Below are 72,089 nucleotides of genomic sequence, written 5' to 3'. Positions count from 1 at the left end.
CTAGAATCAAGGGACCAGTAAAACCCCCAGATAATTCCAACACGTGGATGGTCGAACCGACTGAAGAACCTTTGAAGCTGAAATTTAAAAGACTCTAAGTAATCAATTTTTAGTAGCGGCGTGAGCGGGGGAAAGGAACTGTTTTGAATTAAGTTCTCTCCTGAAAGGTAATGGGGAAGGGATAGAATGGAAGGGATAATCTGGATAATGCTCTCCTTCCTCTTGTCCCAGGGAGTCCTTATAAGTATGGGTTATAATTCAGATAAGTTAGAAGAGGACAAGGGAAACACTATGAGCTCAGTTATGGTTCTGGATCTCCCTACAACACAGGTAGTAGAGACAGACCTGTGTTCTTTGGTAGTATGTGGGGATCTGGTGAGCCAGCGAAAATATTCGGTAGAATCCTTACAATTTTATGCCGACGGAAAGTATCCTTGGGGTAAACTCCCTTTCATAATATCCCTTCATCAGAAACATATGCAGCCAAGATCAGAATGCCTAGATAAGGAATACAATCCTATAAATATAACAATAAAAGGGACCAAATGGACTGAAAAAAATAAGCGGTCCGGTCTTAGATCCTAAGAACCTCTCCCGGTACTCCCTAACTGGTGGACCCTTCTTTACGGGTAACTGGACCAGGGACCAACAATTGCATCAGGCAGTATTTGGAATCAAGGTAGAGGAGGGAGGAAAAGGTAACAAATTGAAATGTTGTTTCCGAATCTATGTAGATAAAAATTTGAAATCACCCGACTGGAATGATAAGGTTCCCCAAAACGACCCAAGGGTGGTAAGAGTGGTAGAAGTAAACAACTTGAGACAGACTCTTGAAATAGGGAGTGGATATGAGGAGACCAATGCCTGGGTAGAATGGGTCAAATACACTGTGAAAAGCTTAAATAAAAGCAATTGCTTTGCCTGTGCATCTGGAAGGCCGGTAGCTCAAATAGTACCCTTCCCTCTGGGATGGAAATGCGGCAGAAGAGGTATGGAGTGCATGTTGGCCCTGTATCAAGAAAAGGAAGCATGGGGCAACCCGAACTGCACATCCCTATCCCTGATGTTCCCTCCCGTGAAAACAAAGAACTTAAAAACTCCCCCTCAGTTTCTCACTGCAGTTGTGAATCACACTTCATGTGTGAACCGACAAGGAACAGAGTTAACTCATAACATGGGGGAGTTAGAATCATGCTCAGAAGTCAGGAGCATTACAGAGAATGGAATGGGAGGGAACTATTCATCATTGAAAATCCCCAGAGCAGATATATGGTGGTATTGTGGAGGAAGGGTATTGAGGCCAACTCTACTACCCCCCAGTGGAAAGGTACATGTGCAATTGTCCAATTGGCTATAACATTTACCCTGGCATTTGAAGGATCCAAAAGGATCAGGAAAAACAAAAGATCAGTGATAGGAACTTCTTTTGATGAAAAGATATATCTAGATCCCATAGGAGTGCCTCGGGGAGTCCCAGATGAATTCAAAGCCCGGAATCAGATTACGGCTGGGTTTGAGTCCTTGTTTTGGTGGGTAACAATAAATAAGAACATAGATTGGATAAATTATATATATTATAACCAACAGAGATTCATTAACTATACCAGGGATGCTGTAAAGGGGTTGGCGGAACAACTAGACGCCACTAGTAGAATGGCGTGGGAAAATAGGATGGCCTTGGATATGATGTTAACAAAGAAAGGAGGTGTATGTGTAATGATGGGGGGGAAAGTGTTGTACCTTTATAACAACCTTAGCAGAGGAAATAGCAGTGAGGGGACTGGTCCAAAGGCTTATTGAAACAACACTAACAAAGAAAATGTCCGCGGTAGATCATGGAAAGAGAATGAATTTATTGGAAATGGGAAATGAACTGGATGATGAAGTAGATAAAACAGTGGAAAAGATGCTCCAGGAATTTGAAATGTAGGGATTTGTGATGGATGTGTTAACAGCAAGTTAAAAAAAGGGGGGAATTGTGAGCAACAGGTAAAGATGCTGTTAACACATATATCTGTACACCATAGAGAAATAGCCTAAAGTTAGGTAGACTGGATATAGTCAGGCACATTTATAACCCACATTATGGAAACAACTGTGATCTTAGTCACAAACTTAGGACATAAAATTCGCTGCTGCTAACAGAGCAATAGTCAGGGACAATAAAGAAACTGCCTGTGGTGTAGGAATAACACCAGATGCGTGGTGTGCAGTGAAGCATACACCACAACCTGAAGGAATGTATGAGGTCCAAGTTATAAAAAGCAAATGGTATACAAGATATGTTGTTTCTACAACTAAACCTAAAAGGGGGAAAAAGGTCACTGAGATAGTTGGGACAGCAGTGATTAAGTTGGCAAAGGATTGATTACCGCCAGTCTGAACTAGGACATGTAACAGTGTTAGATAAGATGGATGAGTTTGCTAATGCACTCTTGTGATAACAGGAGACATTGTTAGATGGGGAATAGAGGGGATGGAAACTTGGGGCACCTCGAGCCAATAGGGGAATGACAACACATAGATAGGACAGGGACCACCAATTAGGGGAGAACAACACATTGCAAAGCCATTACAATGCTTGTAAAAAAGTATAAAATGTGCTGCAAATCTATGTAAGGTGTGCCTATTTTATTGGACACCCCATCTTGCAAGAACGTAAAATAAAATATCTTGCTCTTTTAGAACTTGACTTGACTAAATTGTTTAACTGTGAGCTGCGTTTCTCACACAAGGGATCTGGGTGTCCTGGTACATAAATCACAACAAGTTAGTAAGCAGATACAGCAAGTGACTAGGAAGGCTTTTTTTTAATATTCATTCATGGAACATGGGCATTGCTGGCTAGCCAGCATTTATTGCTCATCCCTATTTGCCCTTGGATTAATAAAACTGAATGGCTTTCTAGGCCATTTAATAGAGCAGTTGAGAGTCAACTTACTTTGCTGTGGATCAGTGCTAGAATTTTACTGCCTCGCATAAGATCCCGCTCAAGGCTAATGGAGAATGCCGTTCTGTGTGCCTCCCCCACCCCGATTCTGGGGCGATGTGCCAACAAAATTCTGGCATTGGAGTCACATGTAGGCCAGACCAGGTAAGGATGGCAGATTTCCTTCTCTAAAGGGCATTAGTGAATCAGATGGGTTTTTCTAACAATCAGCAATGATTTCATGGTCACCATTTTTTCTTAATTTTATTTTTATTGAATTTAAATTCAACCCGCTGCAGTGGCAGGATTTGAACATTTGCCCCAGAACATGAGCTGAGTTTCTGGATTAATAGTCCAGCAATAATACCACTTGGTCATCACCTCCTCATATAAATGGAAAGTTGATGTTTATTGGGCGAGAAATGGAATTAAAGATTAAATAAATTTTACTACAAATGTACAGGCTTTTGTTAGATCACATCCAGAGTATTGTGTGCAGTAATGGTTCAGGATGTTGATGAAGAAAGTGCAATGCATTTCTCAGTCAGAATGGAGTATGACTTAGAAGGGAATTTGGAGCTGGTATTGTTCCCATCCACCTGCAATTCTTGTCCTTCTAGTTGACAGAGGTGATGGGCTGATTAGAGGGCTGGTATATAAGGGAGAGGAAGCTTTGCTGCAGTTCTACAAAGTCCTGCTTCGACCACACCTGGAGTACTGTAGACAGTTCTGGGCCCCAAATCTTAGCAAGTATATGATGGCCTTGAAAGGAGTGCAGTATAGATTCACAAGAATATTAGTACGGTTGCATGGAATATAAGCAACTGAGGGGTGAATTGATTATGGCTTTTAGGATTTTGAAAGGATTGGTAGATATTACAACTGTATAATTTTAAGATGGATAACTTTTATGACTGTAATTTTTGGCATTCAGGTTCTTCTGGTTCGAAAGACTGATTTTAAATGTGGCATATGTGAAAGCTGCTTTGGTCTCAATAGCTTATCAATTAGACCTGGTGTTTCAGATCACAAAGGAAGTCCTATTGTGTTGCTGGCAAGATAGTGAGAGGCATTCACACATAAAAAAATGCCCTTTTTCACAGTCTACTGATGAGGAGGGCTGTCTTGGGACAAAGTATGAAATTAAGGTTATGAAGTTTAAATTATTTATGTAATTTCCCTAGAACAAAAAGAGTTGAAGTACCTGGTAAACAAAGAAAGGTTTTAAAGTATCCATATACTTTTCAGACCAATGGATAAACTTGTAGACAAAGATCATTAATTTGTATTTCTGGTTGGGAACAGATCATATGTGCCACATTGACATTGATATGGGCTATAGGGTTAGGGAATCATTTTTGGTTTGGCTCTGACATATCTCAATTGTAATAAAAAGTCTGACAACACCAGGTTTTAGTCCAACTGATTTATTTGATAGTAAACGCACAAGCTGTCGAGGTTTCCCTCTTCGTCAGGTGAATGGAGAGTTCCGGCCTCGGACAGAGCATATAAAGCACAGACAGTTTAGAGATTACTGATTAGAATGCAAATCTTTACACCTAACCTGCTGTTCAAGTCCTAAAGTGGCTGACAATGTGTGTGGAAGGAGCACTGATCACAGGTTAAAGAGATGTGTATTGTCTCCAGACAGAACAGTGAGTGAGGTTTTGCAAACCCAGGCAAGTCACGGGGGTTACAGATAGTGTGACATGAACCCAAGGTGTAAAGATTCGCATTCTAATCAGTAATCTCTAAACTGTCTGTGCTTTATATGCTCTGTCCGAGGCCAGAACTCTCCATTCATCTGACGAAGAGGGAAACCTCGAAAGCTTGTGCGTTTACTATCAAATAAATCGGTTGGACTAAAACCTGGTGTTGTCAGACTTTTTATTGTGTTTACCCCAGTCCAACGCCGGCACATCCACATCATATCTCAATTGTATCAGTCAGTCTGTGTTCAAAGAAGCTTGGAGAAGGCAGAGATTGAAACTGCCAACAGCCAGGGCAAGGAGCAGAGGGACACCAGGAATCAGGGTTTTTCTGATTTGGGGTCACAAAGTTGAAGGAAAATAGAGACATCCATGCTCAGTCTGTGCAAATCAAAACTCGTTAGATGTTGAAGTAAAGCTGGAGGATTCATCTAGGCAGATATTAGTGGGAGTTTCCCAAGAAACCTCTGAGCTCATTAGATTAGTGGGAAACTAAGGAGAATCGGAGTGAATACCTGGGAGCTATGACATTCCTTGGTTTGGTTCCACTATAATTGAATGAACCCGTAACTACCTGGAAAATAAAATGGGATTCGGGGTTAAAACTGAAAATAGAATGGGGCATGTTCCATTTAAGATTTGCGGGTTGATGGGTTTTTGATAAGAGAGGGGATTAAGGGTTATGGGGAGAGGGCGGGAAAGTGGAACTGAGCAGTGACAGATCAGCCATGATCTTATTGAATGGCGGGGCAGGCTCGAAGGGCTGGATGGCCTACTCCTGCTCCTATTTCTTATGTTCTTATGTTCTTATGTTTAAATTGTAAGCGCTCACTAAAAATAGTGTTATGTTAGAGTGCATGTTCTTTTTCTTCTCCGAGTAAATTTTTCTTTCCTTTAAAACGTGAAACCTTGCTACATGGACTTTTCGGTTAATAACTGGGAACTTCAAATTTATCTTAAAAAGTTACCAGTTTTTTAAAAATTTTATTCCAGTCCAATCAAGTCAAATTAAAGCCAATTCAGAGTCCCAACAAATTGGGACATTCCCGATCCGAGCTGACAAGACAGGGCTCTCACCTCCTGTCTTGGGCTTGATCTACGTGATCCAAGCTGATTGGAGTAGGTGTAGCTCCACCTCCAAGGCTTGATCTCATTTGCATCTTAGCCAAAAGGCCGAGATGCCGCTTCAAAAAATTGCTTCAAAAGAAGCTGAAATGTAACCTAATGACTTCAACCAAGTGCAGTATGTCGATACTACACTTGATCTTAGCCAAGAGGCCGAGAAGCGCAACTGAGCTCGTAGACGTGGGGTATACAGAGAGGAATTATTCTGTTGGTTTGGAGTCTAGGGTAAGGGAACATAACATCAAAGTTGGGCTAAATCAGGCTAATCATGAGAAAGGTTAAGAAACACCTCTTCAAGTAAAGGGTGTGAAAATATCCTGCACAAAAGGCAGTCAATACGAGCTCAGCTGACAATTAACATTCTGAAATTGATCAATTTTTGCACGACAACTGATATGAACCAAGGCAGCTTGATAGAGTTAAGGTACAAATAATCTCACTGAAGGTGAATGGATTTGATGGGCTGAATGGTCTAATTCTGTTCCTACAAATCAAAATTTCTCTTGTTGACTTTTAACATTTTGAGTATCTATATTGAGAGAGATCTGAAATGGCCTGCCCATTCTCAAACACTCCTTTTACACTGCAGTACAACCCCAAAACTTCCACCTAATTATGAGAATGCATATTACTTTTAGATGCTAGAAACAAGCCACTCTACCTGAATCCTTTCTGTGTAACAGTAAGAAGTCTCACAATACCAGGTTAAAGTTCAATAGGTTTATTTGAAATCACAAACTTTTGGAGCGTTGCTCCTTCATCAGGTGAGTCCAAATGCACATCCTGCTGTGTAAAGTCAGGCAAAAAAAAACAGAAAGGTGACAGACAGAGAGGGTAGTTTTTTAAATCCCAGTGGAAATTGACTACATAATCACAGATCTGGGGGCAGGATCTTACCGGCCAGTTCCGCTGCAGCGAGATCGGAGAATCTGGCACCCGGTCAAATCGCCATTCACTGCATTGGATGAAAAATCCTGCTGTTGTGAATGGCCAAAGTGTGCCAACATTCCGGCCCAGCAATTTATTTAGGAGGCACATTCTGGTCAATATAATCAATATTGCACTGGATGATGGCATTCTTTGGTTGGCCACCAGGGGGATTCTTAGCAAAAATAAACAAGTTATGACTGATCTTTCTGAGAAAGTATTTGGAGAATTGTTCTTCATTCTTAAGCAAAATGCTGAACAAAACTGAAGTAAATTGTCTCAAGGCCAATCATCTTGTCAAAGTCAATCGCTCCATCATCACTTTGCATGATGTTGCCATGACAATGACACATGGCTGTGCTCCCTCAAAACAAATAATTTTTGGTGCAGGCAGTGTTGTTTTAACTTGGACAGTTTAGGAATGATTGAAGCACAAGAAGCAGACCTATTTCAAAATTGGAAAGGTTTCTGTTTCTCGCTTGGAAAATAATCTAAAAGCAACCTCAAATTTTGCTAATACACCCATGATATATTGACTATAGAGCACTTTGAAGTCGTGAAAGATAGAAGCGCTTTATTCAGGAAAAATGCAAGTTATTTTGGAGAGATGGCAATCAGGCAAAAATGGGCTGTGAGCCAATTAATAATTTTAAATCAAAGTTCAATAATTCTTTTGCTAAGGGTCTTAGGATACAGGCCAGTCACAATGTCATTTCATGAGCAGCGCAACCCAAGGGTATCTTCTCTCACCATGATTATTACAGTAATACTGATTAGGGCAGTGACACTACATCCTGCACGGTAGCACAGTGGTTAGCACCGCTGCCTCACAGTTCGATTCCCAGGTTCGATTACCGAGTAGGACGCTACCGAGTAGGGTGGTGGAGGCAGGCACGTTGGACTTGTTTAAGGTTTACTTAGATAGACACATGAGCGAAACAAGGATGGAGGGTTATAGTAGGGGGTATTAAATAGGGTCAGAGCCTCAGGAGACACCGGAATTGCAGACTTATGTGTTAACGTTTTTGTCTTTTTATTCCGCAGGTGGTGGTCCACCTTGTTGTCAAACAAGGGGCATGCATACGGTGGGTCATGCGTGGGCTGCTCTTGGAGGTTCCGGGAGTGGCCTAGTACTTCGTGTCAGTGTGTGTGCTTGATCCTGGACCGGTAGACGGGCGCCGCAACAGCTCAGTGACTAGCACTGCTGGCTGTGCAGATACATGGATTTGGGCCTGTGTCTGTGGAAGTTTGCACATTCTCCCTGTGGTTGCGTGGGTTTCCTCCGGGCGCTCCGGTTTCCTCCCACACAAAAGAACAAAGAACAACACAGCACGGGAAACAGGCCCTTCGGCCCAACGAGCCCGCGCCGCCGTCCTACTATCTCAGTGACCTATTCATGATTTTAGTCTACGCCTAACGTGCGAGGATCAGGGAGGTCCAATTTAGGGACAATTTTAGTACCCAATCAATCAGCCTAAAAGCACATCTTTGGGGGATGTGGGAGGAAACCGGAGCACCCGGAGGAAACCCACGCAACCACGGGGAGAACGTGCAAACTCCCACAGACACAGGCCCAAATCCATGTGTCCGCACAGCAACAGAGATAGTCTCTGAGCTGTCATGTTGCCCTCGAGATGGTCCAGTTTAAGCACACTAACGACATGAAGCAATAGGCAACTCCCGAAGCAACATCCAAGAGCAGCCCACTACAACCTGCCGCCTGCATGCCCCTTGCTGGACTTAAATGCCTGTGGAGACAAAAAAATTCATTACCCCAAAGATGTGCTCTTAGGCTGATTGGTATACCAAATTGACACTATTCTCCCCTGAATCTGGCTAAGTTAGGGGTTCCACTCGCATACACGCAGGGCAGGGTAGGTGTAGGAGGATGCGGCGGCGCGGGCTCGTTGGGCCGAAGGGCCTGTTTCCCGTGCTGCGTTGTTCTTTGTTCTTTGTTGTTCTTTGATTCCCAGCTTGGAGGTCACTGTCTGTGAGGAATCTGCACATTCTCCCCATGTCTTGTGGGTTTCCTTAGGGTGTTCCGCTTTCCTCTCACAGTCCGAAAGACATGCTGAATTTAGCACTAGCCATGCTAAATATTCCCTCAATGTACCTGAACAGGCGCTGGAGTGTGGTGACTGGGGTATTTTCTCAGTGACTTCATTGCAGTATTAATATAAGCCTATTTGTGGCACTAATAAATAAACTTTAAAACATCTCATTGGTCAGAACATTGAATACAGGAGTTGGGACGTCTTGTTGAAGTTGTACAAGACATTAGTAAGTTCACACTGGGACTGCTGTGTACAGTTTTGGTCACTTTATTATAGGCTGGATATTATTAAACTAGAGCAAGTGCAGAAAAGATTTATTAGGATGTTACTGGGACTTGATGGTTTGAGTTATAAGGAGGGGCTGAATGGACTGGGACTATTTTCTCTGGAGCGTAGAAGGCTGATGGATGATCTTATTGAGGTCTATAAAATAATGAGGGGCATAGTCAGTTACATAGTCAATATCATTTCCCAAAGGCAGGGGAGTTTAAAACTAGAGGGTATAGGTTTAAGGTGAGAGGGGAGAGATATAAAAGTGTTCAGAGGGGCAATTTTTTCTCACAGAGGGTGGTGAGTATCTGGAATAAGTTGCCAGAGATAGTAGTAGAGGCAGGTACAATTTTGTCTTTTAAAAAGCATTTAGACAGTTACATGGGTAAGATGGGTATAGAGGGATATGGGTCAAACACGGGCAATTGGGACTAGCTTAGGGATTTAAAAAACAATAAGGGCAGCATGGACAAGTTGGGCCAAAGAGCCTGTTTCCATGCTGTAAACCTCTATGGCTCTACCTTACCCAACTCACTTGATATGAGTGGTTACAACCAATAGATGAAGGCTTTACGAGGGGTGGGTAAATGTTTGATTACAGCAGAGAGCATCAAGGGGGCCTTGATGAAAAGGGAGGACGGTTAAGTGTTACTTTAACATGGTGGATAGATTAGGAAGGGAATTCAATAATAATGGTTTTTTTATTCAGTTTCAGGTCTCATGCCAATACCTGTGCAGATTATACCCTTTACGTATGATTTATGCTATCAGTGTGCTTTACTTTGTGTTGCAAAGATTTATGAAGGATTTCATGGAGATCATGGATGTGGTTCTCCCATCCTGCTGTACTAATTTTTTAGCGCGGGGGCCGGGAGCAACCCATGGCGGCTGATTCATAGGGTTTGGGACAGTGTTTGCACCTCGCTTGCATCTCCCTGCGCTCGATTTCTGGCAGCGTTGGCTCCATGCAGGAAATTGGCAGCGAGACATGGAAATTATTTAAATTAAATGGGATTAATGGGCCCAGGACTGAAATCTCCACGAGCCACTCCCACCCCACCACAGTGTTTCACTCCTGTGGGGATTACATGAGCTCCCTACTTCTGGGGAACTAGTGGCCTGACCCCATTGGCGTGAAGGGGGACAACTGGGGACCCCCAGAGGGTCAGACAGCGGTGGGTGCCACCTGGGCATTGGTACCCTGGCAGTTCCAGCCTGTGCCCCCTGCACTGCTCAAGGGATAAAATAAAGTACCAATACCCAGGGGGCACATTGGGAATGCCAAAGGGTGGGGCCTATTGGGTGCAGGGCCTGTGGGGCACAACCTGATATGTCAGTGGGGGTGGGGGTCCTGCTGCCACACAGGGATCAGTGGGGGAAGGAGGGAGGCCAGCAATCGGGGCAGGTTGGGCTGGGGGTTAGCCTATAGGGGGGGGGTTGGCATTGCGGGCGGTGGATCGGTACTGAAGGGGGGTTACTGTCAGGTGGGGGAGGTAATTGGAGAGGAGAGGGGCTGGAGATTGCAGCAGGCTGGAGGCGTGGCGATTGGAGGGATGGCTCGGGAATGGTTGGGGGGGTGTCAGCGACTGGGCCATGGCGGGGAGCAGAGAGCCAGCATTGCAGAGGCTGCGAGGCTGGCCAGTAATTAGGAGGCCGACAGTGCGGGGTTACTGCGCATGCACCAATCTCGGCACTGACAGATTGGCACATGCACAGTGGCCCATTCAGCGCGCTGATTTCAACGTCTCCGGTGGGGATTGGCCCCATCCACTGAAATGTAATGATATTCGCGCTAGTGGCTTCTGCAGTGCACAGAGTGTGGGAGATTCTTCTCCGAACTCCTGCTGAAAAAAAAACGTGATTTACTCCAGTCTTAATGCAATTTCGACACTTAAATTTTTTTGGGGAGAATTCTGCCCACAAGAGTGGGAAATGTGGCATGCAGGGTGAGTGAATTAGCAGGAATATGAAATGTTGATTTGATACTGAGGTGAGGTCAACAGAGTGTGTTGTTTTTCTCATGGGCAACAGATCTTTATTTTATTCTTTGCATAAATGCTTTATGTGGCTGGAGCAACAGCTGACTGGGATCTTTGGACAGATAGGTGGCTGTGAGTCTTGGCCAGATGATCAGTGAATTCTGATATGGGGTCTTGATAAACACGGTCTCTTTCCACACATCCGGGGTCAGATAATTGTAGGTCTTAGAGATGGCATCAAAAGTAGCTTTAGCAAAGTTGCCCAGTGTGGCTGTGCAACCTTGGGCTGAGGTGTAGCAATCATTGATACCAGCCATCTGAGGCAGTTTCTTGGGTACAAGAGCTGAGACAATACCAGTACCACAGGGTGCAGGGATTAGACACACCAAGACTGAACCACAATGGCCAGTCACCTTGCATGGTACGGTGTGAGGCTTTCCGATTTTGTTACCCCAATAGCCTCTCCTTACAGGGATGATCGACAGCTTTGCCAGAATGATGGCTCCGCGAATGGCGGTGGACACTTCCTTGGAACATTTGACACCTAATCCAACATGTCCATTATAGTCACCAATAGCAACAAAAGCCTTGAACCTTGTTCGTTGACCAGCAAGAGTTTGCTTCTGTATAGCATGATCTTTAGAATCTTGTCCTTCAATGCCGATCCTCGGAAAAAGTCAATGATTTCAGACTCCATGATAGGGAGGGAGAAGAGATAAATTTCCTCCAGAGTTTTGATCTTCATGTCCTTCACCAATAGCCCAAGCTTAGTTACTGGCACCCACTCCTTATCTTCAGCCTTTCCACCGCGGGCACCATGACCTCTGCCCTGGCCTCTATCACAGCCTTGGCCGCGCCCATGGCAACTGGAGCCAAAGCCACCACAGAAACCTTCTCTTCCACTGGCGTCATCCGCCATATGGTGAAGTCAAGATGGGGGGTCTTCAGCTGCAGTGGGTAGCATCCCTGCCTCTGAGCCAGAAGCTCTGGGTTCAAGTCCCACCCCAGGACCTGTTGGCCAAGGAAAGTGCAATCATAACACAAACAAGAGATAGAGTATCAACTGACAAAATCCCTCAAAGGTCAGTGGGAAGAACAGGAAAGATTCTTGGTCAGCTGTGCTTGATGTGGAGTGGTGCTATAAACTCCTGATGACAGGTTGGGAATCTGCTACAATTTATAGAAGAGCTGAACCTGTGATTTTAGCCATGTCCCATGAAGTACCGAGTACAACATGAACATTCAATCAAGAGTAAATTGAAAAGAACAACATCATTGCTTCAGCAATAAAGACATGCCCTTAATTAACCTGCAGTCTTGAATGCATGCCAACAACGAGGTATGCCAGTACATTGAGCACGCTGACAGAACTAGTCGCAGCAAGTTTTTTTACCTTGAATGACAGTTCCCACTGACGCCCAGCACCCTGGACACCAGCTCCTTCTCACTTCACTCCTCGATAACCCTGCCCTACTCGCTGTCTTCCTTTACATTCCTCTCCCACTGCTCCAAGGCCCCAATCCCACTCCAGCCACAGGCTTTACTGCCCCAACCCTGGCATCATAGAGTCACCCTGGCGAAGCTAATCTCAACAATCAGCAATCATGATGCGTGCCGGTACATTGGTCTCTGTGATTTAACTGGTCTCAACAAATAATGATGCACACATGAATAAGCTCAAACTATTTTAATGAGAATTAATTACACGTGAAATTTGAATTTGCAAAAACACCTATCCCACCTTGAGTTCTCAGTGAACTATGGTGGCACAGTCATTAGCACTGCTGTCTCAGAGCAAGAGAGTTCAATTCCAGCCATGGTTGACTCTGTGTGGAGTCTGCATGTTCTCCCCGTGTCTGCATGGGTTTCCTCCAGGTGCTCCAGTTTCCTCCCATAGTACGAAAGATGTGCTGGTTAGGTGCATTGGCCATGCTAAATTCTCCATCAGTGCACCCGAACAGGTGCTGGAGTGTGGCGACTAGAGGATCTTCACAGTAACTTCATTGCAGTGTTAATGTAAGCCTACTTGTGACTCTAATAAATAAATTTTAAAGTTTCTGTTCCCTGGTAGCTTGTATCCCAGAGGTTCCCCAGAAGATGCACTGTTGAACCCCTGGGTGTCCCCATCCAAGGATTAGGGTTAGGGTTAGTCCAGGAAGTTTACCTTCTGCTACCTTGCACCTGGAGATATCCAGAACTCAGAATTAAATTGGAGACTCTGTAACATTCTGACTCTCTAAACCGAATAGTTACCTAAGAAAGGTTAGAAGCATTAAAACCACTTCTAACTGCTGGGTAAATATACTACTGAATTCTCCCTGATTGCATCTCGACCCTGTCCCTCACTGGACTCGTGACTACCCCCCCACTATCCCCCCATCTTTACGACAACCACTCACGACTAACTTCAAAACCATTACAGCTTGACCGCCATCTGATGACCCTTAACCCTTCAAGTGCCCACCCATCCCCTGACTGTGCCCAACCATTCCTTACCCCCTGAAATCCTAATTACTCAACCCTGACTAACCGCACCCCCACCCCCATGCTCTAACTATCACCCAATCCCTATTACCCCCATGACAATATGTCAGCACTAACCCACCCACCACTATCCCCAGCCCCTTCCACCACTCACCTACCCCCAACCCCCGACCAGCTCGCACCACCCACCATCCTCTGACCACCCAACCATTCCTCTGATTACCCCGACCTGCATAAAGCCTGCTCTGACTCACCCTGCCCGCTTATCTTCTGTCAAAGTGGTTGAGACTTACCTGATTTATGGCAGCTAAAAACGTCCCCAAAGCTGCTGTACTGGCACTGCATGTTCTCCAAAGCAGTTGTGCTGCATATTTCTTTGGTGACTTGGGTTGGGATTCTGGGTGAGTAATGCGCTGATGCAGTCTAGAGTCAGTAAAAAGGTATGAAGTGGCAATCTGAGGGTGAGTTCCACTCCACAGACAATTCAGCCCAATGAGCCTTATGTTCATGACAATGTAATTGGACAGTAAAGTTCTGACCATGAACCAAAGCCTCCCTATTTGACCAGAAAGCTCTTTCATAGCCCACCGTAACAGCAGCACTGTCAGCTGATGGTAGGGTCCATCACTCTACATTATCCCCACACCGGAATATCATGTACACTGCCAACACTTTACATTTTAATGTAATTGTGGAAGATGGTGCATATCGTATTATATGTCTGCATGCCCTGATAATGTGAAGATGCCTGGCAGAGCAAGAGTTAATGTGGAACTGGAGGATGGCACCATGCACAGTATGTTGCATAGAGCCACATGGTAAGGGAATTGCTTGATAGGGCAGACGCAACACGGTTTCATTAAAGGGAAGTCGTGTCTGACAAATTTACTGGAGTTCTATGAGGATGTGTCTAGGGCGGTGGATAGAGGAGAGCCGGTGGATGTGGTCTTTCTGGATTTTCAGAAGGCGTTTGATAAGGTACCTCACAAGAGGTTACTGCAGAAGGTCAGAGGACATGGAGTTGGGGGTAGGGTGTTAGCGTGGATAGAGGATTGGTTGTCAAATAGGAGGCAGAGAGTGGGGGTCAATGGGTGCTATTCGGATTGGCGGTTGGTGACTAGTGGGGTGCCCCAGGGGTCGGTGCTGGGGCCTCAGCTATTTACCATTTATATAGATGATCTGGAGGAGGGAACCGAGTGTAGGGTGTCGAAATTTGCTGATGACACTAAGATTGGGGGAAAGGCAAATTGTGCGGAGGGTGTGGAGAGTCTGCAGAAGGATCTAGATAGGCTGGGCGAATGGGCCAGGAAATGGCAAATGGAATTTAATGTTGGCAAGTGTGAGGTGGTCCACTTTGGTAGGAAGAATGGTAGGAAGGACTATTACTTACGTGGCGAAAAACTGCAGCAGGCGACGGTGCAGAGGGACCTCGGGGTCCTTGTGCATGAGTCGCAAAAACCCAGCCTGCAAGTGCAGCAGGTGGTCAGGAAGGCGAATGGGATGCTGGCCTTCATAGCGAGGGGGATTGAATATAAAAGTAGGGAGGTCTTGCTGCAGCTGTATAGGGCATTGGTGAGGCCGCAGCTGGAGTACTGTGTGCAGTTTTGGGCGCCGCACCTGCGCAAGGATATTTTGGCCCTGGAGGGAGTGCAGAGGAGGTTTACTAGGCTGATACCGGAGTTGAGGGGGTTGAGCTATGAGGAGAGGCTGAATAAACTAGGCTTGTACTCGTTAGAGTTTAGAAGAATGAGGGGAGATCTCATTGAGACGTATAAGATGATGAATGGGATGGATAGGATAGAGGTGGAAAGACTCTTCCCGCTCAAAAAAGACAGTAGGACTAGGGGGCACAGCCTCAAGATAAAGGGGGGGCGGTTCAGAACGGAGTTGAGGAGGAACTTCTTCACTCAAAGGGTGGTGAATCTCTGGAATTCTCTGCCCGTTGAAGTGGTGGAGGCTGCCTCGCTAAATATTTTTAAGAAGCGGGTTGATGGGTTTTTGATAAGAGAGGGGATTAAGGGTTATGGGGAGAGGGCGGGAAAGTGGAACTGAGCAGCGACAGATCAGCCATGATCTTATTGAATGGCGGGGCAGGCTCGAAGGGCCAGATGGCCTACTCCTGCTCCTATTTCTTATGTTCTTATGTTCTTATGTTCTTATGATTCGGAGACAAATAGCCTGCATGGAGACAACACCGCGGATGTCAATAACTGGAATCTCTAGGTAGTTAAAGATTAACGATAACAGATAACGCAATCTGGTCAAAAACAAACCGAATGAGTGTGAAAATGGAAGAGAATTGCACCCGTTTTTTGGGCAAAGTCTGATTTTGCCATTTAGAGAAAAAAAATCAGGCAAGGTGTGATTCTCGTTGGGAGGGGGAGTGGACAGAGTTTATTTACACTGGGAAGCCAGCTGCTGATTGTTAGAAGATACCATTGCGCATGTGCCTGATCTCTCAATGCGGTATGCATTGTGCATTGCCAATCATGGAATACAATATCACTGCTGACCACCATGTTGTGTTATGTGTTCATTCGATGTCTCAATTATGAGATCTTGAGACTTGCATGTCTAAACACTAAAGGGGTGATCTTACTGGCTTGCCATGCTGGTCGATCAATGTGACGAACAGGTAAGATCAAGACAAGGTGAAAAACTAGGTTTGCGCCTGGTTTCTCTCCTCTCACAATGACAATGACCCTAAATTGCCAGAGTATGCTATGACAGACTGGTTACTGTCCTCACTGAATATCATACATATTATACCATTCTTGTAGACAAAACCACATTCCACCATAAGCCAATGTTTCCAAGTTGGGACACCTTACAGATAACATCAGCTGGGTCCATGACACACAGATAATCTTAACGGAGTGACAACCTTTAAAGCTGTAACTACAAAAAAAAACACTGATGGGTAGAATATTTGAAGAGACCCTAGAGAGAAGTCAACTCCCAATAAAGGCCCAAGACGGAGGGCAACAAGTTACCCCATAGCAAGTGAGGGAGACAGATGAAGTCTGGAGTGAACAGATGGCTAGGAATGAAGTAAAGCTATCTGAAGTAAAAGAAGGAAATCAAGCAAAATGTTTCTGCAGGAAACATTTTGTATCAGAGTGAAACTTGAAATTTGAAACACAAGATTCAAGCTGAGTATATACATGTAAAAAAGCATGATAATCTGAAATCTTCAATGAACCAAGCTGTTTGAGATTTGAAAAACAAATTTCAGAGATGGCATAATGGTACCAGGAGGATATAACAATCCTCACTTCCACAGTTGTTTAAGTTTAATTATTAGCGCCACAAATCAGCTTACATTAACACTGCAATGAAGTTACAATGGAAATCCTCTAGTTGCCACACTCCAGCACCTGTTCGAGGACACTGAGGGAGAATTTAGCATGGCAAATGCACCTTTCCAATTCCGAGGAAATTTGAGCACCCAGAGGAAACCCATGTAGACATGAGGAGAATGTGCAGACTCTGCACAACAATGACCCAAAGCTGGAATTGAACCCAGATCCTTGGCGTTGTGAGGCAGAAATGCTAACCAGTGTGCCATCGTGCCACCCCAAGATGAAGCAAGTGATCTTCACCAAGAAAATCGAAACCTCTTGAAAAGCCATGACATAGTGCAAGAATCCCTCAGGGCAATATTTGTTCCACTAGCGAATTATGAAAGGATGCAAAATGAATTTGATATCACTCTGATGAGCTGATGAGCCAGTTGGCAGAGGAGACTCAGAAATGCTCTACATTCCAAGAGAAAGCCAAAGGCTATAAGATACAAACTGAAGAGCTGAAGAAACTGTTGAATGGCAAAGAGGAGGTATTAAAAGGAAAAGTTACAGAACTTTCCAAGATGCAAACAGACAATGAAGACACAAGTAGCTCAATTACAGAACCGAAACAAGTTAAGACTTGGCTGGAGGCAGGCCAGGCCAACAGTGAAACCAAAGCAAAGGACAAGGACAAAGTTCTGCTAAAGAAAGAGAATAAGATCTGAAAATGATCATCCGACATTGATACGCAAAGCTGAGCTGAATGAAAATATTCATAAGCCTTGCATGACAATTTGAAAATAAAACAGGAAACAAAAGTTTGGTTGAATTTATGAAACTAGTGGAAATGAAGCTTCTATTTATGAGACGTAAATGCCCAGGAAGAACAGTGCGGACACCGCAAAAATGAAAAGAAAATTCAAATTCTGTTGTAGGAACTAACGGAGCGCATTTTCCCTTTGGAAGAATTGGGACAAACCCCGACACGTTGTCCGACAAAAAACAGACGAGTTGTTAACAAAGGGAAAAGCAACTCAAATGTAGAAAGCCGAGTACCAACAACACAGAGTACTGTTACTATTCCAATAAAAGTAACAGAATGAGATGTGGAAGAGCTGATCAGCCTCAGTGCCATCTGAATTTATGGGGGTGAATTTTACAATCCCGGGAATCTGAGCCGGTGAGGGGGTGGAAAACGGAAAGATCTGTTGACTTTGGACAGAGTTTTCCAGTTTCGGGGCGAGCAAGGCTGGAAGATCCCACCCATAAAGTTAGAGACTTGGAGCGAGATTTCGTGGGCCAGTTCGCTGCAGAGGCCTTATGCTGCTAAATCTCTTAAGGGGGCCTTAAGATGATGTTTGCTGGTGGGATCTCAGTTTGAAATCTTATCCGTCCACTGCCAGTGACATAATTAAGGGCATGACCCTAATTTGCATAGATTAAATTAATTCAGTTATAATTAAAAGACTATGCTCCATTGTGCCCAGCCTGTGGAAAACTCCTTCCCTGGTGCTAGGATGTCATATTGGTGAAAATCACCACAGGTTTTGGAAAATAAAAGGTTAAAGTCCAACAGGTTTATTTAGTAGCACTCACCTGATGAAGGGGCAATGCTCTGAAAGTTTGTGCTACCAAATAAACCTGTTGGACTTTAACCTGGTGTTGTGAGACTACTTACTGTGCCTACCCCAGTCCAACGCTGGTAACTCCACATCAAGATAATGGTCGGAATGCGAGTTTTAACAAGTGATCAAGTCTTTACAGGTGCAGATAATGTGAGAGTAGAAAGGGTTATGCACAGAATAAAGAGGTGTGAATTGTCTCAAGCCAGGACAGTTAGTGAGATTTTGCAAGCCCAGGCAAGTCGTGGGGGTTACAGGTAGTGTGACATGAACCCAAGGTCCCGATTAAGGCCATCCTCCTGTGTGTGGAACTTGGCTATCAGTTTCTGCTCAGCAATTCTGCGTTGTTGCTGTTGTTGCTGCCTTGGTGAACACTTACCCGAAGATCAGAAGCTGAATGCACTTGACTGCTGAAGTGTTCCCCAACAAGAAGGGAACGCTCCTGCCTGGTAATTCATTCATTGTCGTAGCATAGTCTCACCAATGTACCATGCCTCAGGACATCCTTTCTTGCAGTGTATCAGGTTAACAATCTTAAAAGCTTAACAATCAGAACTCCCGCTTAGCTGACAAAGGAGCAGTGCTCTGAAAGCTAGTGGATTTTGCTACCAAATAAACCTGTTGGACTTTAACCTGGTGTTGTGAGACTTCTTACTGTGCGTATCAGGTAGGCACTGTTGACTGAATCTCAAGAGAATGTACCTGGTGGATGGTGTTCTCACATGAGATAATGGCATCTGTGACGATGATCTGGCATGTCTTGCTGAGGTTGCTGTGGCAGGGTTGTGTAGTGTCATGGTCATTGTTCTCCTGAAGGCTGGGTAGTTTGCTGCGTACAGTTGTCTGTTTGAGGTTGCGTGGTTGTTTGAAGGCAAGAAGTGGGAGTGTAGGGATGGCTTTGGTGAGATGTTTGTCTTCATTGATGACATGTTGAAGATTCCAGAGAAGATGTTCTAGCTTCTCCACTTCTATTGGACAACGGAGGATACTCTGTCCGCTGTGTCCTGTGTTTGTCTTCTGAGGAGGTCGGTGCAGTGTTTCACTGTGGCGCGTCGGAACTGTAGACCATATTTCCATGCTGGAATTGCAGAGTTGCCTGGAGGCTCCAGAAAGTTGAGGGCCAAGATTGGGCATTGCCCCCTGGCAAGACTTCACCCTTAAAGTGGGGGAGAGGGGATAACAAGTAAAGATTATACTGCAAATAGTTATAAGCTGTTGGATGAGAGGAAAGCTTTCTATTGAGAAGGAAGGGAATATTATGTGTCTGCAAACCATTATCATGAAAAGGTGTTTGGCAGAACAAGAATGAATATGGGACTGGAAAATAGCAGAAGTCACAATGTGGCCACGTGGCAATAAACATGAAAGAACATGCTGAAAGTCACCTGCATTGAGACAGCACCAAGCACGTCAACAACTGAGATTTGTAGATAAAGAAAGCTTAACAATAAACTGTTAATGTTTAAACATACAAGTGTCAAGATCTCAGAATTGAGACATCAAGCAAGCCCACAGCACAACATGGTGCCCCACGATGACATTGTAATATAATAGGGCATAACTCCAATTCTGCCGTTGGGAGTGAGACACCACTGACTGAAGTCCATCCCTAGTGCCAAAAATATAGAACACACACATGCACACAAATACACACACACACACACACACACACACACACACATATGTAGACACCTCCATAAATGCACATGCACATACACCTATGCACACATGTACATGCCCAGACACACACACACAAATGCACACACATCCCCACACATGCATGTACAAGCACGCACACACACAAATCCAGGACATGCACATGCACACACATATATGCACCCAAGTACGCACACACACACACACATACATGCACAGGCAACTGCACACACCCATCCAAATGCACACACAGACACACACATATGCACACACCCCTGGCACACACAGGCACCATAGAAGCACACTCATAGAGACAAGTGCATGCTCCCTGGTTAATTAATTAATTATGTTTGGAGAGAGTTTTGGGCTATTTGCTAATGTTACGAATATTAATTAAAAAATTAATGTGTTTCACTGGATCACTGAGCTTACCTTGAACATTTTCTTTTATTCATTTATGGGATGTGGGTGTCGCTGTCTGGGCCAACATTTGCTGGCTACGCCAAGTTGCCTTTGTGAAGGCAGCTTGTTGATCGCTCAGTGAAGATCATGTCGGGTAAAGGGAAAGGCGGAAAGGCGCTGGGCAAAGTGGCTCCACAAAGTATTCCACAACAACATGCAGGGCATCACCAAGCTGGCCATTAGCCACCTGGCTCTCCATGGTGGTGTCAAGCACATCTCTGGGCTGCTCTTTGAGGAGGTCCATGGGATCCAGAAGGTTTTCCTGGAAAACGTTACCAGAGACTCAGTGAGCTACACTGAATATGACAAGCACAAAACGGAGATGGCCAGGGATGTGGCATATGCCCTGAAGTGCCAGGGCAGACTGTATGGTTTCGGTGGTTGAGAGCAGTTTTAAGTGGCAGTGATGAGCTGTCTTCTTGAACTGCTGCTGTCCCTGAGGTGTAGGTATACCCACAGTGCTGTTAGGGAAGGAGTTCCAGAATTTTGAGCCAGCAATAGTGAAGGGATGATGATTTATTTCTAATTCAGGATGCTGAGTGACTTGATGGGGAACTTCCAGATGGTGGTGTTCCCATGTATCTGTTGCTCTTGTCCTTCTAGATGGTAGCAGTCTTATGTTTGGAAGGTATGGTCTAAGAAATTTTGGTGAGTTCCTGCATTGCATCTTGTAAATGGTACACTCTGTTAGTAATGTTTGCCAGTGGTGGAAGGATTGAATGTGTTATGGTTCAGGTCAGAAACTCCAAAGTATTTTGTGGAGCCCGCTTGGATCATAAGTTTTGCACCTTTAATTTGGCTAGGATAAGCATGATGTGTTTCACCTCTGATATGATCCAAATTACCCACTAGGGAGTTTTTATTGAATAAAGTTTAGTTGAGAATATAGTTAATATGTACGGAAAGAAAATCAGCAGAAACTTTTATCAATTACAAAAAAAAACATGATAATCTCCAACCCTTAACAAATATATCTAAGATGTTCCAATCAAACCAATCCATAAACAGCCCTTTCTACAGGTTTAATACAGCAAAGACTAATGCCCACATGATACTGGAATTGAGTCCTTTGGTTGGAGAATCGAAAACCCTGACTTCTCAGCTTGTAACATTTAGCAGTCCTCTGGATACACTCAGAACAGTTTGAAGTCAGAACAGCTTCCCAGAACACCAGGACGGAGACAGAGAAAGAGAGTCACTTCTTTTCAGCTTGATGCCCCTTCTAAAATTAAATCTCTGCCAGCCAAACAAAAGAAAAACCTTGAATTCACGATGAGAAAAAAACTATTCAAAACACATGACCTACCATGAGTCTGCCTCCTAACAATGCAGAGTCATAAAAGACCCTAAAGTAAAAATAAACAAACCTCATTTAAGTAGCAATTAAAGAACTTCTAGAGACAACACAGTGCCATAATGTAAAAACATTTGACAAGGTGTGCTTACAACTATGGAGAAAGTGATTAAAAAAAAAGAACATCTCATAAAGGTACACCAAGGTTACAAATATTTGTGGTAGGGGTACAAAGCAAGCTGTTTTGTCCTGGATGGTGTTGAGCTTCTTAAGTATTGTTGGAGTTGCACTCACCCAGGCAATTGGAAAGTATTCTAACACATCCTAACTTCTGCCTTCTAGATTGTGGACATGCTTTGGGGAGTCAGGAGGTGAATTACTCACTGCAGGATTTCTAGCCTCTGATCTGCTCGTGTAGCCATAGTATTTATGTGGCTCACCCAGTTCAATTTGTGCTCGATGCTAATGTCCAGGATGTTGATAGCGGGGGACTCAGCAATGGTAATGCCATTGAATTTCATGGGCAATGGTTAGATTCTCTGTTGTTGGAGATGGTCATTGCCTGGCACTTGTGAGATGCAAATATTACTTGTCACTTGTCAGCCCAAGCCTGGATACTGTCCAGCTCTTGTTGCATTTGGACATGGTCTCCTTCAGTAACTGCAGAATCAGAGACGGTGTTGAACATTGTGCAATAATCAACGATTACCCCCACTTCTGACTTTATGAGGAAAGGAAGGTCATTGATGAAGAAACTGAAGATGGTTGGGCCTAGTACATTACCGCAAGGAATGCATGTAGTGATGTTCTGGAGCTAAGATGATTAACTTCCACTATCACAACCATCTTTCTTTGTGCCAGACACAAATCCAACCAATGGCATTCTCCCCCCCTCCCCCCTCATTCTCATTGACTCCAGCTTTGCTCAGGCTCCTTGATGCCAGACTCAGTCAAATGCTGCCTCGATGTTAAGGGGAGCCACCTTCATCTTCCCTCTGAAATTCAGCTCTTTTGTGTTTGAATGAGGCCAGGAGCTGAGTGACTCTGTGGAACCTAAACTGAGCATCAGTGAGCAGGTTATTGCTAATCAAGTGCCTCTTCATAGCATTGTTAATGAGCCCATTCATTTCACTGGTGCTTGAGAGTAGGCTGATAGGGTGGTAATTAGTTGGTTTTTCCTGTTTCTTATGTACATGACATATTTGGGCAATTTTCCACAATGCTGGATAGACACCAGTGCTTTGTAGGTATACTCAAACAGCTCAGCTAGGGGAGCAGCAAGATCTGAAGCATGAACTTATGGGCTGTAGTGTTCAGGCCAAAACAAAAGCACAATGGGAGAGTATAAATATTTCAGTAGGCTTTTCTGTGTTTGACTTTAGGCCATCATTTACCTTTTGCCAGGCAAAAACTGGCGTGGCAACTTTGCATGATAATACTGTGAATTCTTTGTTATCTAAACAATGACTTGGCTAAACTTCAGTTCCCATGACAGTGGAACGATATTTTCCAAGTACTTCCTCAAAGTTAAACAGCCACAGGAACATAGGAACAGGAGTAAACGATCCTCAAGTTTTGTCTACCATTCAATTCGATCATTATGCATCTGCATCCCAACTCTATTTCCGGACCGATGTCACTTAATACTTTTCCCGAACAGAAATCTATTAAACTCAGGGAAGAAGGTTCCAATTATCCCAACATCCACAGCCCTCGGGCAAAATTTTAGATATGTCCACTTTGTGTGGAAAAAGTCTTTCTCTAATTTCCCTCCTAAATGGTGCTATTTTTAAGACTCTGGATGGAATTTTCTAACAAAGTGTCATTCCTGGAGTGAAGATTGGCGCAATTCCCACTGACGCTGGTGGTGCGATCTGGAACACATTCTTGAGACACTTTGAAAAACTGTTTAGTTCCTTGTGTAAAACATCGTGCCTGAGGCGCAAAGCGTCTGATTTCTCCGTCCTGGGAATCATCTGAGCACTTAAATCAAAGGGCGCTCCATTTAAATGGCTCCACAGCACTCCCTTTCATTCGTGTCAGATGGATGGAAGTTAGACCAGCTCCCAGATCTTCAGAGGGGGCCCTCACTAGGATATTGGATGTGGTGGGGGAGAGGCGGATAACAATCTACCCTTGGGTTGGAAGGAGTCCCCTTAGCAAGGTGACGAATGCTGCCTTGGAAGTGGTGGCAGCCACATAAAGAGGATGGGGGTTCAATGCCAGAGAAAAATGAATTACGTTCTACAACCTGCAAGGGTGCATACCCCATCTCTCCTTGGCATTTGACCCTTCCACCATGACCCTGGTATGTCACTGGCTGCCACCTCGCATATTCCTAGCATGCGGCCTTCCAGCATCCCTGCCCAGGGACAGGGCAGTCGGAAATCTGCTGGAGCCCAGGACACATCTGGGACCCAACCAGGTGCCACATCTCTGGACATATTTGCCCCTCCATTACCAGAGATGCAAAGCAAGGGCCAGGAATACCGGAGGAGTTGTCAGCGACATTCCTGCAACTATGGGCCATGGGCCAAATGTAGATGGGATTAGGTGGGAGTTCAGGCGTTTCTAATCTGTCGGTGTGGATTCAATGGGCCGAAGGGCCTCTTCTGCACTGTCTGATTCTATGATACGACGACTGCAATGCTGAATGGAGGAGTCCTGGAGCCTTTGCAGTAGATGTTACGGTAATGCATGGCACCAAGTCAACACTGCAAGGTGGTAAGCACAGTGGGAAGCTTGGGGCAAGACATCAGAGCCATGACTAGCAAACTCCAACTCAGGGATCAGTCCCTGAGCACCATGGCTGAGGGCATTGTAACCATGGTGCAGACAGAGAGGGCTTCAACACTATGGTCCTCTTGCATGGTAGAGATTCTATGGACATAGCTTTTCCAGCAGGCCCTCAATGTCAGGTGAATGGTAAGACCTGCTCAATCCAAGAGTAACATACATCCTGGAAGATCTCTGCCATTAATCAGTAAACTCTAGACCTGGACCCATTTCGCCCTCTGGAGCTTTGGGACTAAGGGATGCAGCCCCAACCCTCTCTCGCTCATGAGCTGGAAAGTCAGCATGCTAGCAGCAGACAGACAGGAGTCAGACATAAGCAAAAGCTGAGGAGTATCAGAGCTTTCCTCACCGTGAGTGGTTAACATCCTCCTGCATTGACAGGCTCAGCATGCACAAGGACAACCCAGGCCCAGCACCACTCATGGAAACTTACCCTGATGAGATTTTCTATAGTGGGCACTCTCCCCTGGACACGGAGGGGGTCACAAAGGTCTGGAATGGATTTGTAGAGCTGCTGGACAACATGATGGCCCTAGTGTGCAAAGCAGGAAGCAGTGAGGGCATTCCTAGTCCTCCTGTCCATGCAGATCCTTGCACCCACCTGGTCTCCATCCCCCTGCTCTGCTTCAACCTCTCTCTTCACTCCCTCCTCATTGGAGGAAACGTTCTGGTCTTATTCATCGAGGATGCCATCCCACTGTTATGCCAAGTTATGGAGGCACAGCAGACAACAGTGATGCGGAGGGCCCTGTGGGGACTCTATTGAAGGGCCCCACCAGATACATCAAGGCGGCGGCAGAAGCACATCTTCAGCAGCCTGGTGCATTGCTCTATCACAGACCAGGTAGTACTGTGAACCTCATTGTAACTGGACTCTGCTTCAGCCTCAGGCCTCCCCACAGGTACCATCAGCCAAGACCTCAGTGGGCATTAGAAATGAGGTCATTCCTGATCCTCAAAAATCCCAGGGATTTGAGACTGCCCAAGGACAAAAACATCATCCAAAAAATGTGCGGGTTAGGTTGATGGGCCATGCTAAATTGATCCTAGTGTCAGGTTGATTAGCAGAGTAAATATGTGGGGGTTACGGAAATAGGGCCCGGGTGGGATTGTGGTCTGTGAAGACTCAATGGGCCAAATGGCCTCCTTCTGCACAGTAGAGATTCTATGATTCTATTATTCGTGCTTCCTACAAAACATGCACACGTGTAGTAAACACACGCAAGCTGCACATTAGGGAAGTAGAAAACCTTTCTGTGATAGACAGGACTCCCTGGTGTCATGGGGCACTTAGAACCTCATGACTCCATCCGGGGCCTTCTGTACCTGTGGCAGACCCGCAATGGAGACAAATCCACAGCCTTCTCATCCTGATGGGCCTCGTCCAGGTTGAGAATACTGTAGTCAAAGGCCCTGGTATAGAGAGCATCTGTGACCCACAAAATGCCACAGAGGTCACCTACTAAGCCCTAGAACAATCACATGGCACAAATGTTGAGAAGGGTACTCACTTCCTTCCTCCGTCTCAGAGGTCGTGGCACCTGGTTCCTGTTTTTAAAACTCAGTGGTCATTCGCTTCCTGATGTTGGGTGGGAAGATTCAATAAGCTCTGAAAATTTGACTTTAAGCTCGCTAATAGATCACAGTGCAGGAGACCATTTGGCCCATCGAGACTGCACCAGCAAGAAACCACCCAGGCCCCACCCTTAACCCTATGTATTTTACCTTGATTGTGTCCTGGCAATAAGGGGCAATTTAGCATGGTCAATCCACCTAACCTGCACATCTTTGGACCATGGGAAGAAACCAGAACACCTGAAGGAAACCCACGCAGACTCGGGGAGAATGTGCCAACTCAGTCACGCGAAGCTAGAATTGAACCCAGGTCCCTGGCACTGTGAGGCAGCAGTGCTAACCAATGTGCCACCGTGCCACTTATGATATTAAAATATATTCGAATTCATTCAAATCAGGTTCTCACCTTTACTGGGTGTGAATTTGACCTCTTGCGAGATTTTGTGGCCATGTTGGGGTTTGCGCTCATGGCTAATGGAGCCAAAGAATCGGGCCCTCTGTCTCCTCATTCTTGACTCTTCCACCAAAGGAAATTGTTCAAACTCCACTGATATAATTTTAAACATTGTAAATACATTTTCTACTGGCATCAAAGAGGAAGAAACTGCAAATCTGACATAGAAACAGAAAATTCTAGAACTGTGAGATCTGATTAAAGCGTCTACTCTCAAAGTGAAATTATAAATTCAGGTAATTGGCAGAATTTTCTGATCGTTCATGCCAGTGGAATCTTCTGGTCACATCGACGGCAACCGCCACCCGCACCCACCGCCACCCGCACCCACCGCCCCCACCCCCCGCCCAATCCCACCCCCGCCTCAGTCCCTGCCACGCGTTCCCTTGGTGCTGAATGTACGAACAACTGGGAAGTCCATTGACAGTAACGGCACCAGAAGATCACAACCCACCCAACGGAAAGCCACCTTTGAGGCCACTAAACATGCCAAATGGGAAGCGGAAAATCACGCAAATGTCTTTTCCAGACCTAGGAGATTCTGTTTTACTCCAGTTCTAGACTCTAGTAACGACAAAAGGTCATGAATGTTGCCCAATCTATCACGCAAACCAGCCTCCCTTCCACTGACTCTGCCTACACTTCCATTGCCTTGACAAAACAGCCAACATAATTAAGGATACCTTGCACCCAGACATTCTTTCTTCCATCTTCTTCCATCAGGAAAAAGATACAAAAGTCTGAGGTCACATATGAACCGACTCAAGAACAGCTTCTTCCCTGCTGTCATCAGACTTATGAATGAACTTCTCCTGCATTAAGCTGATCTTTCTCTACACCCTAGCTCCTAGCTATGACTGTAACACTACATTCTGCGCTCTCATTTCCTTCTCTATGAACAGTATGCTTTGTCTGTATAGCATGCAAGAAATAATACTTTTCACTGTATACTAATACATGTGACAACAATAAATCAAATTAAAACAAATCAAATCAAATCTTGTGCTTCCCCGATTTTGATCGGTCCATCATTGTTGGCTGTGCCTTCATGTACTGAGTCTCTAGGTTCTAGAATTCACTTTTCAAATGTTTTTACTCCTTCCACATTCCCGTCATCCCATTCCCTGTCTTTCCTCCATCAGGACAGTCCCTTTAATTCAGCTGTTTTGATCAATTGTTTGGTCATTTGTCCTAATATCCCCTCATGTAACTGCCCTGTGAAGTGCCTTGGAATGTTTTACTACATTAAAGGCAATATGTAAGTGCAAGGTGTTGTTGTTGTAGAGTCAACATCAAACAGAAGGAGGCCATTTGGCCCATCAAATCCATACTAACTCTCTATGGTAATCCAATCGGTCAGATTTGTTTCAATACTGTAGTTCAAAGATGCAGCAATTCTATGAAATAAGATGCCTGTTCAGCTTGATTAGATTAATGGTCTTGACGCAATTTACTTCTATTTTAATTTGCTTTGAAAGGGTGATGTAGTGAGAACTTGTTAAATTTTCCTATGGATTTCGTGGTGACAAAGTAGGGAGAGACAGTGCAGCACAAAGCTACAGGAGGAGCACGTGTGAGACTCAATTGCTGATCATTGCTGAGGTTAGCCGATCTTCACTGGGGCAATAGTTGTGATGTTGTCACTCACTCAATGCTGGTTATGTTTCTGAACTTTCTTTCTACACAAATTCCTTGGGGAGGAGGGATAATTTAAATACTAGGGTTTAAAAGCAATTCATATTCTCACAATTTGAGGGTAATTTTGAATTTGTGCAACTGCAAATATAATTTACAACTTCCCTAATTCTCAGTTTGATGGACTTCAGTTAAATAGCACAAATGCACAAAAGGAAAACAGCCCTTCTTGAGAAAAAGTATCAAAGGTTTATGTATTAAGTGGAGATATGATCAAACAATAATTCATTAATTTACTCGTCTGTGCATTCAGAAAGATATCCCTCATAGATTCCTTACAGAAGGAGGCCATTTGGCCCATCGAGTCTGCAGTGACTCTCAGAAAGAGCATCCAACCCAGGGCCAACCACCCATCCCAACCCATACCATAACTCCATACACTTACCATGGCTAATTCCCCTATCCTAAACATCTTGGGGCACCAAGAGACAATTTCCCATGGCCAATCCACCTAACATGCACATCTTTGGACTGTGGGGGGAAACCCACACAGAAACAAGGAGAATGTGCAAACTCCACACAGTCACCTGAGGCTGGAATTGAACACGGATCCCGGGCACTATGAGGCAGCAGTGCTGACCATTGTGCCACTGTGCCATTTGTGTTTGAAAGCCCTTTGATTTCTGTCAGTTTGTGAGAAAGTGATTAACAAAACGATAAATGTTTTGCGGTAGAGAGGCAAAATTCAGACACCAAAAGGTACACAGAAAGAAAAGTGTTGCCACAATATTAGAAACTAAGGTTGCACAAAGATTAAGCCCTCAGACCTGGACAAACATTATGTGAATCCTGACAGGGCTAATTAAGTGACTCTGATCATACCTGTTGCTCCGTACATTACATATTACTACACAATAAAACAATGATTTCAATTAAACTACATCCCCTTCAGAAGAATTGAAAGCATTTGCTCATAACATGAATAATCAGTTCAAATCATTGCATAAGTAGATAGAATAAAAAATGACTTTTACTCTTGCAGAAATAAAGTGTAAAATCCTGGGAATGATTAACAACACTGAAACATAGATTGTATCAAAAACAAATACAAATTTTCAGTAGTGCCCCATGGGCAAAGAAATTAAAAATCAATCCGATATCAAGCTTTGATTACTGCACAGCGTGTGTTGCAATGGTGCGTGACAAAAAAAATCCAATTCAGATATGATAGCCTTCAAGGTCATAATACTTTAGCCTTGATCTTCAGGGATCTTCTTCCCTGAAGCCTACACAAACCAGAAAATCCAATGCACACAACGAGTCAACTTCCCAGAAGGTAAGATTATTCCAACTTATACTGAGAGAGGGCACGGTGACACAGTGTTTAGCACTGTTACTTCACAGCTCCAGGGACCTCAGTTCGATTCCCAGCTTGGGTCACCATCTGTGTGGAGTTTGCATGTTCTCCCCGTGTCTGCATGGGCTTCCTCCGGGTGCCCTGGTTTCCTCCCACAGTCCTAAGATGTGCAGATTAAGTTGATTGGCCATGCTAAATTGCCCCTTATTGTCCCGGGATGTGTATGTTAGAGGGATTAGCAGGGTAAGTACATGGGGTTTTGGGGATAGGGCCTGGGTGGGATTGTTGTTGGTGCAGACTCGAAGAGCCGAATGGCCTTCTTCTGACTGTAGAGTTTCTCTGTTTTTATGTCCACAGGATGACAATGGCCTTCTAAAGCCCTATAAAAGGGCAGCATTCCTCACAATATATATAGTGATGTTCAACCTATCTACCCAGTCAAATCGCAAGAATCACAGGAGATTATCCTGATGCCTAACATGGTGTTGTATATTGCATGGTGGTTCTAAATAACATGTCTTAAAATCACAGAATCCCTACAGTACTGAAAGAGGCCTCACTATTTAATGTATTTATACACTGCTTAATATATTAAAATAAATTGCAAGAATAAAATGGAAAATATAATCTCTTGTTGGAAGGTATTACGATTTAGATTAAATGCCATAAATTTCTGACATAGCATCTGAAAAATAGTCTGACTCCCATTGGCTGAATAAGACATATCTCCAAATCAAAATGTTCCAAAATTTAAAAAGAACATAGACCTTGAACGTGATTTTTATCATAGTTGCTTTTATCTCACCCAGTATCTTGGGACCACAGTCAACGGTAAACCAGTTTGAATGTCTAGTGCTCGTCTCGAACATTCTATAATGGGAGGCGGGTGAAAAGGTCACGGGTTCTGCAAAAGTGAATGCACCTCAGCATGTTCCATGTTCGAAGAGTAACAAGCACAATCCAACATTGAATAAAACTGGCACCGTAACGTTTGCTGTTTACACAGCTATTGTCACTTCAAATAAAAAGTGATTAATTGCACTTGCTAACTATAGACTCGTTAAGTTGACTTTAAGAATAGGAAACATGTTTAAATGAATCATGAAGGATGCCCACTCTGACCACTGAGATGATGAGATTCTTTTCAGGGCCACTAAAGACAACCTATTAAAATGTTGTTATTTATTAATATTGATTCTCGATAGTTGTACCATGTACTGTGTATTAATACAGTCATGCATTCACCAGAATTGGCATCACAGATCACTAGAACGGGGAACTGTCAGAGTGAAGAAGCAACCATCGCCCTCTAAATATCACCCTGGGTGGCACGGTAGCACAGTGGTTAGCACCACTGCTTCACAGCGCCAGGGACCCGAGTTCGATTCGTGGCCTGGATCACTGTCCGTGTGGCGTCTCCATGTTCTCCCTGTTCTGCATGGGTTTCCTCCGGGTGCTATCTTTTCCTCCCACATTCTGAAAGACGTGCTGGTTAGGTGCATTGACCCAAACAGGTGCTGGAATTTGGTGACTAGCGGAATTTTATAGTAACTCCATTGCAGTGTTAATGTTAGCCTTACTTGTGACTAATAAATAATCTTTACTTTATTAAAGCACAATTATTTTGAACTTCCAGTGCTTCCCAGTGTCAATTCTCCAAAATACAACATAAAAACTGGCGACGAGGACTTTGCTAGCTACCTAAGAGAAGCAAGTCTCTTGGAAAAGTCAGAAAAAGAAGACGTTGATTGGAAGTTCTTTGCATGTGCTGAGGCCATAATGAGTAAGGTGGATGTGAGTAACAATCCTCAGCAGAGCAATTAGAGGGCTAGGTGTGTTTAAGAATAGGCTGAAGCTCGAGTTGTCACTTTTTTCCAAAGAACAAATCAAGGTAGCCATTGGAAATGTGTTGCAAAGTGTGCACACGGAGAACTTCCATCAGTAACAAAATGGCAGGGCTTTTCGACATCATGGGACTCTTTGATGAAAATGTGGAAATTGAAACATTCTGCAAAATAGAACATGGAAGATCAAGAATTACAGGTGATTTGGTGGAGTTGTGCAGATATTGTTTGCTCTGATACAAAACTGGTAAAGATCCAACACATTCAGGTTGGGCAGCACCGGGGGCAAGAATAACAGGGAAACAACATGTAATTATGTGAGACCTTGCACAACCATAGGGTGACAGAAGTGTTTATTAGGCAATGGCAAACTTTCCCAAGGTGTGCTGTAAAAAAATAGTCAAAATGATTCACAATTCATGTAATTAAGCTAAGATCAACTTCCATCTTCAGCTCTGTGCTGAACAAATCCTGGGCCTCCTGCACATGTGATAGCTGGGTAACAGCCGCACACTCATGGTTTAGGTATTCTTTAACTCAAAGAGAAAATGCTGGAAAATCTCAGCAGGCAGGTCTGGCAGCATCTGTAAGGAGAGAAGAAAAGCTGATGTTTCGAATCCAGATGTCCTTTGTCAAAGCGAGAAGGCACAGGAAGTGAGAAATATTTATACTGCAGGGTGAAGGAATGAAAGTCATTGCCACAGAAACCAGAGGAAAGGCTGCTAATGGCAGTCCATAGACAGAATAAAAGTTGTGAATGGCCAAACAGCAGAGAAGCTGAAATCAGGGGGTAAGCTGTGACAGATAAAGATGTGGGGGAGGGGGGTGGGAGACGGGTGGGAGAGAGGTAAAATTGAGAAAAAAATGGAAAAGGGAAGCAAATGGGGAGAAAAGGTAAGAAAGGAGTGATAAAATAGGGGGAAAGAATGAGGGAGAAGAAAAATAAAGAAAAATGATAAAGATATAAAAGTAAAGAACAGTTAAAAATGAAATGAAATGAAAACACAGGGATCCAGAGACTCCAGTTTTGCTTTAATTAGTTTGTTTTTATCTTGAAGAGCCTGAAGAAGAAGTAGAAGACAGAGAAAACAGGAGATGTGCCTCAAAGATTTTTTTACACTATAGGAATGTGCCATGACATAAGAAAGATTGGGAACCACTGACGTGAGAAACTTATCAGCCAATTTGCGTGCAGCAATGTGATAATGCCCAGATAATATGCTTAATGCATTAAAGGTAATTACAAGAGAGAGGCAATGGCAGAGCAGTACGATTAATTCAGAAACTCAGCTAATATTCTGGAGTCACAGGTTCGAATCCCACCACGGCAGATGGTGGAATTTGAACTCAATTAAAAATATCTGGAATTAAGATGGCCATAAAACCATTGCCAATTGTTGGAAAAACCTACCTAATGTCCTTTACAGAAGGAAATCTCCCATCCTTACCCTGCTTACAGAAGCAGCATGGTGGGACTGTGGTTAACACTACAGCCTCACAGCGCCAGGGAACTGGGTTTGATTCCTGGCTTCGGTCACTGTCTGTGTGGATTATGCACGTTCTCCCTGTGTCTGCATGGGTTTCCTCCGGATGCTCCAGTTTCCTCCATCTGAAAGACGTGCTGGTTAGATGCATTGACCTGAACAGGCACTGGAGTCTGGTGACTAGGGGAATTTCACAGTAACTTCACTGCAGCGGTAATGTAAGTCTTAGTCATGACTAATAAATAAATAAACTACACGTGACCCCAGAGCCACAGCAATGTGGTTGAATCTCAACTGCCCTCCAAAGGCACCTCGGGATAGGCAATCAATGCTGACCCACCAGCGACGCCTATGTCCCGTGAATGTATAAAAATAAAAAAAAGATTGTTTGTGATGTTGGTTGAAGGGTAATTATAGCAAAGACTCCAGGGAGAAATCAGCTTCCTTTTTCAAGCACTGTCATGCGATCTTTTAGATCAATTTCATGTAATCATAGAATTCCCTACAGTGCAGGAGAAAACCATTCAGCCCATCAACTCTGCACCGACTCAGCATCTTACCCAAGCCCACACTCATCTTTTAATTTGATCATCTTTTAACCCCTAATTCACCTTATCTACACAACTTGGGACACAAAGGGGCAATTTAGCATGGACAATCCATGCACATCTGTGGACTGTGGGAGGAAACCAAAGCACCCAGAGGAAATCCACACAGACACGGGAAGAACATGCAAATTCCACACAGACAGTGACCCAAGGCTGGAACTGAACCAGGTCCTTGGAACTGTGAGGCAGCAGTGATAACCACTGTGCCATCCTGTGGTTGAGGGGGCTGACAGGCCCTTATCCATAAGGCAGCACCCTTTGGGTTGCCAACTTTCCAGGATTGAACTGAAGTCTCTAAGAATTGAAGATCAACAGGACATTAAAAAGACATTTTTGTAATTTTCTGAAAACATTTCTCTTAACAGATTAAAAAACTATTGAAAATTGGTGGTGGGGGGGTAAAGTTTAAAGTTTATTTATTAGTCACAATTAAGGCTTACATTAACATTACAATGAAGTAATTGTGAAATTCCCCAAGTTGCCACACTCCAGCCCCTGCTCGGATCAATGCACCTAACCAGCACATCTTTCAGAAGCGGGAGGAAACCGGAGCAAACCCACGCAGACATGGGGAGAACATACAAATTCCACGCAGATAGTGACCTAAACTGGGAATGGAACCCAGGTCACTAGTGCTGTGAGGCAGCAGTGCTAACCAGTGTGCTGCACAAGTATGATGTATGGCTATGCTGTGTGGTTAACAGTCAAGCATCATAATATTGGGTAATGAGAGATTTTGCTTTCCAATTGGTGTAGGGTGAATGTTTTGGCCAACTAATGACTAGGGGTGCGGACAAGTTGTATGAATGAAACCTCCAGAAATACATTTGATCACAGTTGGCAATCTTTACTGTATTGAACTGGGGCTGGGTATCAGATTTGACTTGTATGCTCTAATCCACTCTAGGGTTGGGACATGATGCCTCAACTTCTGAAGCAAGCGATGCCCACTGAGCCACGGCTCATGTTAATAAGCATGACCAAGTTAACATTTCATGCCATGGTACAGTGGGTAGCACTTTTTAGTTCCGAGTCAAGAGTTTGTGCATATAAATCCGGTCATTTTAGTAAAGAAATCCAGGCTGGCAATCCAGGTGCAGCGTAGGGAGGATAAGGTGTTACACTTGAGTTGCTGTTTTGAGTTGTGGGCGGCATAGTGGCTCAGTGGTTACACTGCTGCCTCGCAGCACCAGGGACCCGGGTTCAATTCCCAGCTTGGATCACAGTCTGTGAGGAATTTGTACATTCTCCTCGTATCTGCGTAGGTTTCCTCCGGGTGCTCTGGTTTCCTCCCACAGTCCAAAGATATGCAGGTTAAGTGGATTGACCATGCTAAATTGCCCCTTAGTGTCAGGGGGACTAGCTAGAGTAATGGCTCGGTAGCACAGTAGTTAGCACTACTGCTTCCAGTGTCAGGGACCCGGGCTCGATTTGGGTCACTGTCTGTGTGGAGTTTGCACGTTCTCCCCATGTCTACGTGAGTTTCCTCTGGGTTCTCCAGTTCCCTCCCATATTCTGAAAGATGTGCTGGCTAGACGCATTGACCGGAGGCGCCGGACTGTGGCAACTAGGGGAATTTCACAGTTACTTCATTGCAGTGTTACTGTAATCCTTATTTGTGACTAATAAATAAACTTTAAATGCATGGGGTTATGGGGATAGGACCTGGGTGGGATTGTAGTCTGTGCAGACTTGATAGGCTGAATGGTCTCTTTGTGCACTGTAGGATTCTATGAATATATCTTGATGTTAAACCACAGCCCCTGTAAAATCGAATCTATCATAAGCTCTGACACATTCAAACTCCTCTCACACTCTTCCCTCTGGAAGTGATTATAAAAAGTGCTGGGACAAATTTCGTCCAACAGTTGGAAGTTTCTCTCCCCCCTCTCCACCCCAGCCAACACATATCGCCCAAACATCATCACTAAAACAAGAAATAAAAGTTTTCCTTTTTGGTGGGAACTTGCTGCTCTCATTTGTTGCCGCGGTTCCTATGTGACAGCCGTGATTATAACTCAGAAATGTTTAATTTCTCGTGAAAACTGGGCGCTTCCTAAGTACATTTTTTTTTCATTACAAGAATCCAGCCACGTTTCACCCTCTTTGCATCACTTTTAAAGTTTATTTAAAGTTTATTCGTAGACGTGCTGAAATTTTCCAACATTTTAAAGTTTATTTATTAGTCACAAGTAAAGCTTACACGGCAATGAAGTTACTGTGAAAATCCCTAATCACAGACCTGCTTTTGCCAACTGGTGACTTCTCAATTGTCACTTTATTGTCAGATACGCAATTTCAGTTGCAAATTGTTGTTATTAATAAATCAAAGTCTTTTTTTTTCTGATTCCGATGAGACGCCTTCAACTAAACCTGGTTGGATTCTAATCTGCTTGAGGCATTTAGCTACCAGTCTCCGCCTTTTCATCCTGGGTGCAACCTTTCCATAAATAGCTGGACTGCAGGAATGGGGAGTCACTTCCCACTCACCTACACCTCCTTGAGAGAGAGAGAGAGAGTCCAGCTCCTGTCCCGCACCCCCTGAGGTTAACGCAAAGTGTATTTCGTTGAGGTGAACTGCCGTTTTCTCTTACACCCCCAACACCCCCGCGCCGGGCTGAAGAATGAAGAACACTTCGATGCGTTGGAAGTTGCCTCTCATCTGCTTCATCTGGCAGCTGGCAATGATAATTCTCTTTGGAGTTTTTATCCGCTACGATGAAGAATCGGACGCCCACTGGATAGTAACCAAAATGTCCCACAACATCAGCAGCGATATAGAGAACGATTTCTACTTCAGGTATCCCAGTAAGTACAGTCCACCCACCCCCCAAAACCTCCCCACTGCCGCTTTCTCAATCCCCACCAGTGTGGCCTGGGTGGGATTGTGTCCAGTGCAGACTCGATGGGCCGAAGGGCCTCTTTCTGCACTGTAGGTTTCTATGATTCTAAATCCTCCTGCTCAGTATATGTTTGCATTCTGCGAACTTTGACAAAGGGTCATCTGGACTGGAAACGTCAGCTCTATTTCCTATTTTGTACATGTAAATGTTAGTTATTTCTTGTAGATTGTTTCGTAAATGTTGGTTATTTTTATTTTCTACTTTGTAAGTATTAGCTATTTTTATAGATTGTCTTATATTAGCTATTTTTTATTTTATAGATTGTAAATCTTGGATGTTTTTCTAAATTTTGTATACTGTAAATGTTGGCTTTTTAACTTTGTCGATTGTAAATGTTAGTTGTTTTGTAAAAAAATTTGTAAATTGTAAATATTAGCTCTTAAGTATTGCTTAATGAATGGATTCTTTGGTTAAATTGCTCATTTTCTCTCTCTGACGCTGCATGTTGGTACAGGCACATTGTAGGGATTTGAATACAAATATGCTAATTTGAATTTGGGAAACAGGGAGATTACTGAATGAGTTGCACTTAGTTCGGGCTGGTTTACGGGCAGCTAAAGTGTAATTGTAATCTGTGAAGGGTGAAAGTTGGGAGTTGGGCTACGAGGAAATTGAAAACAGAAGGATCTGGGGGGGGGGCGGTGATAAAAAGCTTGGATGAGGGGCTTAACTGCAAACTTGCAGAGATGGCTGGAGGTAGAATTGGGCAATCTTTGTTCTGAGGGATCTGGAAATGTCAATAAAAACTGCATAAGACAATAGGTCCCATCCCAATCCAGCCCCACCCATAATAGACCCCACCCTTTTGGCACTGCCCGATGCCCAGTGGGCAGTGCCAAGCTACCCCTTGGGCAGTGTCAGTTTGTCCCTTGGGCAGTGTCAGGATGCCAGGCTGATCCTAACCCCTGTCTTCCTGGGGGGGTCTGAATGGCCCCTCTTCCCTCCTGCAGTGCCAGGCTGCTTGTTGCCCATTAGTGGGGAACAGGAGTAAATCCTGCTGCAGTGAACCATTCCCGGCAAGGGTGCAGATGCTAGTTGGCCAGGAGAATTCTGTCCCGAAAATCGAGATTTCCAAAAATTGGCACTGAGTTGATTGCTTGAAAAGGCCATGACACCCAGCGGGAAGCCCGCGAAACAGATTCCATTGGTATCTCCCAGCCCACTGTGCTACTTGAGTAGTCATGATGTGGAGATGCCGGCGTTGGACTTGGGTAAACACAGTAAGAAGTTTCACAACACCAGGTTAAATCCAACAGATTTATTTGGTAGTAAACGCCACTAGCTTTCGGAATGCTGTTCCATTGTTAGGTGAGCAGAGAGTTCCGATCACAAACAGGGCATATAAAGGCACACACAGTTGACAGAATACTGATTGGAATGCAAATCTTTACAGCTAATCTGCTATTCAAGTGTTAAAGTGCCGACAATGTGAGCGACTCCACTCACATTGTCTGCACCTTTAAGACTTGAATAGCAGATTAGCTGTAAAGATTTGCATTCCAATCAGTATTCTGTCAACCGTGTGTGCCTTTATATGCCCTGTTTGTGATCGGAACTCTCCGCTCACCTGACAACGGAACAGCGTTCCAAAAGCTAGTGGCGTTTACTACCAAATAAACCTGTTGGACTTTAACCTGGTGTTGTGAGACTTCCTAATTGAGCAGCGCAGGGGGCTGGGGGAATTGATCCCAATTTTCTCCAGAATCAACTGTGGTTCAGTGATAACACTCTCAACTTTAGTCAGAAGGCTCAGTTCAGCCCCCACCCATCCCGACGATATGAACACAACATCTAAGCTGATGTTGCAATGCAGAGTGCAGCCTGAGCTGTCAGCTTTTACATGAGCTGTTAATACATGGCATGGTGGCACAGTGGTTAGCACTGCTGCCTCACAGTGCCAAGGACCCAGGTTCAATTCTCAGCTCGGGTCACTGTGTGGAGTTTGCACATTCTCTCCATGTCTGCGTAGGTTTCCTCTGGGTGCTTCGGTTTCCTTCCAAAGTCTAAAAATGTGCGGGTTAGTTTGATTGGCCATGCTAAATTGACCCTATGTCAACGGGATTAGCAGAGTAAATAAATATGTAGAATTATGGGAATAGAGTCTGGGTGGAATTGTGGTCAATGCAGACTAGATGGGCTGAATGGTCTCCTTCTGCACTGTAGGATTCTAAATGGCCCTATTTGTCCTTCCAAGTGGCTATAAAAGATCCTGAGCTATCCTAGGGTACTGGGGTGGTGGGGGTTGGGGTGTGAGGAGGAGGAGGAGGAGGAGGGGTTGGTGGTGCAGTGGTATTGTTACTGAACTAGTAATCCAAGAACCCAAGATAATGCTCTGAGGGCTGCATTTTAAATCCCACCAAGGCAGATGGTGGAATTCGAATTCAGTAAAAATCTGGAATTAAAAGTCTAATGATGAAAGAATTGTAAAAACCCATCCTCTTCTCCAATGGTAAAGTAATTGACTCTGAAATGACCAAGCGGGGCAGCCAGTGCAAGGGCAATTAGGAATAGGCAGTGCAATAGTGATATTGTCACTGGACTAGTAATCCAGAGCAAGATCTAGGGACCCAGGTTCAAATCCTGCCACGGTAGATGGTGAAATTTGAACTGTATAATTAAAATCCTAATGATGACCAGGAAACAATTCTTACAAAAACCCATTTGGTTTGCTAATGTGGCCTACATGTGACTCCAGATCCAGATCAATGTGTTTGACTCTGAAATGCAGGGTAGTTAGATACAGGCAATAAATAATGGCCCAGCAAGTGACACTCACATCCCATAAATAAATTAATAAAGCCAAATACTGGCCTTACTAGTGACACTTACATCCCATGCAAACTATTCGGGGAGAAGTTCACTAACATGATTGTAACATGCTGTTTGTGAGAACTTACTGGACATTACTTCAATGCAAAGATATTCTGAACATGTGAATATCTTCCCTTTACCTTCCTCACTCTGCAGCCACTGGCAATACCTGGTGAGAAATAACAAATGAGTCACTTTCTGCTGGTGAACGTTACGAAGATCACAGGTGGAATTCAAATCATTTTCTTCCTTTGATTTCAGTGTTCCAAGATGTTCACGTGATGATTTTTGTGGGATTTGGATTTCTGATGACATTCCTGAAGAGGTATGGATTTGGAAGTGTTGGATTCAATTTCCTCATCGCATCCTTCAGCCTCCAGTGGGCCCTACTAATGCAAGGGTGGTTTCATTCCTTGGATTTCAGTGATGGCAAAATCAAAGTCGGTGTGGAAAGGTAAGTGATAAAAGCTGACCTCCAGTTTTGTAGGCAAGTATGAACCTTGTTTGTGTCATAGCGCCAGAGACCCGGGTTCGATTCTCGGCTTGGGTCACTGCTTGTGTGGAGTTTGCACAGTTCTCCCCATGTCTGCATGTGTTTCCTCCGGGTGCTCCGATTTCCTCCCACAGCCCAAAGATGTGCAGATTAGGTTGATTGGTCATGCTCAATTGCCCCTTAGTGTCAGGGGATTAGCAGACTAAATATGTAGGGTTATGGGGATAGGGTCTGGATGGGATTGTTGTCAGTGGATGTTCAATGGCCTGAATTTCTTTCTTCTGTGCTGTGGGGATTCTATGATTCTTCCAAAGAAGGCAATAATTCTCTTCCAAGATTTAATTAGAAGTATTCAGGATTTTAAATAAATTTGTGCTTTTTCACTTTCTAATGGTTTCTCTTGCAGGATGGAAGTTTTTGATTGCTGTAGTGACTCTCAATGGTACAAATGCCTCAATGTGATCCATGGGTTTTCAATGAGACTGGAGACTGTCATATTATTCCCTCCAGCAGGGGGCAAAGTAGAGCTCCATTCGCCAATGTCAAATTGCAGTTACATTTAACATTTACAGAGATAAGGCAGTGGGACGCATGTTAGATTTCTTTGTGTTAAATAAAGATGTAAACTTATTAGCGTTTGAGATATTTGCCTCACCTGACAATCTGTTGACTGTCTGCTATTTGACTGGTTGGGTTGGCTGGTTCAAGTCAACGGTGTCCTGGAAGTACAAGTGGTTTGTCGGAGGAAATATCTGTACCCAAAATCTGCAATTGCCATTTCTAGGCTGTGGCTTTTTACAAAACTTTCCTGATGGCCCATTGCAGTTACACTGAGGCTGGTGTGAGGAGGTTGAGGCTACCTCTCGACATGGTTGCACCATCTGCCCATGTTCAATTCAATAGATTTTGTGTTGAACTTAAACCATTACATATCAATGCAAACCTTGTGTTAACCGGTGTGAAAGGTGATTGTTCGGATTCAGAAATTAGTCTCATTCTCCAAGTAGGATCAAAATTCATCTCTAGGTGGAGACAGCACTCAAGATTCCATTCATAGATTCTCTTTTGAATGTTTGCAGATTCACCCCTGTAGTTATATTCATTAATAAGTCCTCGGAGGCGGAAGCTCCTCCACCAAAATCCCTTTATTTACAAGTCTGACAAAGCATACAGAGTGCTCTCAGTTAGCAGTCCACACTCGGAGTCCCAGAGGAACCGACACGCCTGGTTAAATACAAAGCAAAAGGCTCCCAGACTGGCCCATAAATTTGGCCCTTAATCAGGGAGTTCATATTTCAACAGGCCAACCTCAATTGCCTGATTAAAGTCATTACATATTCACACTGGCGTTCCATTCATATCCACATTCAAGGGAAAGATCCTCAAATTATCCGGCACTGCAATTGTGAATTAGGAAACCAGGAATGGGCAGCATAACATCCGTTGATGGCACAGGCATTCTTGTGTGCACAGAGCTAGGGTTGCCGGCCACCCACAAAATTTTTGGGATTGTGACACACTGAGAGGACCACTCCTCAAAACTGTATCTCAAGCTGACTCAATCACTGGCAGCAACGAGTGAATAGAGTTACATTGGGTCGGTTATGATAAAAGGGTATTTCTGTGTGGGTGCTAAATGTCCATGTATTCCAGTCTCTTCATGATCTCTGCATTTAAGGAAAATTCTCTTCATATATTCAGGCAAATTCTTGACCCCAGATGAGTTCTTTATTAGTTAGAAGGTGGCTGCAGTAGAAGCCATACAAATCTATTAGGGACAGAACTGCTGGCACTCTTTGATTCAGAGCACAGGCTATATGAATACAGATGTCTATGTTACTGACCACTGATTTTCCATAATTGCTTGATCCTAAATAAGGTGAGATACAACCGTCTGTGGCACGGTGGCATAGTGGTTAGCACTGCTGCCTCACAGCGCCAGGAACCCGAGTTTGATTCTGGCCTCAGGCGACTGCTTGTTTGGAGTTAGCATGTTCTCCCCGTGTCTGCAAAGGTTTCCTCCGGGTGCTCCGGTTTCCTCCCATACTCTGAAGAGGTGTGGGTTAGATGGACTAGCCATGGTAAATGTGTGGGCTTACCCGGATAGGGTGGAGGGAAGGGCTGGGGTGGGATTCCCTTTCAGAAAGTCAGTGTAGACACAATGGGCTGGATGGTCTGTTTTCACACTGTAAGGATTCTACAGGACTATATCAGCCGCGGGTACTGTTCATCACATGATGGACTCTGCCCAATTCTGTTGCATACACATGGATTAGACTAGTTTGAACTTGGTACCCTACAGCCTCCAGCATCACTGGGGCTGAGAAACAGAGACTACACAAGGCAGAGAAAGAAGGGAGGTAAGGGAAGAAGAATCGGAGAAGGAAAGGTATGATGGATTGAAAGAGAGAGAACTATAGACAGATGAGAGAGAGATGAAAAAAAAGCGAAAGATGAAAAGCTAAAGTTGCAGACAGAAAGCCAGAGTGAGATGATAAGAGCTAGCAAGGATACTTAGTGAGATGATAGACAGAGAGATTGAGAGAGCAAAAGGTAAATGGTGAGGTTGAAGCATAGTATCATAATTAACAATTATTTCTATGTCACTATACATGTTTGTTGAATTCTTGTCTCAACCTGCTCTACTGACAGTGCTCCCTGTTTATTAAAAAGGTTAAAATGGCAGAGAGGAGCATATTAAATACTCACACAATACCTTCAGTAATCGCTGGTCCATGGATGCAGGGACGGAAAGGCCTGAGTTGCAGCCCTCAACAAAGCATTGTTAATAGTTAACCTTGTCTCAAAGGATATCAGATGTTGTTGTAGTGCCTGTGCCTTCATCCCTAACATTTTGTTCCTTTGCTTTCTCTTTCCCCAGTCTGATAAATGCCGATTTCTGTGCTGCATCGGTGCTGATCTCATTTGGAGGAGTTCTTGGAAAAGTCAGTCCGGTCCAGTTGTTGATCATGTCGCTGTTTGAAGTGACTCTGTACGCAGTGAATGAATTCATTCTCCTTAATGTTCTCGGGGTGAGTTATCCAACCTGTCTCTTTGCTTTTCCTGTCACAAACCTCGCTGTAGGTTTTGATTATAGAACATGAGAAATATCTTGCAGTGGGTAACAATTGTTAAGGGGCAACCAGCCTATATCTCTCTGGTAGGTGAACCCGAGCTACTCACAATTACCCTCAAGCCCTTCCCTTTCCAGAAGCCCATCTCATTTTATAGGAATCTAATTGTCTTGTCTACTTCAGCACCCCTCCTTATTATTTATAGCACAGCTTTGTGGGCAGATCTTCCTGTTTGGGGCTGGTTAGTAGCCAATCCATTTAAGGTCCTCTTAAAAATTCTCATTGGCATTTTGGGATGCATCCTCCCTCACACCATCCCCCCCACCCATCTTGTCAAGTGTGGAGGTGGTTTCTCTACAGCAGTTTGGGGTGAGAGAGAGAGTCTCCATCTCCCAGGACCCCGGCCTGAACTCTGCCGTTGAAGGGATTTCCCCCTGTGTTCCGAGGGCCTGTGTGCTGCGCCCTCGAAGGAATTTATTCATTTTCAGTCCTCCAAGGGCACCTGCATTTTGACTTGCCCCCACATCCTTTTACCAGCCTCGGGAGCGCCCAGCTCTCACGCTGGGACTATGGAGGACCCTGTGATAGAACTGGCAGCAGCGGAAGACTGCCCTCTGCCCTGAGTTGGTCGATGAACATGGACAAGGTCCAAGAGGAGGCAGCCTCCACGAAAATTGCTCCGGTGGGTTTGGATTCAGTCAGTGTGTGTTCCGAATGGACTGAAGCCTGGAGGAAAATCCTGTCTGATTATTTTTTAGTTGGACGTGTTTCTCCTGAAGTCCCTTCTCCTGAAAATCCTAATTTATAGCTTGCTTGAGCTCTGCAACGTAAGGAAAAATTTACCTGGTCGGTTTTGACAAAGCCTTTCATAATCTTCAAAGTCTTTGCATTTCCCCAAGGAAACAAACCCGATTCCTTGAATCCAATATCTGGGAATAAATGGCAAGAAATATCCAGAGGGGCCTTTTTATTCACATTTTCAAGCTCCTTCCTGCTGTGGCCCTGTTCCCCTGCTCTAGCTCTGCGATCTTCCCTGCCTTGCCCCCTATCTGAGTTTTCTGTTCTCCTGCTGTGCTGTCAGACACAGCATCTCGATTCACTGGAATTCCAGCATCAAATCCTACAGCTCAATTTGTTTTAGTCTCGCAAACATTTACCTGTCTGTACTTCAGCCTCTCTCATACTCCTTAACACACTGCTCAGTCTTAACCTACACCATTCTTTCTGATCTCAAATTAAGCTTTATATCTCTCATGTCTGACCAGTTATCAAGGTTGCTGTTTCCCACCTCATTCCTCTGATGTCCCTACCTCCCCTTGGTGCTATTAAACCCTCATCAGCAGCTTCTTCCCCTTTGTGGTTCAATGGTCCAGTGGGATTATCGCTAGACTATTAATCCAGAGGCTCAGCTAATGTCCTGAGGACCCATGTTCGAATCCCACCACGGCCAATGGTGGAATTTGAATTCAATAAAAAATATCTGAAATGAAGAATCTACTGATGACTATGAAACCATTGTCAATTATCGTAAAAACCCATCTGGTTCACCAAAGTCCTTTAGGAAAGGAAGTCTGCTGTCCTTTATGGCTTGACTTTGTGTGGCTCCAGAGTCACAGCAATATGGTTGACTCTCAACCAGGGACGGACAATAAATGTTGACCAGCCAGCGACACCCATGTCCCACGAATGAGTATAAACAAAACCTAGTGTCCGTCTCACTAAGGTCAATGGAGAACCCTGCAGCCCATCCCTACCCTGGTCAAATGCCTGTTGATGCAGCTCTGAGTTGTCCTGTAAGCAGATCTGGAATGAAAATACAAATTAGGAATAGGCCACTCAACCCCTCGAGCCTGCTGTACCATTCAATAAGGTCATGGCTGATCTGATTGTAACCTCAACCCCACATTCCCACCTACTCCCAATAAGCTTTCACCGCTTTGCCTATCAGGAATCTATTTAGCTCCCTCTTAAAAAAAATTCAAAGATTCTGCTTCCAGTATCTTTTGAGGAAGGAAGCTCTAAAGACTCACAACCCTCTGAGAGAAAAAGTTTCCCCTCCATTCTGTCTTAAATGGGCAATTCCTTATTTTTAAAGTCTTCCCAATGCTGTGAGGAAGCAATGCTAACTACGTGTGGGCAGCATTGGTGGCACAGTGGTTAGCCCTGCTGCCTCACAGAGCCAGGCACCCAGGTTCAATTCCGGCCACGGGTTACTGTCTGTGTGGAGTTTGTGCATTCTCCCTCTATCTGCATGGATTTCCTCTGGGTGCCCCGGTTTCCTCCTACAGTCCAAGAATGTGTGGGTTAGGTTGATTGGCCGTGCTAAATTGACCCTACTGTCAGGGGATTAGCAGGGTAAGTGTGTGGGGTTACAGGAATAGGGCCTGAGTGGGATTGTAGTTGGTGCAGCCCTGATGGGCTGAATGGCTTCCTTCTGCACTGTAGGGACCCTAGCTCTAATTTTCCCACAAGAGGAAACATCCGATCCACATCTAGCTGTCAATAGCCGTCAGAATCTGAAAGGTTTCAATCAAGTCCCCTCTTATTCTTTTAAACTCCAGCCACTCCAAATCTAACCTGTCCAACCTTTCCTCATAAGCCAACCCATCCATTCCTGTTGTTTATTAAGTACCTCTGTGCTGGCTCTTGTTCTGGGTAAGATCCAAACTTTAGGAAAAAGGGGGTTTTTACATAAATTACTATATAAAAATCACTCAGCACAGTGTGTCACAAATCTCCTTCTTTCCAAGGCTAAAGACGCTGGGGGTTCAATGGTGATCCATGTTTTTGGTGCTTATTTTGGACTCACGATCACACGTATTCTCTACCGGCCAAATTTGGACCAAAAGAAGAACGAATCTGTTTACCATTCTGACCTCTTCTCCATGATTGGTGAGTGGTTTTCCATTTGGTCTTGAGAGTTTCAGCCTCGGCAAAGCTAACGGGAGGAGGACAATAGAGGAGTCTAATGGGGCACTTCTGGTTGGTTGGGTTTTTAGAAAGCCATAGATTGTAGGGGTAAGAGAGGACTGAAAGATTATGGAGCCACTGCATTTTAAGGTCCAGAGAAAGAATGGATTTGAGTAGGAAATAAATTTCTTATCACACAGAAGATTGTAGGAAGAAGCAAGCGTCTGTAATTTGTTGCTGCGGTAATCTCTGTTTGTTCATTCATTTGTCTTTTGCTTATTAGCCATCCAGAGGTCAAGGGTTAGTCACCTTCTTAATTTCTGGGGTACAATAAGCCTCTTGTGGCCGTCATTGGATGCCCAGCATCAAAATTTGGAAGGTGCCTAAACCTTTGGAAAAAGCTGAAAAACGTAACTTGGAGATTGAACACCATGACCAAACTGCTGTTTCGAAGTTCCTGAATTAAGAAAATCCTTTTACTGTTATGTTGGATTTAAGGACTTCTTCTGGCATTTCAGGATCATATTCCCCAATTCAGTTGATGAAATGAAATGGTTTAATGTGACATACAAAAGGATGAGCGCATTGGGTCATGGTCTTGTTGTGGCTCAGGGTAGCTATGTTCAGTATTCTAATTGGTCATTTACAAAGTACTCAGAGCTAGAAACAGATCAGCCCAACTGGTCCAAGGCAGTATTTTTGCTCCATTTAAACTTCCTCCCATCATTCGTCATTTAACTCCATCAACCTGTCTTTCTATTCCTTTCTCCTTCATATCCACAGAATATGGTGAGTGGCTGGGTAAGTGGAGCTGAGTCCATGAAAGGATCAGCCATGATCTTATTAAATGAGACTGCAAGCTCGAGGGGCCAAATGGCCTACTCCTGCTCCTCATTCTTATGCAATGTAGAAGGAGGCCATTCAGCCCATCGGGTCTGCATCAAAAAACCGACAGATCATCTTACCTTTGCCCTATCCTTGTCATCCCACCATATTTATCCTGCCAATCCACCTAACCTACACATCTTTGGACATTAAGGGACAATTTAGCATGGCCAATCCATCAAACCTGCACTTCTTGTGGGAACCAGAGCATCCAGAGAAAACCCATGCTGTGCAAACCTGTGTGTTTTATCCTCTAATAATGAATGTTTAAACCCAAATTTCTTTATTTTGTAGCTATGTAGAAAATAGTCAATACCTGCAAAGCATGAGCTAAATACTCATAAACCGTTACTTAACTTAAGGCTAATTTCCATTTGCGTATGAAGCCTGTCCAGGGTTTTGCTGCATGGATATCAGTCTTCTCCTTCCAGACATTGTCTTTTTCTGTGAATATTGGCCCCAGGTTTTCACTGAACAGAAGCTCTTTGCGTTAGCATTTCTTATACCCCAAAAGTTCATTAGCAACCGGCCAATGAATCGATCAGAAACCAACTGCATCCTTCAATTAGGCCAATCAGATATAGCCAGCGCAATTAGGGTCAGGACCCCACCAGGCCCCATGGTGTTTATGCCTTACTGCACATAGCCCACATTCCAGTGACCGTATAAGGAAATACTGGCTCCCGGAAGTCGACAAAGAATTCCTCCAGCTCTTTGTTTGGAACAAGGTGACATGGTTTTGATAAGTCTCAGGCCAACTTGGCCACAGGAAATTGCAGCATGCTCAGAAAACAACTGTGGCCGAAAATCAGTTTTGCTTGATTAAAGATTTTTCGGCATCTAAAAATGAAGTCTCTGCCACATATGTTCGGCCACAAGTAGCTCTCCCTGGAACTCACCTGTGTTATTCACCTTATAGTGGTGAGTTCATGCATCAATACATTACTCCTGAATTCCATGTTGTATTTATCAGTGACCAAGACATACGTATGGCTCCTAGTTCTGGTCCAAACAGCTCTACCATCTACCCTATCAAACCTATTCATAACCCTGAGATCTCCCAACGGTCGCCCCACAGGTTTTGCTTTTCTGGAAAAGGAGCCGCAACTTGTTCAATGTTTTATGATAGCTCCAGCCTTTCAGTTTCAGTATCATTCTGGTAACTGGTTTTTTGTACCTTCTCCGGTGCCTCTATATCCAGAACCAAAAATGATCTCTACACGCCAAGTGTGGCCTTGCCAATGTTCTATAAGGTTGAACATAGGTGGCACAGTGGCACAGTTGATTGGCCGTGTTAAATTGACCCTAATGTCAGGGGGACTAGCAAGATAAATGAGGCCTAGTGGATTAGGGTCTGTGTGGGATTGTGGTCGATACAGACTCAATGGGCCAAATGGCCTCCTTCTGTACTGTAGGGATTCTACGAGTTGTTAGCACTGCTGCCTCACAGAGCCAGGGACCCAGATTCGATTCTCAGCTTGGATCACTGCCTGTGTGGAGTCTGCGTCTGCATGGGTTTCCTCCGGGTGCTCCATTTTCCTCCCAAAATCTAAAAGATGTGCAGCTTAGGTGCATTGGCCGTGCTAAATTCTCCCTCAGTGTACCCGAATGGGCGCCGGAGTGCGGCAACTAGGGAATTTTCACAATAACTTCATTGCAGTGTTAATATAAGCCTACTTGTGACATTAATAAATAAATAAAAATAATAAGCGTAATAATAACTTCTATATTTCTTAGTTCCATCCATTTGAGAAATGAACATCCAGTACTATGTCGGCTTTTTATGGTCTTATTAGACTGTGTTGCTACTTTGAGTGAATTGTAGCTTAAGGTCTGTTTCTGGACCCCCTTTTCATCTCCCTTACACCCACACTGGAAGCCTTGGTGCAAGGTGGTTCTGAAATCATACCTACACTAAATTTGCACAGTTTAACAGTGGTGTGTAGCCTGAATTCACAGTGAAGCAAAACCTTGTGTCCTCCAGAGATTATCAGATCACTTCACCTCTGGTGTCTGGTCAGGCCTAACTCTATGAGAATGGCCTGTGCAATGTCAAACAGTTTGACACAACCGCCAATGCACTGTGAATAGAATGGTAGAATCCCAACAGTGCAGAAGAAGGCCATTCTGCCCATCGGTTCTGCACCAACAACAATCCCATTTAGGCCCTATCCCCATAACCCCACAAATTTACCCTGCAAATCCCTCTAACCTACACATCCCGGGACACTAAGGGGAAATTTAGCATGGCCAATGCACCTAACCCACAAATCTTTGGACTGTGGGAGGAGACTGGGGCACCTGGATGAAACCCACAGGGAGAATGTACAAATGCCACATAGACAGTGCCCCAAGCTGGGAATCGAACCCAGGTCCCTGGCGCTGTGAGGCAGCAGCTAACCACTGTACCACTGTGCTGCCCCTGCAACTTTAACCTTCGTCCTCCTCATCAAAATCATTAATATAAATTCATATGAATTGTAAGAAGATCAGGCCCCAGCACAAGTGGATGGATTTAGAATACAAATTATATATGATCTGTCTCACTGAATTGGTGGGACGAGCTTGAAGGGCTGTATCTAGTGGTTGTGCAAGGTATTATATAAATGCAAATCTTTCGCAGAATTGCAGAATCTTTACGGTACAGGAGGCCATTCGGTCCATTGTTTCAGCAATGTCCCATTCTCCTGCCTTTTCCTCATACCCCTGCACATTGTGTCTATATGAATAACCAGCTAATTTCCTCTCGAATGTCTCGATTGAATCTACTTTCGCTATACTTCAAACCAGTGAATTCCAGACCTGAACCACATGTTGTATGTAGCTGTGATGCAGCAGTGCTAACCACTGTGCCACCCCATGCCTAATACATGATAAGCCCATAGATGGAGAGATAAAGAAGATGGAATGGAGCAAAAAGGAGAGTAATTGTGGGAAGGTCAAAAACACAGTGGAAGTGTTGGGTAATTTGAGTCTTTGTGGGTAGTGAGGGTGGTATCAAATTGAGGTGGCTTTGAGTTCAAAAGAATGGAGCATTGTGACTGAGTGGGAAGAAGGGAGTTGCTCACATTGCTTGTTGAGTAGCTGGTATTAAGGGTTGATGAGGGTTTATTTACCGAAAGAATTCGTCTCTCTTCCTCAGGCACCCTCTACCTCTGGATGTTCTGGCCCAGCTTCAACTCAGCGATATCAAACCATGGGGATGGCCAACACCGTGGCGCCATCAACACCTACTGCTCACTGGCAGCTTGCGTCCTCACCACCATTGCTATTTCCAGTGTCTTTGATAAGAAGGGAAAGATCAACATGGTAAGGAATGACCTCGCTGGGCAGGATAGGCACATTGTGGAGTTTAACACAGCACCTAATCCCCCAGGCCAAGACTAGGCTTCAAATTCAGCAACATGCCACTTCACTGAGGGTTGTAGTTTGACCTTGACACCTGCCACCTCTGGGAGTTGGGCTCATTTCTGGCTCAGATTGATGGAATGACAATCTCGTCGCCCCGACAACTTTGGGATTCCAACATGGAATGAATCTCAATTCCACACGTGGGAAGTCTGAGTTAGAGCACATCATTGAGCCAAGTCACTGGTGTCTGGTGTAGGAAGAGGGAGCTAAGGCACAGATCAGACAAGATCTAGTACAATGCCGGAAGAGACTGCATGACCATTTCTGGTTCCAGTGAGTTGAGATTACCTTGATAGTGGAACAGGAATAGAAAAGAGGGAGCTGGATTGCTTCTTTAATTTTTTTTGTTGGGTAAGTGGACAGGGAGATTGGGAGAGGAGATACAACTAGTTTTCTTGCTCCTGATATTATCTCAGACCCTACTTAAAAGTAAGAGTGTGTATCTGTGTGTGACAAATGTATGTATAGAAGGGTGTGTGTGCATGCACACATGTGCAAGTGTGTATATTTGTGTGTGCTTGTGCACATCCGTATGTGCGTGCATTGCATTGGTGTGTGTTCATGTATGTGCTTGCATTTAAGTTTTAAAGTTTATTAGTGTCACAAGTAGGCTTACATTAACAGTGCAATTAAGATACGGTGAGAATCCCCTAGCCTGCGAATTGTGAAAGTGTGCACGCATTGGTCGCAGGTAGGGAGGGAAAGGACCATGCTTGGCTGTGATGCCTCAGTGACTGAATAGCCAGGCAGTGTTGGCCATCTGGACTGACCGATGAAGAGTGGCCAATTGTGGTAATTGTGTGTTGTTCTCTTGTTAGGTTCATGTGCAGAACGCGACGCTGGCTGGCGGGGTGGCCCTGGGAACAGCTGCCGAAATGATGCTCAGTCCCTACGGATCGCTGATTGTTGGATTTATCTCAGGAACTGTGTCGACGTTGGGCTTCATCTTCCTGTCGGTGCGTCCCGATATCTCAGCTTCACAAGCAGAACTTCAGGAGCGATAGTAAAGACGTTAGAAACAAAGGGGGGAGTTTTCCGGTCCTGTCTGCCATGGGAATCGTAGCGGGTGAGATGGGGGGGGAGGTTTCCCGGTCTGTCTGCTATGGAATCGTAGCGGGTGTGGTGGGGGGGGGTTGGGGGTGAACCATGCAAAGGGCCATTGACCTCAGGCAGGGTTTTTTGGTTTTGGGGTGAGCATGGCCAGAAAATCTCATCCAAAGAGTTTGAATATAACCCCTTCCCATGCAAGGACCACACACTGAGTCACACAATCAGATTAAACCCTCCTGGTTTGGGAGGGGAAAATGAATCCGAGACTCAGGCTCCTGAACACCATCCAGGAACCCATGTTGGAAAGTGTACATTTCAAAAGGAAATTGCACATGAATACAAGAGTTGGGATGTCTTGTTGAAGTTGTACAAGACATTGGTAAGGCCACACTTGGAATACAGTGTGCAATTCTGGTCACCCTATTATAGAAAGGATTTTATTAAACTAGAAAGAGTGCAGGAAAGATTTACTAGGATGCTACCGGGACTTGTTGGATTGAATTATAAGGAGATGCTGAATAGACTGGAACTTCTTTCTCTGGAGCGTAGGAGGCTGAGGGGTGATCTTATAGAGGTCTATAAAATAATGAGGAGCATAGACGAGATAGATAGTTAATATCTTTTTCCAAAGATAGGGGAGCCTAAAACTAGTGGGCATAGGTTTAAGCTGAGAGATACAAAAGTGTCCAGAGGGGCAATTATTTCAGACAGAAGGTAGTGAGTGTCTGGAGAGGCAGGTACAATTTTATCTTTTAAAAAGCATTTAGATAGTTACATGGGCATGATGGGTGTAGAGAGATTTGGGCCAAATGCAGGCAATTGGGATTAGCTAAGGGTGTTTTTAAAAGAAATAAGGGCGACATGGAGAAGTTGGGCCAAAGGGCCTGTTTCTATGCTGTAAACCTCTATGACTCTATGACTCTATAAGCTGAAAGGGTAAAACTTGCAAGGTTTCAGGGAAAGAGTGGTGCCGTGTGACTAATTTATAGCTCCTAAATGAGCCAGTACAGACTCAAAGGGTGAATATCCTCCTGATGCACTGTAGATATACTCTTTCCACCTTCTTCTATGAGGAAAAAGATAAGAAAGTCTGAGAACATGCATTAACAGACTCAAGAACAGCTTCTTACTTGCTGCCTTCAGACATTTGAGTGGACCTACCTCATATTAAGTTGATCTTTCTCCCTAGCTATAACTGTAACACTACATTCTGCACCCTCTCCTGTCCTTCTCCCCTGATTATTCTACGAATGGTATGCTTTGTTCGTATAGCGTGCAAAAAACAATACTTTTCACTGTATCCCAATACATGTGGCAAAAATAAATCAAATCAAATCAAAGATTAGGCTGCACTCAACCTGAACCAAGTGGGTTGCTGACAACTGGGTGCTTAATGTTGGCAGAATGGGTCAGAGTAAGTCTCTTTGAACAAACTGACCCAAACCCCTTGACCCTGTGCATCAGAGGTCCAGTTCACACTTAAGCTCAACAGGGCAGCACAGTGGCATACTGGTTAGCACTGCTGCCTCATAACGCCAGGGACCTGGGTTCGATTCCTGGCTTGGGTTACTGTCTGTGCGTGGTCTGCACATTCTCCCCGTGTTTGCTCTGGGTGCTTTGGTTTTCCCCCACAAGTCCAAGAGACGTGCTGGTTAGGTGGATTGGCCGTGCTAAATTGCCCCTTAGTATCAGGTGGAATAGTGAGAGTAAATGCATGGGGATTGGGGCTGGATGGGTCTGTGGTTGGTGCAGGCTCAATGGCCCCCTTTGCATTGCAGGATTCTACGTGCTGGTTGTGGGTGCATTGGCCGTGCTTAATTCTCCCTCAGTGTCTCTGAACAGGTGTCAGAGTGTGGCAACTAGGGGATTTTCACAGTAACTTCATTGTGGATTTAATGTAAGCCTTCTTGTGACACCAATAAATAAACTTAAAACTGGAACTACAAAAGGGCAATGGACGGGGTAACACCTGTATCTGATGGAACTCTGGCCTGACATGAATTGTGTGACTGACTGGGGTGAGTTGCTTACTGTACAAAGAAACTTCAGGCCAGATCTCATGGTGCAATTTGTCTGTTTTAAGCCATTCCTGGAAAAGTATCTTAAGATACAGGATACTTGTGGCATCCACAACCTCCATGGTATTCCGGGTGTGATTGGAGCTATCGTGGGAGCTGTGACTGCTGCTGCTGCGACTGAGGGAGTGTACAGCAAAGAGGGGTAAGTTTGAGCAGACGGCACTGTAGGAAATTGGGTACATTGTGAATAAGGGTAAGCTGGTCAGCACTGTAAGTTAGAGGACTCACTGAGGTCCAACCTCTGCTGTGCCTGAAGATATTCATAGCATTATCACAGGAGGGACATTTGCAATAACTTTAATATAGGCACTGCATTCTGTGAGACCCTTGTATTTCACAGTGACAGTGGGTCGACGTACATCTAAGTGTGGTAGAGTACCATGTACTCCAGAACGCAATCTCCTGGGTGTTCCCGCCCAAGTCACCCACCATCCCAACTGGGCAATGTATCATCATTCCCCCACTGTCGCTGCGGCAAATTCCTGAAGCTCCCTCCCTAACAGCACTCCGGGTGCACCTACACCATGAGGTCTGTAGCGGTTCAGGGAGATGGCTCACCATCACCTTCTCAAGGGCAATAAATGCTGGCCAGCCAGCGATGGCCATCTCCTTTATTATGTATATATAAAAAAAAGAAAGATCCCATGGCAGCACAATGGTTGGCACTGCTACTTCACAGCACCAGGGACCTGGGTTTAATTCCCGGTTTGGATTTCTGTCAGTGCGGAGTTTGCACGTTCTCCCGGTGTCTGCATGGGTTTCCTTCTACAGTCCAAGAGATGTGCTGGTTAGGTGCATTGGCTGTGCTAAATTTTCCCTCAGTGTACCCAAACAGGTGCCAGAGTGTGGCAACTAGGGGATTTTCACAGTAACTTCATTGCAGTATTAATGTAAGTTTACTTGTGACACTAATATTATCTTTTTAAGTTCTCCCTCCATTCCCACTGAATCAGCTAATCCCAGGGAGCCTGTGTGTTTATAGAATCCCTACATGCAGAAGGATGCCATTCAGCCCACCAAGTCTGTGCCGGCCACAATCCCACCCAGACCCTAGCCCCTAATCCCACATATTTGTCCTGCTAATACCCCTAACATTAGGGTCAATTTAGCATGGCCAATCAACGTAACCTAGGCATTTTTGGAGTGTGGGAGGAAACCCACACAGACATGGAGAAAAGGTGCAGACTCCGCACAGATAGTGATCCGAAGCTGGAATTGAACCTGGGACCCTGGTGCTGTGAGGCAGCAATGCTAACCACTGTGCCACCGTGCCGTGTTGGCGGGGAGCTGCTTGTGTTGAGCCTTTGGCTGAGTGCTGACACTCCATTCACTACAGTAATGGCTGCCATTGCTGGGCCCAATGAGTGGAGGTGCAAGGCCCCACTTTGTATCATTCTGTGACCCTTTTGTTTCGCTTCCTCCAGGTTAGTCGCTGCTTTCGGTTTCAAGGATGGGTTTGCAGATCGGACGCCCAGTGTCCAGGGTGGATATCAGGCTGCGGCTCTCTGCGTTACTCTCGTCCTGAGTGTGGGGGGAGGAACGATTGTAGGTGAGTGGACCAGTCTCTGATGTTCAGAGACCGAGAAGGGCACAGTGTAAAGGCCAGTTAACGCTGGTAATTGGAGGAATCAATTCTGATTGAGACGGGAACACCAGCATGAAGCCAAAGGCTCAATCCCATAAGTATGAAGCTGATTCACAGGGAAAGCAAAATGCTACACATAGTCAAATAGCTTGAGGACACTGACAGTCGAGGGCTTATAGGAATAGAATCATAGAATCCCTACAGTGCAGAAAGGGGCCATTCGACTCATGGTGTCTGCACCAACAACAATCCCACCTAGGCCCCATCCATGTAACCCCACTAATCCCTCTGATGTATGCGTCCCAGGACACTAAAGGGCAATTTAGCATAACCAATCCACCTAACTCGCACGTCTTTGGAGTGTAGGAGGGAACCCACGCAGACATGGGGAGAACGTGCAAACTTTACACACAGAGTGACCCAAGTCAGGAATCGAACCAGGTCCCTAGAGTTACGAGGCAGCAGTGCTAACCACTGTGCCGCCCCAAGGAGTGGAGCAAAGATTCCTGGAATAAAAGGGAGAGTAGCACCATGGACACAAAATTGGTTGAGTGTTAGAAATGGTGAGTAATGGTCAATGGATATTTCCTGGGCTCGAGGAAGGTTTGTAGTGGCATTCTCCAGGGGTTGGAATTGGGACCTTTGCTTTTCCTGGTGTATATTAGAGATCTTGAACTTGGTGCACAAGGGACAAATCCAAATTTTATGGTTGACACAAAACTTGGAAGCATTGTAACTCTGAGGAGGACTACACAGAACTTCGAAAAGACGTAGGCATGTTGGTGGAGTGGGCGGATAGGAGAAATGAAGTTCAATGTGGAGAACATAAGAACATAAGAAATAGGAGCAGGAGTAGGCCATCTAGCCCTTCGAGCCTGCCCCGCCATTCAATAAGATCATGGCTGATCTGTCTTGGCTCAGTTCCACTTTCCCGCCCTCTCCCCATAACCCTTAATCCCCTCTCTTATCAAAAACCCATCAACCCGCGTCTTAAAAATATTTAGCAAGGCAGCCTCCACCACTTCAACGGGCAGAGAATTCCAGAGATTCATCACCCTTTGAGTGAAGAAGTTCCTCCTCAACTCCGTTCTAAACCGCCCCCCTTTTATCTTGAGGCTGTTCCCCCTAGTCCTACTGTCTTTTTTGAGCGGGAAGAGTCTCTCCACCTCTATCCTATCCATCCCATTCATCATCTTATATGTCTCAATGAGATCTCCCCTCATTCTTCTAAACTCTAACGAGTACAAGCCCAGTTTATTCAGCCTCTCCTCATAGCTCAACCCCCTCAACTCCGGTATCAGCCTAGTAATCCTCCTCTGCACTCCCTCCAAGGCCAAAATATCTTTGCGCAGGTGCGGCGCCCAAAACTGCACACAGTACTCCAGCTGTGGCCTCACCAATGCCCTATACCAATGCCCTATACAGCTGCCCTATACAGAGAAGGGTGAAGTGATGCCTCTTCGGAGGAAGAACATGGATAGACAACGTGAAAAAAGGTGTAAAATTAGGAAGAGGCAGGAGCAGAGGGACCTGGGTGTATAATGTACGCAGATCGCAGGTGGCACAGTGGTTAGCACTGCTGCCTCACAGCGCCAGGGACCCAGGTTCGATTCCTACTTGGGTCACTGTCTGTGCGGAGTTTGCACTTCTCCCCATGTCTGCTTGGGTTTCCTCCAGGTCTTCCGGTTTCCTCCCAAAGATTTGCAGGTTAGGTGGATTGGCCATTCTAAATTGCCCCCTTCATGTCAGGGAGACTGGCTGGGGTGGATGCTTGGGGTTGTGGGAGTGGGGCCTGGGTGGGATTGTGGTCGGTGCAGACTCGATGGACCGAATGGCCTCCTTCTGCACTGTAGGGATTGTATGATCATTGAAAGTAGCAGGACAGATGGAGAATGCTGTTTAAAAAGTATGCAGCATTCTGGGCTTTATAGACAGGGGCATAGAGTACAAGAGCAAGAGGGTTATGCTAAACTTATCCAAGAAACAAGTTAGACGTCAGCTGGAATATTGTGTACAATTTGGGGCAGCAGACTGCAGGAAGGATGTGAACTCACTGGGGAAAGTGCAGAAGAGCTTTACAAGAATGGTTCCAGGGATGAGAAACTTTAGTTACGAGGATAGATTGGAGAGTTGGGACTGTTCTCCTTGGAGAAAAGGCAGTTAAGAGGAGTTTGGTGGAGATGTTCAAAATCATGACAGGGCTGGACAGAGTAGTTGAGAGGGCACAGATTTAAAGTGATTTGCAAAAGAAGCAAACCTGATGTGAGAGAAAGCTTTTTCACATGGCGAGTGGGTCTGGAATGCACAGCCCGGAAGTGTGGTGGAGGTGGATTAAAATGGAGGCATTCGAGCGGAAATGAGATGATTATTCAAATAGACACAATGTGCAGGGGTATGGGGAAAGGCAGGAAAATGGGACATTAAAGAAACAATGGATCGAATGGCCTCCTGTGCAGTAAAAGTTCTGCAATTCTGTGAAAGAAAGATTTGCATTTATATACCGCCTTTCACAACCACCAGATGCACCCCTTCAATCATAGTCAATTTATATTCAAATTCATTCACCTGTGCTGGGCCTTCTTACAGTTTATATCAATGACTTTGATGAGGGGGATGAAGGTTAAAGTTGCAGGGGTGGCTCGGTGGCACAGTGGTTCGCATTGCTGCCTCTCAGTGCCAGAGACCCAGGTTCAATTCCCAGCTTGGGTCATTGTGGAGTTTGCATATTCTCCCCTTGTCTGTGAGGTATTCCTCCCGCACACTTAAGGATGTGTGGGTTAGGTTCAGCATGTCTTTTGGACTATGGGAGGAAATCGCAGCACCCGGAGGAAACCCATGCAGACACGGGGAGAATGTGCAGACTCCCCACAGACAATGAATTGGACCTGGGTCACTGGCGCTGAGAGGCAGCAGTGCTAACCACAATTGTTCTGCCCAATTGTGCAATTGCACACTAGCAAAGGGCCAGTTCCTCCCGGGAGAGGAAGCATACATCCGATTAAACGGTGAAACATCGTGGAACAGCTACTCCAAATATAACATTCACAAAACTAAAATGAAACATAATCCAGCCTCTTGTTCAGCAGACATCTGAATCACAAAACTTGCAAAAGCACTGGGTGTGGATGGCAACACGGCATGTTTACGACATGGCTTTGTGTCTTATTAGCAATACTGGGTAAAAAATTTGCCTGAATCTACTTTCATTAAGGACCTGCACCTTTCGAAAATCACAACTGAGTTTCTGCAGAAACAATCAGATCAAAAAGGCTGGACTTTGGCTGCCACCCTGTGGTGCTGCTGTGCCATTACATAATAGAGTAATTATGAAAACCCAGAAGGAATTTAACTGAAGTACATCGCATTGAAAGAATGAGTAAAAACTGTTATTTAATGCCCAAAATAAATATCCCAATCTGTAGAATAACAGCTTATAATAACAATGCTAACATATCACAGGTTGCAAGTTATCTTTGACAAGATTGCATTTAAATATAAAATTCCATCTGATCCCATTCTCCCTGATACCAATCTTGTTGCCTTTCTGTTACTGCTCACAGCTGTACTTAGACTCATCCACCCTTCCTGTTAACCAGTTACAATTGTTATATATTCCTCTCTATAAAGAAATTCCTCCCGGCTTTAGACCCTAAACCTGCCCTTCATTTAAGCTTCTGTCTTCTTGTGTGATACAATGCTGGGGCTATCGCAGGTTTGACAATCTGGAAAGATAGGCCCAAATGTTCCAAAATAAGCTAATACCCCTTTGTTTAATCTTATCCTTTAGTCCATTACTTTACTGTCATGTAAATAGTTTGTGGCACAGTGGGTAGCACTGCTATCTCACGGCACCAGGGACCAGGGTTCAATTCCAGCTTTGGGTCACTGCCTGTGCGGAGTCTGCACATTTCCCCGTGTCTGCGTGGGTTTCCCCTGGGTGCTCCGGTTTCCTTCCACAATCCAAAAGATGTGCTGGCTAGGTATATTGGCCGTGCCAAATTCTCCCTCAGTCGGAAAGATGTACTGGTTAGGTGCATTGGCCATGCTAAATTCTCCCTCAGTGCACCCGAACAGGAGCCGGAGTGTGGAGACTAGGGAATTTTCACAGTAACTTCATTGCAGTGTTAATGTAAGCTAAACTTGTGACACTAATAAATAAACTTAAAACTTTGCAGTCCTGTCATCTCAGAAAGTTATTTAACAGTTCAGAATTTGATTGGAAGTCACTAATTGCTGATGATGGTTTATTTCCCCCCAAAGGTTTTATTCTGAAGTTGCCATTCTGGGGCGATCCATCGGATGAAAACTGCTTTGAAGACGAGGTGTACTGGGAGGTAAGTTCCTATGTAATGGAAAACTGGAGATGTGATTCCTCATCACTGACACTGGGAGCTGTAACTTCTCTGGCTTTTGGTGGGTTATAGAATAATTATTACACAGAAGGAGACCATTTGGCCCATTGATTCTGTACTGGCTCTCTAAAGACCAATCCAGTCAGCCCCGTCCCCCCCGCCCCTACTCCGTCACTATAACCCTCTTTTTTTGTAACTCGACACATTTTAAAGGCAAATTTATAGGTTTTTTCTATCATCTCTGCAACTCTCAGAGTTAACCAGAGGGTCTATTAATTGGAAATTTTTTTGTGTGTGATTTTGATAACTGGGTTATTTATTTATTTATAATTATTCGTCACCAGTAGGCTGACATAAACACTGCAATGAAGTTACTGTGAAATTTCCCTCGTCACCACACTCCAGTGCCTATTTGGGTCAATGCTCTTAACCAGCACGTCTTTCAGACTATGGGGGGAAAGCGGAGTACCTGGAGGAAACCCACACAGACACGGGGAGAATGTGCAAACTGCACACATCCAGTGACCCAAGCCAGGAATCGAACCCAGGTCCCTGGCATTGTGAGGCAGCAGTGCTAACCGCTGTGCCCCAATGCCATCCATTGGTGTAGTTAATCCACTGCCTCAGTTAAATGACTGTTTCAATAACATTGAATTTCAGGATTGTACTCCTGAACTTTCAATGACAGTCACATATTAAGTAGCAGGTTCTACAGTGGTTGGCACTTCTGCCACACAGTGCCAAGAATCCAGGTTCAATTCCCAGCTGGGGTCACTGTCTGTGCGGAGTCTGCACATTCTCCCCGTGTCTGCTTGGATTTCCTCCCACAGTCTGAAAGATGTGCTGGTTAGGTGCACTGGCCATGCTAAATTCTCCCTTAGTGTACCCGAACAAGCACCGGAGTGTGGCGACTAGATTTTCACAGTAACTTCATTACAGTGTCAATGTAAGCCTACTTGTGACACATAAATAAACTTTACTTTCCTTTATCCTGCAACCCTGTGCATTTAGCATGGCCAGTGCAGCTAACCTGCACATCTTTGGATTATGGGAGGAAACCCACGCAGACACGGGGAGAAGCTACAAACTCCATACAGACAGTCACCCAAGGCCAGAATTGAGCCCGGGTGCCTGGTGTTGTGGGGCAGCAGTGCTAACCACTGTGCCTCCTTCCCACGATGAAGCCCATTTAGCACCCTGGGGTAAAATAATCCGGCCAAACCTGGCACCTAAACTGAATTTAATTCTTAAGCCCCATACACCACCCACATCTTAACCTGATTCAATACAGCAGAGGCAGCCCCAGTGTGTTAGCTCCAATTCACATGGTAAATGCATCCAAATATTTGTTGATAATTGAAGCTGTTTTGTTACCTTCAGGACACTCACTGCTGCAGGATTTTATAGAAAAACTCTAAATCCCACTGATTCCCTCCCAAGAATGTTGGCAAACCTGGAACATGGGACGTCATGGTAAAAATCAGCTGGTCTGGCAGCGTTTACAGGGAGTGTAACAGCGGCTGGGATCTTCCAGTCCTCCCAATGGGCACCATTGTGGGTAGGGACAGGAAAGTGATCAAGGCCCCAGATTTTCTGTCCCACCTACCCACGATGATACCCCACCTCTGCTGCCAGGACCAGAAAATCCCACCCAGAGTTCTGTAGGGGCACCATCTTGGACTCGAAACATTAACTCAGTTTCCCTCTCTTCACGGGTGCTGCCAGACCTGCTGAGCTTTTCCAGCATTTTCTGACTTTATCTCCCATCTCCAGCATTCACGGTATTTTGTTTATATTTTACTGGAATAAAGGAAGATCGTTCTGCCCATTGAGCCCATTCTGTGCCGTGTCCACATACTCCCTACCCCGACCGTGAACTTTACTCCGGATACCGAACTTCCTTCCACAGCCCCGCGATATCTAAAAAGGACCCCAGCTGGCGGCCTGCGGAAAAGCCTGAAAGTTGTTGAAGAAAATGTTGTTTTGTCAATCAAATCTCTGCAACAAAGGTGGTTTGAGAGAGAGTGGTTTCCGATCTATTTAACTCTTGGCAATGTCTTTCAATTTGTAGGTGCCAGGGGAGGAAGAAGTTGCATTGTACAGTGTCCACTATGCCGACAGCCCATCCACAAAATCTGCTACAAATGGAGAGGTACAGCAATAAGGTGAGTATGTGTCACATTCCACCAGAGACAGTTGATGCAGGATAGATCTGGAGCCAATCTTTAGACACTTAGGTTTATTAACAAAGTTTTGTTTTGATATTTATTGATATTTATTTTTGTGGGATGCGGGCATCATTGGCACGCAATTGTTTTTTAATCCCCAAAAAATATACTTTTTTCATAAGATATCCACAAGAACCTTACAAATATTCCAAAACGGCCATCACACATAAAACACATTCACATTCTTTACATATACCAACTAACACACTGAGATGCTTCAGTACAGTCAAGGAAATCATAGAATCCCACAGTATCACTACAGTGCAGAAGGAGGCCATTCTGCCCATCAAGTCTGCACTGACCACAACCTCACCCAGGTCTTATTCCCGTAACCCCTCATATTTACCCTGCTAATCACGACACCAGGATCAATTTAGCATGGCCAATCCCACCTAACCTGCACATCTTTGGACTGTGGGAGGAAACTGGAGTGCCCAGAGGAAACCCATGCCAGCAATTAGGGAGTGTAACTCAGTGGTAGAGCATTTGACTGCAGATCAAGAGGTCCATGGTTCAAGTCCATGTGCCTCTTGTGATGTGCTTCACTTTGGGAGTTATCCATCAAAGGACATTTCTATTGTGGGCGGCACAGTGGCCAGCACTGCTGCCTCAGAGCGCCAGGGACCCGGATTCGATTCCCAGCTTGGTTCACTGTCTGTGTGGAGTTTGCACGTTCTCCCCATGTCTGTGTGGGTTTCTTCCGGGTGCTCTGCTTCCTTTCACAGTGCAAAGATGTGGGGGTTAGGTGGATCGGCCATGCTAAATTGCCCCTTAGTGTCAGGGGGACTAACTAGGGTAATTACATGGGGTTATGGGAATAGGACCTGGGTGGGATTGTGGTCACTGCAGACTTGATGGGCGGAATGGCCTCCTTCTGCACTGTATGACTCTGTGATTCTACGACATGCAAACTCCATACAGACAGTGACCCATGACCGGAATCGAACCCGGGTCCTTGGTGCTATGAGGCAGCAGTGCTACTATGCCATGTTTCACACATTTTACACTCGTCCTTTATAAGTGTTGCAAAGTTATTTTAAAGATTATCTACAGAGAACAAGTTGCACTCAGAGTTGCGTGAGTACAACTGAGATACATAGAATATTCACTGCAAGCATTCAGTGAGTCATTCAGTCTGAGGAGATTCTGCTGCCCTCGGTTCGCTGTGATTGAAAGGTCTTAGGCAGTGACCTTTCCCCATTGCGCCTCTGCGGCAGCTGCCCCAAGCTTTAGCGCACCCCTCAGCATGTAGACCTGGCCTTTGGAATGTGCCAGTCTGCAACACTCGATTGTGGACAACTCCTTGAACTGGAAGGTCAACAAGTTTTGGGCAGATCAAACAGCGTCTTTCACCAAATGGAACAGCTGATACTTATCTCCTTTCCCCAGTCACTCTTGGACTGCCATTTCAGAGGGCAGTTAAGAGTTACCCACATTGCTAAGGATGAGCGGCACTGCTGCCTCACAGCACCAAGGACCTGGGTTCAATTCCGGTCTTGGGGTGACTGTAGAGTTGGCACGTTCTTCTTGTGTCTACGTGGGTTTCCTCTGGGCGCTAATGTTTCCTCCCACACTCCAATGATGTGCGCGTTAGGAGGATTGGCTGTGCTAAATTGCCCCTTAGTGTCAGGGGGACTAACTAGGGTAAATGCATGGGGTATTGGGGATAGGGCCTCAGTGAGATTGTTGGCAGTGATGGGCTGAATGGCCTCCTTCCGCACTGTAGGGACTCTAAGATCTGAAAGTCACATGTAGGTCAGACCAGTTTATATTTCCTTTATTATTCATTAGTGGTTCATTAACCAGATTTTTTTTTGTGAACAACAATTCACAATATTTCATGGTCACCAACACTAAGACTGGCTTTCAATCCCAGATCTGTATTAATTTGAATTCCTCCAGCAGCTTTGGAAGGATTTGAACTCTTTGTCCCCAGAATATTAGCCAGGGTCTCTCGGTTACTAGTGCAATGGCATTACCACTAGGTCAAGCACACCACACTGCTACGCACCTACTGTAAGCATGGATCTCTCAACACCACTGATTCAATCTGTGACTGTTTAAAAGGATCTGAGTGAGTCGCCAGTTAATGCTGACCACCTGTATACAATTAAATAAAATTAATATACAATTAACACTACGTTAATGCTTATGAAGTATGAATTGGCCTCTTCTGAGCGCAGACGTAATGCTGATAGAGCATTGAAGCTTCCAGGGTTTTACCTTACTGGAGTACATTGAGAAGCCCGCCATCATCATGCAGGGAGCAGAACTTCAAATCTCATCCATAGTAGCTTGGAAATTTGTAACAAAAACCTGTAAAAAGAGGAGAAAATGACTAAAAGCCATCACATTGTCATTTAAAACCCATCTGGTTTACCAAATGTCCTAAGGAAATCTGCCATCCTAATCTGGTCTGACCCCTTGTTACCCCAGACCAATAGTAATGTGGTCGTCTCGTAGCTCGTAGAATCCCTACAATAATCCCATCCAGACCCTATCACCGTAACTGCACGTATTAACCCTGCTAATCCCTCTGACACTAAGGGGCAACTTAGCACGGCCAATCAACCCAACCTGCACATCTTTGGAATGTGGGAGGAAACCGGAGCACCCGGAGGAAACTCAGGCAGACGTGGAGAGAATGTGCAAACTCCACACAGACAGTGACCCAAACCCAGGTCCCTGGAGTTGTGAAGTAGCAGCGCTAAGCACCGTGCCACTGCGCTGCCCTTTTCACATGATATCGAGGAATGGGTAATAAATGTTGACCGTGCCAGAGACACCCACATCCTGAGAATGACTTTATATAAGACAGAAATATGATCCAGGTGTAACTTCCTCTTTGCTGCAGTTTTCAGCAGATGGACAAAAGAACAACAATTTATATTTATAAAGCCCTTTAACATATTGAAACAAGGGCATTATAAGACAAATTACGCCATTAGGTCCCATAGGGAGATGTTATGGGTGGGATTTTCCAGCCTCACTGGCCCTGAAACCGGAAAATCCCACCTGAGGTTAACGGACCTTTCCAGGGTCTGCCCCTGACCTGCTCCGATTGTCGTGGCAGTTGGGAATGTAAAATTCCAGCCTATAGGCCAGATGACCAAGGGTTTGGTCAAAGAGGTAGATTTTAAGGGCTGGAGTTTTCTGGTCATTCTCGCCGGATCTTCCAGTCGCACCCACAGTGAACTCCATGCACAGGGTGGGGGGGCATGGAACCCCATTGACATTGGTTCAATTCCGGCCTCGGGTCACTGTCTGTGTGGAGTTTGCACGTTCTCCCCATGTCTACATGGGTTTCCCCCAAGTGCTCCGGTTTCACTCCCCCAGTCCAAAGATGTGCAGGTTAGGTGGATTGGCCATGGTAAACTGACCCTTCGTGTCAGGGGGATTAGTGAAGGATATATGGGGCTGTGGGGATAGGACCTGGGTGGGATTGTGATCAGTGTGCATTTGATGGGCCAAATGGCCTCCTTCTGCACTGTCGGGGTTCTATGATTCCATGATCCCACCACCATCCAATGGAGGGTCACCCTGAAGCGCTCTGGTGGGGGGGAGGCATTGAAGGCATGGAAAACCCCACCCAAGGAGCTTCTTAATTGAGGAAGGGGAGGTATGGAGGTGAAGATGTGGAGGGAGGGAATGCAGGAGTGTGGGATCTGGGCAATTGAAGCACGGACACCAGTGGTGGAGCTATTATAATTGAGAATGCACTGGAGGCCAGAATTCGAGGCAGGCAGAGTGGGACTGGAGGAGATCACAGGGAGGAGCAAGGAATTTGAAAACAAGGATGAGAATTTTCGAATCCAGATACTGCCTAACTGGGAGCGAATGTAGGTCAGTGGGAGTGACTTCCTGCGAGTTAGGATACGGGTGACAGAAGATATGTCCTCAAGGTCAAAGAGTGTAGAATGTGAAAGATGATCCAGGGATCGAGTCGAGAGATAATGAAAGCATGAATGGGGGTGGGCAGAAAAGCACCAAATTCCTTTGGAAAGTGACTCTGAAACATTACTGATTGCAGGAAAAGGAGGATTATAAAATCCTGTTTTATGAAACTTCATTCTGTATCACTGCTATCACTGATTTCTTCTAAATGATAAGGAACTGTGGTGGAGTGAGGAGATTTGTATGTTCACATCATGGTTAGCATTGCTGCCTTGCAGCGCCAATGGACCTGGGTTCGATTCCTGGCTTGGGTCACTATCTGTGTGGAGTCTGCACCCCCTCCCTGCACCCTGCCCCCCCCCCCCCCCCGGGGTCTGCGTGGGGTTTCCTCCGGGTGCTCCGGTTTTCTCCCGCAATCTGAAAGACGTGCTGGTTAGATGCATTGGCCATATTAAATTCTCCCTCAGTGTACCCGAACAAGTGTTGGAGTAGGGGATTTTCACAGTAACTTCAACGCAGTGTTAATGTAAACCTACTTGTGACACTAATAAAATAAACTTTAAACTTAAACTGGTTGGGGGCATCACTGGCAGGGTCAACATTTAATAAATAAAACAGCTGCAGCTTCACTGGCTCAGCAGAGACTGATAGCCAAGTTCCGCACACATGAGGACGGTCTCAACAGGGATCTTGGGTTCATGTCACACTATCTGTAACCCCCGTGACTTGCCTGGGTTTGCAAAACCTCACTCACTGTGCTGTCTGGAGACAATACACATCTCTTTAACCAGTGATCAGTGCTCCTTCCACACACATTGTCAGCCACTTTAGGACTTGAACAGCAGGTTAGGTGTAAAGATTCGCATTCTAATCAGTAATCTCTAAACTGTCTGTGCTTTATATGCTCTGTCCGAGGCCAGAACTCTCCATTCACCTGACGAAGAGGGAAACCTCGACAGCTTGTGCGTTTACTATCAAATAAATCGGTTGGACTAAAACCTAGTGTTGTCAGACTTTTTACTGTGTTTACCCCAGTCCAACGCCGGCACATCCACATCATCACCACAAGGGAGCGTAGTTCAGTTCTGAATGGCTTAGAGAAAGGACCAGGGGAGGAAAGACATTGGGTGAAGGAAAAATAATCTACAATCTGAAGGGAGATCGAAGGAAGTGCCCAAATTTATATTCAGAATGATTAGAGATTGGATGAAATTATGTGCTCAGCCTATTGAAGATGGTTCTGTTTATATAATGATTATTTGTTTTACCCTCTTCTAGATCACACGCCCCATTTAATTTTGTGAAACATTTTTACAGCTAGAAGACGTAAGAAGAGCTTCTGTCAGATCCCATTGTAAGTACTGAACAATTAAAACCAGCATCTTCACTGAACTCAGCCTGGAACTGTGCAATACCATCTTCCCTCACCGAGTCACACAAGTGGGTGATGGAATCCTTTGGGACCTTCCTGGAATGTTGTGGCAGGGACCAGGAGAACCACCTTCAGCAAACACCCACCAGGACCGTTTGTCCTCAGGACTGCTCAGTTTTCCTGCAGCCAGTAATCTTTAAAGGGCAGATATATTCGGACACAGAGCTGCGACTGTCACCAGCACCAACTCTCTTGATCTCTTTTGTTGTTGTTTTGTAAAGCCCCTTCTGGATCTTCCTCCATTGAAGGTGCCGACACTTGCCGGGACGCAGGGGGCAGCCTCTAACCTGCTGTTCACAGATGGGAGCACGCACAGTGATTGTCAGAAATTTACATAGCGCCTCTCATCATGTAAAGCACCTCATGGTTACTGAAGTTGGCTAAGTGTTTCTAAAAGGTGTTGTAATGATAACCAGCCGTCTTGTCACCAAGAATGAGCTCAGTTTGTTCTCACTTAAATTCCACACATTTATTCAGGCCGGGAGGGTTAGTGTCAAATTTTATCATAGAACACTAGGCAGTGACAGGGAACCAGCATCCTATCTCGCAGGATCCTTTGCTACTACATGTTTTCCATTGGGTATCAATGGTGAATGATCAGGGGAAGGAACCTTGGTGTATTGCACTTAGACTCATAGAATCCCTACAGTGCAGAAGGAGGCCATTCAGCCCATTGGGTCTGCACCAATTTTCTGTCAGAGCATCCCACCCTATTCCCATAATCCCCTAAAAATACATATTTTGCAGCAATTTAGCATGGCCATTCTACCTAACCTGCACATCTTTGGACTGTGGGAGGAAACTAGAGCACCCGGAGGAAACCCACGCAGACACGGGGAGAATATGCAAATTCCACTCAGACAGTCACCCAAGGCTGGAATCGAGCCTGGATCCCTGGTGCTGTGAGGCAGCAGTGCTAACCACTGTGCCACCATGCTTGCTCCCCAGTTCAGACCAGGTTCAGATTGCAGCATAAGTCATCTGAATGGAAGTCAATTGACTCCTGGCCAAGCAGGTCTCTGACCACAACACTTTCCTAGCTGGTTTTACAACATCTGTCTACTCCAATCGGTGTCTGGTCATTCTGGTCCTCAGTCCTGTGCTCTGGAAAACCTGGAATTTCTTGGATAATACGTGTGTAAATTACACCGGAATTCACACCAGTCACTGTGCCAATCTTGCCAATGGGTGGTTGTGTGCCAACTTTTCCACCGAGTCCTTTCACCTGATTGATACAATGGAAATGCAAACTCACATTTGAAATATATTCAAAATGGCTGGACAGAGAGTGGTCAATTTTTAACCTCAAAGCAGGTGTCTCACTGGGTCAGGAAGAGGATGCAGTGTGCTTGCTCACAGCTGAGGGCTGGGAGGACATTGTGTGACGTTCTTGTATTGGGGAGAATGCCTGAACCTCAGGCGTTGTGCAAGAAGGAGAGTTTACACTCCCTGACTCATGGGTTGGTGTCCGCTTAACTCAGGCCCCAGTTTAAAAAAGACAATGGGTGTGTTGATAAATGGCAGGGAAACGTCAATCAGTATTCTTCAATCAGGGTGCCCTTCACCCCCACCGACTCTGAGGGGCACTTCATCCAGCCCCAAAATCAATAAACTTGATGGTGGGTGAGAACGGTTCACCCATTCTGAGTGGAAAAATATAAACTTCACCTCTCTGAAACAGTTGTTTTAAAAACATCCTATTAAAGTAGATAATAATAGAAAAGATGGAATTCTTCTCCATGTCAGCTTTTGACAAGTGCAAATAGTTGAGAAACCCAAGTGTAATTTCATTTTAGGGTGGCACAGTGGTTAGCACTGCTGTCTCACAGTGCCAGGGATCCAGGTTCAATTCCCAGCTTGGGTCACTGTCTGTGTGGAGTTTGCACATTCTTCCTGTGTCGGCAAGGGTTTGCTTTGGGAGCTCCGGTTTCCTCTCACTGTCCAAAGATATGCTGGTTAGGTAGGTTGACCATGCTAAATTGCCCCTTAGTGTCAGGGGGACTAACTATGGTAAATACATGGGATTATGGGGATACGGCCTGGGTGGGATTGTAGTCAGTGCAGACTCGATGGACTGAATGACCTCCTGCTCTGTAGGATTCTATGATTCAAAGCCAAAATTTAACAGGAACTGGATAATACAGTTCCATATGAGCTTCTTTACAATTGTATAGGAGAATTGGGCCAGTTTTTTTGCGATTTGTAACATCTTCCAAATTTCTCCTGCTTTATGCATCAATCCGATTCCCACTCTTTGTAGAACATAAGATCTGATTGAATGGCCGAACAGCTTTGATGGGCTGAATGGCCTCCTTTTGTTGCTCTGATCTCCATTTCCACAAATTGGAGAAATAAGTGTCTGGAAGGTCTCTGGAGGTGTGTAGATTGACAAAAGAGTGGAAGTTTGTGACCATGGTTCTTGAAAAATAGTACATATTCCCTGTTCCATCAGAGATGCAACTTACACCTTCAATTCCAACACTAATCAAAATCAGTTAATCATTCACTGAAGAGAGTTTGAAAAAAGTATTTGTATCTCCAGGGATGATCCTACAGTTTCCAGTGAATAGTGAAAATTATTGATATAGAAAGATGTAATATAGTATTTTAAAACAAGGAAGCTTGAATAGTTCTCAAAATGCTTATTTCCTCAAAGAAATTAAGGCTTCAACACTAAGAAATGCACAACTCCTCCGGATAATTCGAAACTAGGTGACTTTGGGTTGTGCTGCAATTGTTGAGGGTGATTACACACTAATACAAGACTGGAGTGAAAATAGGGAAATCGTGTGATCAAATCTTTAGCATGGTAGTGGTGCATGCAAATAACTGGAAGAGGGCATTGGACATAGTTGACATGCTTGAGGAAATTTGACCTCACCAAGTTGTGGTGTAAATCAGTTCTGGACAAATTTCCTCATTAAAATCTCTCATGTTGCCCAAGGGCAAGACATCATGTCTGTGTGTCTTAATAAATTCTAAAGATGTGCTTTGCTAAGTAACCAGAACCATGAATTGAAAGACAATGTTTGCCATTTTTTTAAATGCTCTGCCTGTATTGACACAGTCCTCTCATTCCAAATTGGGCACAGTGAATAATTTTGATGTGATTGTCCTCACTGATCTATTCAAGTTGAGAAAAGGAATAGAACACTGTGATATCATTTGCATTTATATAGTGCCTTTAATGTAGTAAATCACTTATAGAATCCTTACAATGCGGAAGGAGGTCATTTGGCCCAATGAGTCTGCACCAACTCTCCGAAAGAACATCCTACCCAGGCCCAACTTCCCACCCCCTGCCCTTTCCCTATAACCCCATGCATTTACCATGGCTAATCAACCTAAAATACACATTGTTGGACACCATGGGGCAATTTAGCATGGTTAATCCATCTAAGTTACAGATCTTTGGACACTAAGGGGCAATGTAGCATGGCCAGTCTACCTGCACATCTTTGGACTGTGGGACAAAACTGGAGCAGTTGGGTGAAACCCACGCAGACATGGGGAGAACGTGCAAACTCTACACACACACAGAGTCACCCAAGGCTGGACTTGAACCCAGGTGCTTGGCACTTTGAGGCCACAGTACAAACTACTGTGCCACCATGCCACCCCAGAATGCTTCACAAGAGCATCAACAACCAAACTTTGACTTGGACTCACATAAGGAGACATTAGAACAGAGAAATAAAAGCTTCTTCAAAGAAGCAGATATCTAGGAGTTGCTTGAAAGGAAGGAGATGTGGACAGACAGAGCGAGGTCTGTCCTGGAAGGGAATTCCAAGAAGTGGAGGGCATGGTGGAGCAGACATAATCAGCGATGTGCCTGACCTCAGAGTGTTGCGGAATGAAAGGGTGTACAGAAATAGTTGTCAATTGCTGGTTTAACTTATAACATCTGAGCTCTAGAACAAATCATATGGTTCATTCATATTTGTGATCGGAAATGTGAGTCTGATCAGGACAATCAGCTAACCTAAACAAAGTGAAATTCCGCAGTAAGATAAGAAAATTCTGTGTTTGCTCTCAATCTATCTCTTAAAGCCTCTGAAATAAAATTAAGCTAGGTTTTGTTTCAGGCTGAAAAGTTTTGAGTTTAATAAAAGGATGTATTTCTGGGACAGCCTGTAATTGGATTACATAGGATGTTAATATCACCCTATCATCATTTTAACTTTGATATGAATTCTCCTGATAGTGAAAGTGAAACCAAAATAACGTGAGGGGCATCATTGTGATTAGGGAGAGTGGTTTTGGGTCTCAGAAAACGAACATCCTCATTCAGTTTGGAGCTTATCCCATACAATTCTGATGCCTGGGCAGTAACCAGCATAGGTGAGGCTCGACCCTGACGTAACCATGATGCATATCAACACTACGTTTAGTCCAAAGAGCATATTAAAATTAGGTTTCATGGTGCGTCTTCAAATCTCCTACCCTACTCGATACATGGATGCTTAAACTAAGAAGAACTCCAATTTCTATATGTTCCTTACATTTGGAAAAGTGGTAAAAATTTCCTCATTGTAGCAAAATGATAATTAACAATGCAATTCTCATCAAAAGAGCTCTTTACAAGCCAGTTTCCAATGCAAAGATGTTCTTCCTCCATAATGCTGCTATAGGTTTGGCAACACTGGGGTAAAATAGGTGAAGGTAAAGTCACCATAGCCCCAGATAACCGTAAGCTGCTTTCTTCCTCTAAGAGCTCTGACTGGTGGTGATTTATCCTGAAGTTCACCACATCTCAGGCCAGGGGCAAGGTTGAGAAGGTATAACCCCAGCCGATACAAGAATTGAACCCACGCTGTTGGCGTTACATCACAAACCAGCCATCCAGCCAACTGAGCTAATTGCACAACGGAGCACCGACCACGTATGAAAGGCGTACGCTGATGCATTGGTAACAGGTCTGATTAGCTGGCATGGGCTTTGCAGTGCTGTGTAGTTACTAATTTGATGTGTGCAGTGTCGATCACTTTTGAATTTAATGCGAACAGAGACTGTGGAGCCTCCAAACATCAGTCCGACCTTCCGGCTGAATCTTTTTCCAGCCAGCACTGCCTAGATTCTGTGATTGGCGTTATTTTGACAGCCGTCTAAAATAAACTGGCCTCGACCCAGCTCAAAATGCATTTGAATTTGTTCAAATTCAGCAAGCTTTCAGAAAACCTGGGCTCACTTGGAGGCAGAGTGATGGTGCAAATTGTGCAGTGGCCTGCGATGGTTTTGTTGCTGCCAGCCCTCACTCAGATTCCGCTGCTACAGATCGTGGCTGTCCTCGGACAGCTTGCTGAAAAAACCGTTCTTAAGCTATCAATTTAGAAGGTGAGTATCGATCAGTAGGATACTGTCATAGAGGTTTCCAGCATGGAAACAGGCCCTTTGGCCCAACTTGTCCATGCTGCCCCTTTTTTTTAAATCCC

The 72,089-nt window shown here is 44.8% G+C and overlaps 1 protein-coding gene, 2 non-coding genes and 1 pseudogene across 4 annotated transcripts; 2 read left to right on the top strand and 2 right to left on the bottom strand.

Moving 5' to 3' along the window:
• Positions 1–5,736: 5,736 nt before the first annotated feature.
• On the bottom strand, positions 5,737–5,928 carry LOC145359716 (U2 spliceosomal RNA). Its single transcript, XR_013889623.1, has one exon. It is a non-coding gene; the product is annotated as a U2 spliceosomal RNA (small nuclear RNA).
• A 5,093-nt stretch (positions 5,929–11,021) lies between these two features.
• LOC145359517 (small ribosomal subunit protein uS5 pseudogene) lies at positions 11,022–11,912 on the bottom strand (annotated as a pseudogene).
• A 24,108-nt stretch (positions 11,913–36,020) lies between these two features.
• rhcgb (Rh family, C glycoprotein b) lies at positions 36,021–70,784 on the top strand. 2 transcript variants are annotated; one of them, XM_080214323.1, is made up of 11 exons: positions 36,021–36,359; positions 39,527–39,719; positions 42,640–42,790; positions 45,583–45,724; positions 49,770–49,936; positions 50,857–50,994; positions 53,172–53,308; positions 54,591–54,715; positions 59,012–59,085; positions 61,175–61,268; positions 66,543–70,784. In XM_080214323.1, the coding sequence occupies exons 1-10, from the start codon at positions 36,176–36,178 to the stop codon at positions 61,265–61,267; spliced, it is 1,404 nt and encodes a 467-aa protein (XP_080070449.1). In that variant the 5' UTR covers positions 36,021–36,175; the 3' UTR covers position 61,268; positions 66,543–70,784. The 2 variants fall into 2 exon arrangements, with proteins under 2 accessions (XP_080070449.1, XP_080070448.1); XM_080214322.1 differs by having other exon boundaries at positions 66,504–70,784.
• trnac-gca (transfer RNA cysteine (anticodon GCA)) lies at positions 61,792–61,863 on the top strand. Its single transcript has one exon. It is a non-coding gene; the product is annotated as a tRNA-Cys (tRNA).
• Positions 70,785–72,089: the final 1,305 nt, after the last annotated feature.

The sequence above is a fragment of the Carcharhinus amblyrhynchos genome, chromosome 28, assembly GCF_965287045.1.
Source record: "Carcharhinus amblyrhynchos chromosome 28, sCarAmb.v2.hapA, whole genome shotgun sequence".
NCBI lineage: Eukaryota > Metazoa > Chordata > Chondrichthyes > Carcharhiniformes > Carcharhinidae > Carcharhinus > Carcharhinus amblyrhynchos.
The sequence above is the reverse complement of the archived record's forward strand: the minus strand, read 5'-3'. Positions and strand labels throughout refer to the sequence as shown.

Excerpts from the sequence above, each read along its gene's own strand:
- rhcgb (XM_080214323.1), top strand. The coding sequence starts at position 36,176 with ATGAAGAACACTTCGATGCGTTGGAAGTTGCCTCTCATCTGCTTCATC. Across the intron at positions 39,720-42,639 it reads ATCAAAGTCGGTGTGGAAAG|TCTGATAAATGCCGATTTCT; the intron begins GTAAGTGATAAA and ends CTCTTTCCCCAG. Across the intron at positions 53,309-54,590 it reads GGAGTGTACAGCAAAGAGGG|GTTAGTCGCTGCTTTCGGTT; the intron begins GTAAGTTTGAGC and ends CGCTTCCTCCAG.